Source organism: Pinus tabuliformis, chromosome 4_2, assembly GCF_031772625.1.
Source record: "Pinus tabuliformis cultivar Carrire ecotype Pingquan chromosome 4_2, CPIR1, whole genome shotgun sequence".
Classification (NCBI taxonomy): domain Eukaryota; kingdom Viridiplantae; phylum Streptophyta; class Pinopsida; order Pinales; family Pinaceae; genus Pinus; species Pinus tabuliformis.
In genome coordinates this window covers 183,011,583-183,083,671 of record NC_142304.1, presented here as the reverse complement: position 1 = coordinate 183,083,671, position 72,089 = coordinate 183,011,583, and the positions used below count along the sequence as shown (strand labels likewise).

Sequence of the window (72,089 nt, the reverse complement as noted above, 5' to 3'; positions counted from 1 at the left end):
ACTAGCCTCATAGCCTTGTTTGGAAAAACGCTCCAGAGTCTGGTAAAAGTTGTGGGTTAGGCTACTAGTCCTGTAGCCAGGTTAGAAAAATGGTCTAGAGCCCTGGATGGCTGGGATAGAGACCGATATGATGATGGTTTTTGTGATGTCCGATTATGAGGTGGAATAATTGTTTGATGGGTTGAGGTGGATGGCATCTTGAAGCCTTGGATGAGTTTTGATTGATGTGTTCTATGAGATCCCACATTCATGCTTGGAATATGGCACGAGGGTGAATGACTGAAGAGGGATTTGGCTCAGCCATTCTATGGTCGGGTGGAACGTGGTAGTCCCATCTCTAGTTGGTTCATTGCATTCATTAATGAGAAATCCATTCCCTTGATTTTCATGTGTAAAGGTACTGATGTATTTATGGATTTGATGGCTGATATGTTTATTGTATTTCTATCCCTATTATGCTAGTTAAATGCATTTTTTATGACAATAGTTATGTGGATCTCAACATGTTTTTACTTGTATGTGAATGGATAATGTGTCTATGACCTAATAGATGATAATGCAACAAATGGAATAAGGGAACAATGGTTCGTAATGATTCTCAGATAAGTATGAGATCCCTACACTTAACTCTATTATTTACACCTGTAGATTACATTTCGATGATATGTTTGACAAAATGCCCGTCATGGCTAGTAGGGATTTAGTCAAGGTCTTGAACATGTATTTTCTTTAGTACTTGCATTTCCATGTTACTTTACTGATTTGAAGAGATGGATCAGTTTTAGGCAGTGACCTGGGCTTTGTGCTTGAAAAAGTGGTTCAAATCTCAGAGTCATTGGCACATCACTAACAATTTGGTCCACAATCGCGGGCAGCCAGGCCTGTGAGAACGACTTTAGGTTGTTGGTCGCTCCCTTTCCCATAGTATGAGAGCGACTATGGCCAAAGAGACCTAAAACAATAGTGGGACCCAAGGACATGCTATTTGATTTTCTAACTTGTCTTCTGAGGGTTTTGCTGATGATGTTGGATGTTCGTATAGTGTTTTTCCATAGATTCAACTTTGTTAATGTGACTTGGGAGGTTGAATCATATCATAGTGGCCTCTCCTTGCATATTTACCCCGGTTGGTTGGTTGCTTGGGTAGATGTAGGAGGAGGGTGTTACATTAATACAAATATATTACTCTTTCCTGTTTAAAAAAAATGCATTATAATACAATAGAAATGCCATAAAACACTAAATGGACCCTACAGGAAAATTATATGACTTGAAAGAAAAAAATGAGTTTAGTAAAGTGCAGAAAATTTCCCCAAAAGCTACATCAATAGTGCAAAAATAATGGTTAAAAAATATGTTGAAAAGTGAAGAAAACATCCCCCAAAGTTATGTTGGAATAATGCAAATATAAGGGTCAAAATTTGTGGCAAATAAGTGAAAAAATAGGGGCCAAATATTATGATGTCCCTAATACTGATACTGGAATTTTCCAATATGTTTCTCATGTAGAGATGAAAGATTTTGATCTAGTGACTTGTCTAAAAAAACACATTCAAAAGAGAAAAAAAAATCATATCCTAAATATAAACTATGAGTAAGAGGGTGAGGTGGAAAAAAAAACACATCCAAAACTAGTGAAGAAGATATGGATATTTTCCCCATTGAAGTTGTTAATCTGTTGTTGTAGATTTGCTACAGAGGTAGAAATTACTTACTAGTTTTCACATAAAGCCCCGATAAAAAGGTATTTAGAGTTTGAAAAATAAACCCTAAATCTACTTTGCAAGCCTCAAACATTACCTTATCCATGGATTAAATAATAAAAGAAAGAAATAACTACAGTAATACCCTTAATGGATGAGGTCATTTTTAATTAAATTACAATTTTCCTGAAATGATAGCCTTAAAAATTGGCACTATTGCAACCAAAACTTAAAATCAACTCCCAAATCAAAAAGTATTGCTACCCATGGCACCCCCTTTTTTGTGCTGAAAATTACATTATTTTTTAAACATGAGGCATAATAACTTATATACTTGCAATAAAACCAATATACCAAAAAACACAAAACAAAATAAAATTAAAAGAAATTTTGAAAAGAGCAAGATACACATTGAAAAACAAAAGTACAAAAATAAAATAAAAAATAAAAAACATTTATAAACAGGGAAAATTTTAAGGATGGAATTTTATCTTAAAGGCTAGAAAACTTGGTGAATCTTACTAGTCCCTAATATGCAAATTGTAAAAAAATTGTTGATAATTTTGTAGAAATCTAAAAATTTCCAAAGTTTTTATATTAGTCGATATAATATTTTGGCTATTTTTAAGGTAAAATAATAGTTTACTATAAAATTTGGGAAAATCATTTTAGGAAAAAATGGAAATTGGTGAACCCTTTTTTTGGAAAAATCATGGAAAGTTAGCACACCTGTGAATATTAGCCCTAAAATTTTCCCTGCTTATAAAACAAAACAAAAAAATTGAAAAAAGAAAAAGGAAAAAAAATAATTTAAAATAATATATACCTGTAACCCTAATTTAAAATAACATAGAAGAAGAAGAATATATTTTTCATTTTAACACAATGAAAGTTTATATATATATATATATATATATATATATATATACCTGTAACCCTAATTTAAAATAACATAGAAGAAGAAGAATATATTTTTCATTTTAACACAATGAAAGTTTATATATATATATATATATATATATATATATATATATATATATATATATATCTATATATATATATATCTATATATATCATAAAACAAGAAGCAACATTAAAAAATAATAATAAAACAAAAATTTGGAGGATGACGGGTGATTTTTGTAATATCTTACAACCCTTTGTATCCTTTGAAAATGAAGAGATATCGAGTTGGGGTGGATTCTAGAAACACCCCTTTCCCCCCACCCTATGATCCTTGCCTCCCTTCCCCTCCCCTGGCTTTCCATGGGCGCTAAGGAGAGGGGAGGGAGGGAGTGTGGAACTTGTTGCTCCTATATATTGGTGAGCATGGGCACCAAGTAAATGGGAGGAAGGAAGCTAGGAGGAGGAAGGGGCAGGATTATGAGAGGAGATAACCAAAACCCCCATCCCCATGGGAATTAAGGGGAGAAAAGGGAGGAAGCATGAAACCTACTGCTCATTTGGAACACTAGTGGTGGCACTAAGGGGAGTGGAGGTATGGACCTAGGGATAGTTGCCATGAGTTTCGAGAGGAGGGAGGGAGCTAGGGGAAGTTTTCATGAGTGTCGAGGGTAGAGAAGGATCCACTGGGGAGAGGAAGTCTCCCCCAATGTCCCAACATCTCCTTTTATTCTCAAAGGAGATGTGGTGAGGGGTAATTTCAAGAGTCATTCCTCCCCCTTTTTTTTCCAAGTTTTTTTTTTTAGGGTTACAAATAGATATTTTTTGGGGTGGTTTGGGGTGGATGGGGTGGTTTATATATGTATGGAGGAGTGGGGTGGGTAGGTTATATATGTGTATGAGTGTGTGTGTGGGGGTGGGGTATTTCCTTGAATAAATATATTTATATTATATATGAAGAATATATATTTTTTTGTTCTTAAGTGACTCTCCGACAACAAAGTTCAAAGCCAATACAAGAAAATACTCATTATGAGATCAACATGTCACATGATGGAATTGAATCCAAGTGGGGAGGATAAAAACAATTATCCAAACTCCCAATGACCTAAGTTACATCCAATTTACATCTATCTATCTATCTATCTATGTATCTATTCTTTTTTTATTATTGTTGTTGTTTTTCAAAATAGTATTTTAATTCCCCGATTGGTGTGCGAGCCAATAGTAGTGGGGTGTATGGGCCCAAGACATCATGTAGTTAAATAGGATTTCCTCGCCATCCTCTGCATGAAGCCAACACTTGGAGTGGTGGCGGAAAGCATGTTGGAGTTACTACATGGGAGAATAAGAGTGATAAGGTCATCTAGAGAGGGCAGAAACTTGTTTCGAAGGTTAATGAGAGTAGTGTGGGTGATAACGGTATTGTGGAGGTTGAGAGCAAGGGAAACTCACAGCTAGAGGTAGTCGATGTCCGCAAACCTCGGTAGCGAATCCTGGAATGTAATCAGTCTTCACCCTGCAAATTAAGTTAAAATGGCGATAAGTATGCAACCTTGTGATGAGGATTTTCTTGTGTTTGGGCTAGGGGTGACGAGTTTTGGAGTGGTTAGAGGTATGGCCTCGTCGGGCTCCAGGTCAGGCTGGTGTCAATTGTCTTTCTTGTCCTCGTGTCTATAGAATTTGGGATATATTTGTCTCTGATGGGTGCATGCATGGTAGATAGATTCGAGTGTTGGGATGGTGTAAGTCCCCCTCCCAAGGGGTTCAAAAAATGTATAGGGGGTTGTCTTTGTAGAGCATGGGAGGATTTTTCATCCAGTGTCGATAAAGAGAGAGCCAGGGCTCTGTTGAAAATTGGCAACAAGAAATTGCTAAAAATAGAAGTGCTAAAAATGACACTGCTAAAAATAGGAGTTTTGGCATCAGTGCTGGATTGGGCAACAGGGAATGAAAAATGGAAGTGCTAAAAATAGAAGTTCTATTTTTAGCAGTTCAAGTTGGATTCCTATTTTTAGAGAGTCCCTGGTCTAAAATAGAAAGTAAATTTTGAATTTGGTCTTACCAGCAGTTTGAATATTAATTAATTAATTCAGTTTGATTTAATTAGTTAAGGAAAATCAAACTTGAAGTCTTTGTGAGAACATGCAATAATTTCTCCACTGATTGGGGAATGTGTCCTTGATTTGCTCCACTGATTAAGGAATTAAGGATGTGTTCTATATTGAGACGATCAATTAACTTAGTCAAGTCCAGTTAGATTAATTTAACAAGTTGTTAAATTAATGAGATATAGTTTGTTGATGCTTGCATGCATGTGAAAACTATTATTTTTAGATAACTAAGTATTCTCTCATGGGTAACTGATGCATGGCAGTTCAGAAAGAGACCCAGTTGAGATCAGATGAGGGACAATGTACTATCAGATGATAGGATATTCCTTGTGAATATTCCTTGCATGCAGGAGTGTCACACGGAATGATTCGTTCTTGCGGACAAGATCGACCTCCCTAGAATCTAACGATATCTAGTGACAAGCAAGCCAATCAAAAACTATCTTTCTCTAAATATGAATTTATAAACAAAGGCAAACAAGTGTTTAGGCCTACCTTGGGTCCAATGCAAGTTTGTGGAAGCCTCGCTCCTTTGATCCAAATGAGCTCCCTTGTAGCGAATCTGCAAACACAAACAAGCAAACAAATTAAATAGCAGCTGAAAAGCCAATATCATAAAGCATTCTTAACATGATGATCAAGGAATTCATGAAACAAATGACATAATACAATTTGTTGAGAAAAATGAATCTGATTGTATTAATTCAAATCAAAGAAGAACTTTACAACCTCTGCCTTGATGCTGTACAAGCTCCTCCCAGGGTCCAACAAGAAGTCTCCTCTACTTTGACAAGTTTCACTCTCTTCCCAATGAAGCCAAAAAGGTATGTGATCTCTCCTCTCAAGCTTAACTAGGAAGTCTCAATTCCACCAGCATTTACCCTCAAAAATGTTCAGCTTCCAACCTCTCTAGCAACCAGCCCAATGCCTTAATTTATAGTGCAATGGAGGGAAGTTACTAGGTCCTCCTTCAAAGGGATAAAGCCCTCCTTCAAAGGGATAGCTCCTCTCATAAAGGGATTAGCTCCTTCTCTTTTGGGATGCATGAACCACCTAAGAGCGACCAATCCACGTCAAAATTCCTTCTATAATCATCTAGAATTAACCCAAAGTGAGTTTTTTTAGAATAAACTTGCGCCTTTTTTACTTTCACAGGGGTCCACACCCACTCCTTTAGGGACAGAGCGGGCAGGTCCACAGTTTTTGTGAACAGGGGGTGCGGGACCGCAGGCAACAGTGTGAGAAAGTGTGGAACAAGAGCTTTGTTGATTTTCAATGTCTTTCTCTCATTTTCAAAGCTTGACTTGAAGAGCTGAGGTCTGAGACTTGCTTAGGAGGACAATACAAGTGATGATAGACCCATACTGGCTGCAAATAATCATGGTGACGATATTTTTGTGTAACAAGGAGGAACTTGAGTCCTCAAGGATTTCGTAGTTGGACCTGAGGTGACAGCAGGTATGATTTGGCCAATTCACACATGTTATGTAATTGGACCCCAATCAAAACTGCGCAAGGAAATAGGGGCTTGCATGACTTGTGGAGCCTATATATACAGGCCTAGATAGTCCATGAGCTACATCATCAGAGTATAGAGAGATCAGGATAGCTTTTGAGCTGATTCTTTTTGTATGTTGTTGAGGATTTCCACTTGATTGATAATACAGAGATGGGGTTTTAGGCTGGTGCTTTTCCCGGATAAATTATTCTGTGTTATGTGTGATTGATTCCTTATTATCAGTTATATGTGTTCATGCTTGATGTTTCTCATTGTTGATTAGCTTCCACAAAGTTTATGGTAGATGTAGATCTAGTATTATGCTTTAGTACATTGCATATATCAATTTGATCTGCAGGTGAAATTTCTACATGATATTAGTGAGCTAGCTGATTTGTAGAGAAAATTCTACATGGTATCAGAGCACAGGTGATCAAGGAGGAACAATATATACTAAGGAATTCGAAGTTTATTATTTGGGATATAGATCTCAAGTTCTTATCACATCTATTTCACCGATGGTGTTCTATGGTTTGAGGCTTGAGTATGCCCTTGATGGCAGCTCAAACTATATAGCTTGGAAGGATCGCATGGAGGCAGTATTGGAAGATAATGGCCTTAAGGACTTCATTGATCAAAAAGTCCCTAAGCCTACTGATGCTACTCAACTGTTGGAATGGAAGAAGAGTGTGGCTAGAGCTAGGAGAAGTCTCTTGGAGGGAGTGCGAGATCACATTTTCTCGAGCCTCCATGGGAAGGAGACTTCGTTTTCAATGTGGAAAACATTGAAAGATTTATATTAGAATAGCAGTGATCAGAGGAAGTTGGAACTGAAGGACAAACTTCGAAAGATCAAGTGTGAAAAGGGATGAGCTTGCAAGTGTAAGGGTTGTGACAGTTGATGATGATATGGTGAGTCTAGCACTCCTTGGCCTTCCTAAGAGCTGGCATAGCTACCAGGACTTGGTTAATGGAAGGGAAAAACTGCCAAATTGGGAACGACTATGGTTGGATTTGATGCATGAGGAGATCAGATGGAGCACTAGAGACAGTTCTTCATCCATGGAGGTTGAGGAGAACTGTGGCTTAGCGAGTAAGGTAAAGAAGGGGAAGGAGAAGGTTTCTCTTTCCGAATCCCATTCTTCCAATGGTGGGAAGAAGGTTGATGAATCGAAAGGGTGATGCTTTCATTGTCATGAGGTGGGCCATTATGCTGCAAATTGTCCATAGAGGAAATCCAAGAAGGGATCCAGGGAAGGATCTGAAGGTCAGGCACTTGCTTCACAGTTTGAGTTGGATTTCACACTCTTCGCATGCATGGTTTCATCCATGGTGGGAAGTGGTTGGTTTCTTAACAATGGAGCTTCTTTCCATATGACCGGCGACAAGAGTTTGTTCAGTACCTTGGAGGATAAAGATCTCCAAATACTCATAGTGATGGGTAATGATGAGAAGTATAGTGTCTCAGGTGTAGGCATGGTTATTTTTCAGAGGGAGCATGGAGCTTGCCTTACCTTGATCGATGTCAAGTATGTACCAGGACTAAAGAGAAACTTGGTGTTGATCGTGATGCTGGAAGACAGAGGCTATGATGTATTCTTCAGTAAGGGAAAGGTTTTTCTTAGACACGTCATCACTAGACAGGTGAAGCAGATCGATTCACGGGTCAAGAACCTGTATGCTCTTGAGGTTCAAGATGCATGCAAAGCCTTGAGCAGCAAGGCAACTGATGGAGACTTGGTGGTTGAGAGGGAGGGTATGTTACCTCTCAACATGTAGCACCAGAAGAAGTCTCAGATGATTGTGGAGGAGCCACAATTGGTGCAGCAGCTTCAGGAGGTTGTGGAGCAACCACAATAGGGGAAGCTGAGTGGAGATCAAGTAGAGACATCTACTCATGCAGATACCTCCAGTAGGGGGAAACTTCGAGCCAGGTGGGAAGAGGGATCACATTTAGCCATACCTCCAGGTAGGAGGTGGGGCGATATAGAGTGATCGTCCCAAGGAGAAGGGGCAGGATCCTTGAGGTACCCAACCTCTTGGATGAGACCTTGCTACAAGAGCCTCAATGAGGAGTAGCAGGAACTTACTGATTGGGTAGAGACAGATGCAAATGGAGCGGCAGAAAGAGCTATAGTGCAGGGAATCCTAGAACAGCGCAGAGCATGCAGGTTGTGGCAATGCAAGAGGCACAAGTGTGTTGCACAGTGCAGGGTAGCATAGAGAAGGGTGCAACGATGAGAGATGTATGAAGATGTTGCAATAGCCCAGAGGTTAGAGAGAGAGCACTTGTCAGCAGCAGGTAGAGCTTCAACATCAGAGTATGTTTCTAGCCCAACAGAGAGGTCAGTTGGGAGTTTTTTTTTGTTTCGAGAGTTGTTGGACCAACCACACTTGGTAGATGTGTTTCATGCAGAACATTCCAGAGGTACAGGATCGGGTTCGAGAGGAAGCCATTCTTGTTGAGAGGGAGTGTTGAAAATTGGCAACCAAAAATTGCTAAAAATAGAAGTGCTAAAAATAACATTGCTAAAAATAGCAATTTGGGCATCAGTGTTGGATTGGGCAACAGGCAATGAAAAATGGAAGTGCTAAAAATAGAAGTTCTATTTTTAGTAGTTCAAGTTGGATTCCTATTTTTAGAGAGTCCCTGGTCTAAAATAGGAAGTAAAATTTGAATTTGGTCTTACTAGCAGTGTGAATATTAATTAATTAATTCAGTTTGAGTTAATTAGTTAAGGAAAATCAAACTTGAAGTCTTTGTGAGAACATGCAATAATTTCTCCACTGATTGGGGAATGTGTCTTTGATTTGCTCCACTGATTGAGGAATTAAGGATGAGTTCTATATTGAGAAGATCAATTGACTTAGTTTAACTTAGTCAAGTCCAGTTAGATTAATTTAACAAGTTGTTAAATTAATGAGATATAGTTTGTTGATGCTTGCATGCATGTGACAACTATTATTTTCAGATAACAGAGTATTCTCTCATGGATAACTAATGCATGACAGTTCAGACAGAGACCCAGTTGAGATCAGATGAGGGACAGTGTACTATCAAATGCTAGGATATTCCTTGTGAATATTCCTTGCATGCAGGAGGACTTGAGTCCTCAAGGATTACGTAGTTGGACCTGAGGTGACAGCAGGTATGATTTGGCCAATTCACACATGTTATGTAATTGGACCCCAATCAAAATTGTGCAAGGAAATAGGGGCTTGGATGACTTGTGGAGCCTATATATACAAGCCTAGATAGTCCATGAGCTACATCATCAGAGCACAGAGAGAGCAGGATAGCTTTTGAGCTGATTCTTTTTGTATGTTGTTGAGGATTTCCACTTGATTGATAATACAAAGATGCGGTTTTAGGCTGGTGCTTTTTCTGGATAAATTCTTCTGTGTTATGTGTGATTGATTCCTTCTTATCAGTTATATGTGTTCATGCTTGATGTTGCTCATGGTTGATTAGCTTCGACAAAGTTTATGGTAGATGTAGATCTAGTATTATGCTTTAGTACATTGCATATATCAGTTTGTCCTGCAGGTGAAATTTCTACATGATCTCTATGAGCTAGCTGATTTGTAGGGAAAATTATACAGGCTCAAGAAACCCTAGATATACCATCTGGTGGCTGGGGGGAAGGAAGCGAAGCCAAGTCGACCAAGCCTCGAGATAGTCTGGTCCTCTGGTCTCAAACTTCTTGGGTTGGGAATCGTGGTGAGGGTGGTACTCATTTTAGAGATTGGGGGAGGGTATGGAGTTACACCAAGAAATTAAAGAAAAATTTGGTCAATATGGGTCTGAATTCCACAGTTCAAGCATCCTGTAAGGGGTCACTATATAGAGGGTTTGGTGGTCGAGGGGCTCAATCCTGATGTAGGCTTGCAACCCACTCCAATCCTTGTAATTATGTTTAGTTGATGAATTTGAATTATGCTGGAAACTGTAACTATATTATGGACGACATGGTGATAGTTAGTATGGATCTATACTGCTCATTTAAGCTCTGCAATGGGTAGAGGAAGGCTTGCAATCATGAGGATATTAGAATCCTGGGTTGGTATTCAATCCATAGCATACAGTGGAAGGGGATCCTTACTCGGTTCGTGTCCTTTGCCTTTGTAGCAGGTCTGCAGTGGGGCCGAGATTGTTGGTTGCGTCGAGAACCCAACTTGCAGACCTGAGTGGTAGAAAAGGTGAAAGAATAGGGAAGCGGAGAGAAATTGAAAAACAGAGGCAACAAAATGGCTCGAGAGAAGGGGATAAGGAACAATGGATGAGGGAACCAGGGTAGAGGCATGGAGAGAAAGGTTGCCTCGCCTTCGGACAGCCTGCGCAGCTCCTCCAACGAGGCAATAGAGATGGGATGTGGGTGTAAGCCAGCCTTGCATATCATTGATGAAGCAATCCAAGCTTACCACACCAATAGCTCGAACCCGGTCAAGCAATTAATAACAGAATGTGAAGAAGAAATCCAACAGGCAATGGAAGATTTCGAGTTGGACCTAGATGAGTGGAAAGTAGTGGCCCCAAATCCAGGTCATACTAGAGGAAGAGTAACCCAGTATAAGCAGACTTTGCGCCTATTCTGGATGATGAAGAGTATCATGGTGAAGGTTGTAGAATTGTTTCCTCTGGACCTACATGCATCCCCTCAGAAGCATTCAAAGAAGTCAGATTTTACCAAATAATTGCAAAAAATCTAGTTTTAGTTGCAGCAACAAAGTGGAAAGTTGAGCCGGATCGAGCAGCACATCCCATGCATTCCTCACTCAAAGCTGCCTGGTTCTATAGTGAATGATCCTGCTCTAGTATATTTTGCTGATGATGAACAATGACAGTGCACCCATGTTATTTTTTTGAATGCTTTTGTTATATAGTTATAGACTTATTATCAGTTACGTTTACAGTTATCTAGAGAATAGGAAGTACAAAGACTCTCAGGTGTATATTGCATGGTTGGAAAGACTTATGTTTTTTTGTTTATGGATGGCTTATTTTGCAGCTAGGTAGCCAACAGACCTGGTTTCCCACTGGGTAGGTTGAGGCCACCTAACTCATGGATATATGGATGTAACCTGCCTTATTTACAAAAATTAATAGAAAGGTACCACCAAGCTTACAAAAAAAATTATTATTTTAATGAATCATTTTTTAATTTTTGTTTTTTGATGTGTATTTACCTCTTTTCCAAATTTTGTTCTTTGTTTTTTATATTTTTAATATTTTTTGCTTAATTTTGATATTAAAACATATAAAATTTGTTTGAAGAATGTTGTTTTTTCTATTATTTTCTATTTAATTATGGCTTTAGAAATTATTTACTTGACATATCATTTAAAAAATAAAATTCTAAAATGTGTATGTTTTTATTATATCTAACTTTTAAATGTATTATTTTTTTCTAAACATTTAAAACTAGTGCTACTTAGCTACAATCATCAACAATGTATTGAATTAATGCTAAAAAGTTTTTTAAATCTAATATTTATCATTGTTTTATAAATACATGGCACTCTCACCTAGATGGGGTGTTGATAGGTGAGGACACGAAAACTCACACACAATACTCCTCCACCACTCTACGTAGCATGAAAAATTATTAGGTCCCTATAATATTAGTGTAGCACCCTTATTGTTATTGTTGTGCCTATGTAGCCCCCATATTGTTATTTGTGTGCCCCATATAAGCATATTATTGTTATTATTGTGCCCTTACATTATTATTGTTATGTAGGCTCTGATCATATTGTGACCCCTTAGATTCCTATATATACAAAGGAGGTATTGTAATTTGTATCATCCAATAATTTTTCATTTATGTAATGGAAAGGAGGTTTCCCCCTCAAAGAGGATACTTTTTAAGTAGTTGATCTATCTTTTTGTGATTTTGTTGCATAACATTTCATTTTAGAGCTTTGGATTCTAGGGTTTCTCTGCTTCAAACAAGCCATCATGGAATTTTGTTTTGGAACCAGCTCACAAAAAGATAGAAAAGAGAGATCCACGCCTTAGAATTTAGCCTCTTCGAGGGGGCAACCTCCTTTACATTACATAAAGGAGAAATTCTTGGTTGATTCAAATGACAAAACCTCCTTTCTATATATAGGAGTCTAAGGAGCCACAATATAACCCAGCCGACCTAACAATAATAATATAAAGCCACAAAAATAACAATAGAGGGATTCTATGGGGCACAGTAATAACAATATGGGGACAATAGGGGCACAACAATATTAATAAGGGATACAACTACAATAGTAATCAGGTAATCACTAGTATTATAGGGACCCAACATGCCCCTCTCCTTCAAAAAAGTGTTGTCCTCAACGCTTCAGTAGTTCTAGATGCTTCTGTATAAAATTCTCATCCTCCCATGTGGAATCTTCAGCGGATAAGTTCTTCCACTTGATAAGATACTCCGAAATTGATCAATTTCGTAACTGTCGAGTTCTTGTTTCTGTGACTGCTTCTGGTTCCAATATAATTTTTCCTTCCTCGTCAAGTTCTGGTAATATTGTTTGAACTGGGATCTTGCCGCCTATAACCTTCTTTAAACATGAAACATGGAAAACTAGGTGCAATCGAGAAGCTGCAGGAAGCTCCAATTTGTATGCCATAGTACCAATCTTTTGCAACAACTTGTACGGACCATAATACTTTGGTGATAATTTATTATCCTTCTTAGCTTGCTTGAGGGACATTTGCTTATATGGTTGTAGCCGTAGGAATACCCAATCACCTACATCAAAACTTCTTTCGCTGCGATGTTGATCTGCCTGTTGTTTCATTCTATTTTGTGCCAACACGAGGTTATCCTTTAAGAGTTGGAGGACATGTTGTTGATGTTCGATGCGATGTTCCACTGCTTGAACCTTAGAATTTTCTCTTAAATATGATGTGATGGATGGTGGCTGATATCCATAAAGTGCCATAAATGGGGTCATTTTTGTTGTTGTATGGAAGGAAGTGTTATACCACCATTCAGCTAAAGGCAACCATTTGTCCCATTGTGTCTGTTTATCAGATACAAAGCAACGAAGATATCCTTCCAAACATTTGTTTACTATCTCAGTTTATCCATCAAATTGAGGATGATAAGATGAGCTATGAGCTAACTGAGTACCAAGACAAGAAAATAATTCTGTCCAAAAGTTTCCAGTGAAAATGGGATCTCTGTCACTTACAATAATCTTTGGGTTTCCATGTAGCTTTTGAATTGTTTCCATAAATGCAGTAGAAATTGTACTGGCTTTAAATGGATGTGATGATGCACAAAAATGTGCATAATTGGTAAGTCTGTCAACTACCACCATGATGACATTCTTTCCCTCAGACTTGGGTAAGCCTGTGATAAAATCCATTGAAACCTCCTCCCAATGTTGGCTTGGAATGGATAAAGGTTGTAATAGACCTGGTGTCTTAATTGTTTCAACTTTATTTTGTTGGCAAACCAAACATTCTGCCACAAACTTTTGAATATCTTATTTAAGGCCCTCCCAAAAAAATTCCTTCTTAAGCATGTGGTAAGTTTTTAAAAATCCTGAGTGCCCTCCTAAGGGAGAAGTGTGCAATTGCATAAGAATATTTTGTTTTAGCTAGGAATTCTTACAGAGGTATAAGCAATCTTTGTACCATAACACAACAAATTAGGGACCCAATAAATTTTCACTATAACCTTTTTTATATGAATTTTAAAAAGCTGAAATTTCAACCACATGGAGCCAAAATCTTAGTGAATGTCATGTACAAATTTCAGATCTTGGTCTGCTATATTTTCGGAGATATGATCCGAGGAAGTTAGGGGTTTTGCAGGCTCCAGAATTCCCTCTGAAACAAGTGATCTAGGTAAAATCGTCATAGATTTCTCTCTGAGAATCATATTTGACTTACATAAGAACTCAAGGAAATCAGACATAATTTGGTTTTTTGGGTATCATTTTCAAGGGCTAAGGTCAAAACAGTGACACGTGGCACTCCGTACAAGTTTTCTCTACTGATCTAGTCTATAATTAGGTAATTGTGGGAGATTGGGCATAACGCTTTTTGAAGAATCCAATCTTGGTCTGACTTGTTGGGTTGTAAATAAGACTCATACGAGTACTATAGGATGGAATTTTAGATCTTGGATATTCGCAATTACAAAGATACAACAGCTGCAATATCTAGCTCCTAGAAAGAAATAAAAATGTGTTTATTTTTTAAATTTTGCATAACTTTTATTTGAAAAATCAGTTTGAAGTGATCCAAAGGGCAGAGTGAAGCATAGTTATAATTGTTTGATTTTAAAATGTCTTGAAACAAAAAAATGGACACACCTAGTAAGCAACAGTAATATCTTCTATGGAACATGAAGAAGAGGAAGAAATGAAACATGATATATCAAAATTACGAGACCAAGTGCAACAAATTTCGCCCACACAAAGAGTAACCAAAAATGAAATGGAAGCTAAGATGGATGGTTTAAATGAAGACATAAAACGTTTGAAATATGGCATAGATGCAAAAATGAAAGGAAATATGGAAGATTTCAAGAATGGTTTAAAAGCAAGCATGGAAGGTTTAAAAAAAGGTTTGACAAAGTTTCTACAAGTAATGGTTCCTAATGAATAAAAGGTATTAGATGAAACTCATGATGAGAAAAAAATAATGCTAATCATGATTTCATAGAATATAACTTCAGATTGAAGACCAACCATATTCCAAAGATCGATATGAGGAAGTTTGATGGTAAGGATCTGGTAACATGGATACTACAGATGGAGCAATATTTTGATCTCCATAATGTGAAACACACACAAAAGGTACGTGTTTCATCTTTATATTTAGAATCTAATCAGTTTGTATGGTATCGATGGATTTTTTCTTGTAAACCACTTGTCACTTGGTCAATTTTTACAGAGGAAATGATAGCACATTATGAGGATACAAAGAGAAACACCTTCTTTAGTCAATTGATAAATCTCAAACAAAAGGGTTCAATGGCGGAGCACATTGAGGACTTCCAAAAATTGATTATCAAAGTAAATGATATTCTAGAGGAGCATAGGATTTATGTCTTCATAGTGACTTTAAAAGATAACATCCAACACAAGGTTCGCCTTTGGGAACCTAATTAATTAGAGAAGGCATTCAGGGTGGCAATAAAAGTGGAAAGAAAAATTATGACAAAAAGGAAGTCTACCACTCACAACTATAAAGACGGAAGTGTTGTTTCTCCTAGCCTTCTACAACCTACAAGGTTTATACCACAACAATTGGAGGAAAAAGAGAAAAAGGGTTTTGTTACAATTGTGATAGAAAATACATTAAAGGTCATAAGTGTGCTGAAAAGAAATTATTTTACATAGGTTGTGAAGAGGAGGAAGAAAAGGATCAAGAAACGTCAAAAGAAGAGGATATACACTAGGAACAAACCCCATAGAAAGAAGAAATGAATCCAACCATATCTTGTAATGCATTGGAAGTAATTACCACTCCTCAAACTCTCAAGATAGGACATATCAAGAAGAAAAAGGTAATAGTATTTATTGATTTGGGTAGTACCCATAATTTTATTCATTGTAAGATAGCCAAGGATTTGAATTGCTTCCTATATCCAGCAATAGACTGTCAAGTAACGGTTGTAAATGGAGGAACTATAAATTTCTCTGGAAAATATCATAATATCAAGCTATTGTTATAGACAGTTTTGGGCACTGCAACCCCAATCATATATGTCCATAAACGAAGGGCTTCTGAGTCCCTAAAAGTCTTATTTCATGCCCTAAAGGAACAAGGTCAGCTGACTACATCATCTCCCAGAATTTCTCCACAAAAAACTGCTCAGAACTTGTCAAAACTGGACCATACAAGTTGCTCAGTGCTAAGGATGTGATGCATCTCACCTGCCCAGTGTAAAAGGTGCGATGCATACTGGAAAGCCCTTCTGTAGGGTGCGATGGTCGAGAATGGACAAATGGCAGAGACAGTTTGTGAGGTGGATGATCATGGAATCTTCCAAAAACTTCTCCTATGACACTTGCCTCTCTAAATTCGCCCAGGGATGAGTAAGAGATCATCAATCTCCAAGTGGAATCAAGAACTATCAAAGAGAAGACACTAATCAAAATCCCAGAAGCTGACTCACCTCCCTGCAATCATCTATATATGGATCCCTCATCCCAGAGATCCAGAGGTTGGAATTTTGTATCTTGTAAGGTAGTGTTGTTGGTTTCTTGGTGGAATATCATAGTGTTGGGTGATCTAAGCTTTTCATGAGGTCAAGAAGGGTTTTCATGCTGGGAGGATGACGCTGGGTTAGATCAATGGGTTGTAATCCTCTCTTCTAATCTTTACATCAATAAAGTTATTCAAGTTTTCCTCCACATTCTTGTATGTCTGATAATATATGCATTTGTGTGGTCAATATATATCTGGTCCTATCATAATTGTAGATCTCTGCATTTTGAAGGTATTATGTTGCTTTGACTTTACAGGTACACTTTGAAGTGGAGTGGTCAAGGAAGAAGCGGAAAAGACCTGTCGGTGAGGAGAAGGAACAAGCAAAGAACCGAGCGAAAGATCAAGGTTGGTATTCTTTGATCCTCTCCTATCTACTTCTCATAAAGGAGAACGAAAGTAACTTTAATCTGTTTGTTTCTAAGATATCTACCCATCTTAGTGGGACTAGCAGCTCTGCATAGACACTAGATTACCCGATAACAAAATGGCGACTCCATTGGGGAGCGAATAGCTTGTTTGCTTGTCTGTAATTGTTTACTTTATAAACTTACAAATGGAGCCTGAAGTTAAGCCAGCTAGCCTTCAAACTGCATTTGCTATGCAAGTGCAAAGTAGATCAATGCTGCTTCAGTCTATCTATGGGTTTTGTTTATAAATTGAACAATCGATTTGCAAACATCCTAATTTCCCTAGTGGTGGCTCTAGTAACCTCATTATATCAGCCCCTGCGATTTTTATTTACTGACTATCATTAGCTCAGCCTAAATCCCTGAACTAAGCTGCGAACTGTGACCAAGAACCAAGTTGAAGTCTCGTCCCTGGAACATCACACTTTATCCTCTTGGGAATCTGGATGCATCACACCTCCCATGTGCAGTAGGTGCGCTGCATCGTACTTTCCCTGTGTTGCAGTTGCGCTGATCAGATAAGACCACTTCTCCTTCCATATTTTGGTTTCTTTGTTCACTCTCTTCAGCTTTATTTAGGAGTTTTGTTGTCCGTGATCAGTATACCACTATGGAAACTCCCTTCCTTTGCATGATTCCGCCTCCATAGTACAAAGAATTGTGAATTTTTTTATGTATTGTGCACCATTTACAGTTCTCTTTTACAAAAAGTAGCATAATCAAACTGTCGTCTTTTGATTTGGAAGTGTCTCAAGTGTCGTTTTCAGTCAAAGAAAAGAATCCTATCATTCTTGATGGTCGATTATACAGTTACTCTTGTATTTTATTTGAATTAGTAGTTTTTCAAGTGTCGAAAGAAGTTTTCAATTCAAAGTCGCAAAGTGTCGTCATTATCTTTCTTTCATTTTTGAAGAGAAATTTGTTAGTACTTTCGCTTTGAAAAGATAATTCAAATTTGTACTCAACATTCTTTATGTCATTCACACATTAAGAAAGTAGAAAACAAATACATGCATGTGCATTTGCATTTAGACTGCTTGTTGGTTTGATTTAGGACAGTGCATCTAGTGTGTGCTCTCTGCTCTATGTTGAACGACTATCATCTCTCTTTCTTTAGTAGCTAGGATTTTCATTGCAAAAAGAAGATTAAACGATTGTTTATCATCTTAGATTGCATTTTAGGAATTATATATCTACATCATGCAGTGAACCTGAAAGGAAAATTCTTAAGAAAGATCAACTGTAAAATAAATTCAATGAACATAAAAACGCTTTGGAACATAACACACAACATCTAGAAGTCTAGGCTAGAGACGTATTCCGGCGTCGTAAAGCCTAGTAACTATCGCTTTCATTGTTGGTTGGGTGATTCCTCCTCTTTGAGACGACAAGTGCCAGTACAGACTTGTACTCCCACATACCGTCGAGTATATATTGGGAGACCACAATAGGCTATATCCTTTATCCATAGGAAGCCATGTCTGCCGCCCTATCGATTGCAATGCACTCAACACAGCATTCGGGAAGATTGGCTGTCGTACTATAAAAAGTATTCTGCATTTTTGCGATTGGTTTGGTAATCCCTCTGTCTAGATTTCCATAGTAGTCTCTTTCGTTCCTTTTCAGACTCCTGAAATGAAAAGGTCCATCTGAGCACTTGTCACTTCAGGCTCATTAAAAATCGAAGGCGACTAGAGTCATCTTTTGTTTTTTCTCGACTCTTAAAAATTGAAAAAGCAGGTTGTGTCAAAGCGTCTAAAATTTATTTTAATCAGAATAACGTCATTGTTCCCTCATTGGTCTTAGGTTGAGAAAATGGAGTCCACCAACCAAGGATTTCCCCTTGGAGGAAATCCTGGTCCTTTCTCCTCTTGGGGAGATGTTGGTGCACCTCATATGGCCACATTGTCACTTCCAGGATTGACGATTGGCTTGCCAATATGGCTCTTCTCGACCTCCGTCGTTCAGAATACCATGATTCCTGAATAATCAAGTCAGCAACTAGATGATACTAGAGTTACCCCCCAACCTTCTACTTCATCCATTTCTCCCTCTCCTCCTTCCTCTTCGCTTGATGAAGCTGGTAAAGCAAAAAATCAAGTAACTAAGAAGGAGAAGAAGGAAAAGAAGAGAAAGGAGCCAAAGGCAAAAAGGGGTAACCATGCATCATCTAGCGAAAATCCACACATGGCACCATCCAGACCTAAATCTCCATGTGTCATTTGCAAAGGGGACCATTATCATCGATATTGTCCTTGTATCCCCCAGATCTTAAGGGACTGGTCTCCTCGTTTGCACAATCTGGTGGCATCAGCCTCTGACGATCATGTTGAAAGCACACCATCAACTAGTGAAAACAAAGTCTCTGGACAGAAAGGAAGATGTAAATTTCCTTGCAAATTGTGTGAAGGCAATCATGTCGTCCACCGTTGTCCCTTCCTGGACGAAGTTAAAAGAGTCTTGGATAACCGTCCCGCTTCACCGCTGTGGCTTCCTCCTGGATACAAGAAACTCTTACCGAGTACATCGCTAGTTGAAAATCCGACTGACACAAATTTGTGGTCGATCAAAGCATCTATCATTGAAGATAAACCTGCTAAATCCATACCAAACGAAAGTCAAAAGGTTGAGGCGGCAGTCGACCCGGTCTTGTCTTCGGAAGGTCCATCTTCAGATGATACAATCACCGAAGAGAATGAGAACGACACCATTCAAATTCTTTTCGTAAAGATAGACTCCGATGAACATGGGGGAAATCTACCCGTTCCTTTACTGCAGGAAGGAAGTTCATTAGATTCATACCCGACCGTTTATTTGGTCCCACCTCCGAGCAACCTAGTCGTTTCCTTCGATTGTAATCTAATAGGCAAACCCCGTTTACCGGCTAGTGTACCATTACGAATCATTGTTCAAACCTACAGAATGGTCATGGTTGGTACCATCATAGATGAGGGAGCTTCTGTGAGTATCCTTTCCTCGACTGCTTGGAAATCGCTTGGTTCACCATCGCTTCTTCTTGAGATGTGAAATCTAACAGGCTTTGATAGAGGAACCAGTCGACCGTTAGGGATCCTTCCAAGTTTTCCTATCACCTTGAGAGGGAAAACCGTGCATCTGAACGTAATGGTAGTCCAAGGACATTTAGATTATAATCTGCTCCTTGGATGCAACTATATTTATAGCATGGGAGCCATTGTCTCCTCACCCTTTCGAGTAATGTGTTTTCCGCATGAAGGCCGAGTGGTCCAGCTCGTAGACCAACTTTCGTTCCCTGGCTCACACATAGCTAATAGTCAAATACCATCCCTAAATGGTCTTTTCATGAAAGGAATGTCTCATCAATCTCCAGTCCGTCCACCTGAAGAACGCAAGTAATTCGGTGGCCATGACTGAAACCCAGGGGGCATGCACCCTGGTCTGCTTCGGTAGAAAAACTTTAGGTATAGGGTAGGTTTCCACAGAGGATATATGACTAGTCTGACACACCCGTCCATATAGGAAAATGGGATTAGACCGGAATAAGGTACCTTTGTTAGAAGGTAGGCTTTTCCCGATAGAACAATTGTTTTGTCTGCAAATTGAGGGGTAACCTGGGAATCTCTACTTCGCTATACCTGGGGGCATGCAAACCTTTTGTGCGCAAGTGAAAAGTGACCAGCGTAACGCTAACTCCATAGTTTCGCTAACTTCAACTGCTTAAGTTGGGTGAGTGGTCGAATCGACCATTCGCCTTCGCAGGGGCCAAATGGCACCGGCGAAATAAAGGAAAAATTTTCCTACCCGACCTTAGTAGTTAACTAACCCCTAGGACAATAGTTGGTTGTTCCTAGCTTGCATGCAAGAGGCAGCGGAGCAAAGTTTTGAATGGTGCAAGCTCCCTAAAAATTGAACCTATCGATGAGACATCCTTACTATAGGACTGGCACGAGCAGTTTTTATTTGAAGTTCAAGCTCGTTAAAAATTAAACCTAAGCAATGAGCAAACGTTTCCCCTAGAGTTTAAGCTCATTAAAAAATGAACCAACCTCCGGTGAATAACCATTGCGAACGCATTATCATCATCTTTTTTAGTCTTGGTCGTGTTCTTACCTTCACCTCCACTCTGTTTTAGTCAATCATTCGCCTCCATTTGATTGTTTACCCCTTTTTAGGAATAGCTGCGAAGAGCGATTCTATTAGCCATCCTTGTGACACTGTCATGATTGGAAAATTCCAAACCTTACCTGGAATCAGCTGCTACCTGGAAATATCACTCGTTCCTCAAGAGGTGAGTCTCCTTTAAGCTCTTTTCGTCTGACTCGTAAAATATGAAAAGATTGTCGAGTAGTTTGCCTCTCCAGCTCGTTAAATCTACCGGGAGTGCTATCCCTCCTCTATATTTTAATCTTTTTGGACCTGAGGAATTTTTACATAAAAAAATCGAGCGCTTGTCTTGTTCAGTTCGTTAAAACTATCGAAAATTCATCCCTTTCATATTATTTTATACTTTTTCAGACTTAAGGGATTACATGACGAAAAAGGATCACTGGAGTTTCCTTTCTGTCCCTTTTCAGACTCTCTAAAATTGAAAAAGGAATGAGTTTTCTTTGTCATTAAACTCGTTAAAACCAATAGTGAAAAACTTGTCCATGCAGACAAGAACGAGTTTCATTGTCGCTAGGCTCATTAAAACATAGCGACGAGTTTGCCCGAAGGGAAAATTATAGAACAAGCATATGTTATCCTCCTAAAGCTTGATAAAAATAAAGAGGTACTGGTCAGCAATGACTGGGGAAAAATTAGGAAGAAAACTTGAAGAAACTTTATTGGTAGCGAGTCGCTCTTGAACATGACACTTTCACTCCATCACCATGATTGAGTCGGGTTGGGTTATTCCGTTCACCGGTCATATTACCATTGGTCCACCATACCATCCATCTTTGGGGTTAACGCTACCAGTCCATTTCAGTGTCGCTGATATTTTCAAGAGAAGTCGATCAGAGAATTCACCAACCCATCTTGTGTTTCATCTGCTGCAATACCTTTACGCTTCATTCTTTCATGACCGCCACCCTGAACCCTGTATCATCAGATCATTTTCACCTCCAAAAGTCATTTGCTCTGTTCCGTGTCATAGATGTGGGATTCATTAAGGCCCTCCTACGACGGGTCACTTCTTGTCGAAATTAGCTCATTATCCAAGAAGTTGACCTAGGAACAACCCTTTCAGCACTTTGAAGCTTGCATGCCTCAATGGCAAGTTTCTCACTTTCAGCGACAGGTTTACATCAATGGCCTTCGACCGAGAGATTTTGCGTGGTGTTCGATGCCAAGTCCCATTTTCACACCACGCGAATTGTATTGTCATACCTTGAGGGTCATCATCATTATCGGTGATTCCTCTCGCGCCTATTAACAGCTTACATCATTGGCTGGTAATCAGGCGATGTCTTTCCATGTTCGACTCCAGAACATTTTTCACATGGATCGACTTGTACTTCGGGCGAAGATTGGACGAGTTTGAAGACCCCGGATCTAGTTTCATTCATCTAGGTTGTGATATATTCAGGAAAATAAAGACATCAAATGTACATCATTGCTGCACAAATGATCATCTGAATCAAAGGATGATGGCTCTATCAGAATCATCAGTCTGCCACACAGACAGTTGTCTGTCCTATGTACATGAAAATGAATTTATAAAGTTGAGCATGGGAATGCCCACCTCAGCTAGATCATGAAAATGTTATGAAGATAATGTATTGTATTGTATCTTATTACAGGTCACCTTACAGTTCGAAAAACCTCGGATCCTCATGATAAAGCATTTCACTCGACATCAAAAGATTAACGACCTCATGCTTTAGGGGGAAACTGTTATAGACATTTTTGGGCACTGCAACCCCAATCATATATGTCCATAAATGAAGGGCTTTTGAGTCCCTAAAAGTGTTGTTTCATGCCCTAAAGGAACAAGGTCAGCTGATTACAACATCTCCCAGAAGTTCTCCACAGAAAACTGCTTAGAACTAGTCAAAAATGGACCATACAGGTTGCTCAGTGCTAAGGATGCAATGCATCTCACCTGCCCAGTGTAAAAGGTGCGATGCATACTGGAAAGCTCTTATGTAGGGTGGGATGGGTGAGAATGGAAAAATGGCAGAGACAGTTTCCGAGGTGGATGATCATGGAATCTTCCAGAAACTTCTCCTGTGACACTTGCCTCTCTGAATTCGCCGAGGGATGAGTAAGAAATCATCAATCTCCAAGTGGAATCAAGAACTATCAGAGAGAAGACACTAATCAAAATCCCAGAAGCTGACTCACCTCCCTACAATCATCTATATATGGATCCCTCATCCCAGAGATCCAGAGGCTGGAATTTTGTATCTTGTAAGGAAGTGTTGTTGGTTTCCTGGTGGAATATCATAGTGTTGGGTGATCTAAGCTTTTCATGAGGTGAAGAAGGGCTTTCATGCTGGGAGGATGACACTGGGTTAGATCAATGGGTTGTAATCCTCTCTTCTAATCTTTACATCAATAAAGCTATTCAAGTTTTCCTCCACATTCTTGTATGTCTGATAGTATATGCATTTGTGTGGTCAATATATATCTGGTCCTATATTGTTTATGATTGTATATCTCTGCACATTGAAGGTATTATGCTGCTTTGACTTTACACGTACTCTTTGAAGTAGAGTGGTTAAGGGAGAAGCGGCAAAGACCTATCGGTGAGGAGAAGGAACAAGTAAAGAACCGAGCGAAAGGTCGAGGTTGGTATTCTTTGATCCTCTCATATCTACTTCTCATAAAGGAAAACAAAAGTAACTTTAATCTGTTTGTTTCTAAGATAGCTACCCGTCTTAGTGGGACTAGCAGCTCTGCATAGACACTAGATTTCCCGATAACAGCTATCCATGGGGGAATATGTATTGAATAGTCCAATTATTTCCATTCCAATGGGTGGTGTTGATGTTGTACTAGGAGTCCAATGGTTACAAATTTGGGAACGATAGCTTTTAATTTTCAAGGACTTTTCTTGAAATTTTTTTGTGAAGGAAAGGAAATTGAATTAAGGGGTATCATAGGGAAACCAGGAAATATAATCAACTCTAATGGCATGATAAATCTTCTAAAGAAAGAAAATTGAGGCGTAATTGCACATTTATGCTCACTTGATGTTCAAACATCGAAAACATCTATTTCTCTAGATCTCCAAAAATCCTTGGGCAATCATTCTAAGGTATTTGAGGCTCCCAAAGGTCTCCCACCTATTCGTGATCATGAACATGTTATTCATTTGATTCCAATAAGTGTTCTTCCAAAAATCAGGGCTTACAGATATCCCTATTCCATAAAGAGTGAAATTGAACATATGGTCACAGAAATGCTAGAGGCTAGTATAATTCAACCTTGTCAAAGTTCTTTCTCTGCTCCAATGGTATTGGTGCACAAGAAGGATGCATCATGGCACATGTGTCCAGATTATAGGGAGCTCAACAAGCTCACTATTAAAGATAAATTTCCCATTCTTGTTATTGATGAATTGTTGGATGAATTACATGGAGCAATTTACTTCACCAAGCTGCATCTTCGTTCAAGATATCATCAAATTAGAATGAAGAATGAAGACATTCCGAAAACAACATTCGGAACTCATGAGGGTCATTATGAATTTTTGGTCATGCCTTTTGGCCTTACTAATGCACCTTCAACATTTCAAGGTTTGATGAATTCCATTTTCAAACCCTTCCTTAGAAAATTTTTGTTAGTATTTTTTGATGATATACTAATCTATAACAAGTCTTGGAATGACCATGTTCAACATGTTGATAGGGTGCTCAAACTGCTGGAGGAGAAACAATTATATCCAAAAACCTTCAAATGTTTCTTTGGAGTACAGGAGGTGGAATATTTGGGTCATATTGTATCTCATGAGGGTGTTAAGGTAGACCCTAACAAAATTAAAGCCATTAAGGAATGTAAAATCCTCACAACCATAAAGCATATTCGAGGATTTCTTAGTTTGAAAGGGTATTATCGCAAGTTTATTAAGAATTATGGGACACTAGCGACACCTTGAACATCATTATTGAAGAAAGATATGTTTTCTTGAACTCTAGAAGCAACCAAGGCCTTTGACAATCTTAAAGAGGCAATGTGCCAAGCACCAGTCTTAGCTACACCATACTTCACAAAAACCTTTATTATGGAATGTGATGCCTTAGTAAATGGAGTTTTAATGCAAGAAGGAAGACCCATTACTTTTGAAAGTCGTCAAATCAAAGGAAAGTATTTACTCAAACCTATTTATGAGAAGGAAATGTTAGTAATACTACATGCAGTAAAGCAATGGCGACCTTACCTAATGGAAAACACTTCAAGGTAAAAAAAAATCATGATAGTCTTATATACTTTTTGGAACAAATATTATCTTCAAAGAGCGGGAAAAATGGGTCACAAGGATGTTGGGTTATGACTTTGAAATCATCTAGAAAAAAGGGAAGAAAAATATTGTTGCATATGCACTCTCAATAAAGGATGAGGATGTAGAAGCATTTCTTTGTTCCATTGCTATTATCCAACCTGAGTGGACAATAGAAGAAAGGGATGAATGGAAGAATGATGAAGAGGTGTGGACACTCATTAATAAGTTGCAGCAAGATACCAATACATTTGATACATTTAGTTGGAAAAATGATTCATTGTGGTACAAAGATCGCTTATATCTTGTAAGAATTCCTAACTCAAACAAAAGATTATTTTTGGAATTAACAACCTCTCCCTTAGGAGGGCACTCAGGGTTTTTAAAAACTTTTTTTTTTTATCATTAAAACTATGCTACTTCTATTATTTACAAGCTGAAACAGTTACATCCAGGATTACATGTCCCCAGGGGCCAGGGCTGGTCCTCTGGTTTGATAGTGCTTACAGAAAACTTCACTTTCAGGGGTCTTCCAAAAACTACTAAACGCCCACGCAGGGGCAACACCCTTTTGACCACTAACCCAAGCAAGGGCGCCATGACTGAAACTAGCAACCCACGCAGGGGCTGTAAGCTTTTGCATCACAGAAAAAACAAAATTATAAATCCCGCGCAGGGGCCAAGGAGAGAGAGAGGATTACTTCAGCAGTATTCTTCGCGCGGGCGCATTCGAACATAGAGTAACAAAATTAGGAGGCCAAACCATGACATTTACAGCGTAATTGAGCACAGGTAACAAGAGTAGCAGTTCACAACAAGAACCTGAGAGTTGTCGGAGGGCCGAAGCATGGTGGAGCCGGCGCCTATTCAACCAAATCCTCGTCCTCCGGGTCCTCTTCATAAATCCAGTACTCGCCTTCCGGTGGAGGTCCCCAATCGACTTTGGCTTTCCCTAAAGCTGGCGCTGGCTGAGACGAAGGTTGCACAACATTCGTTCCAGGTGGTGTCTCTGCTCTTTCCTCAGCAACTCTGGAACATTCAGCATGATGAATTTGGGCGCTGGGTAATCCTCCCACCTCCTCTTTCGGTTCCTCCATGAAGAGGACCGAAACATGAGCATTGATGTTGGAATGACATTGCGCACATCTGACAGTGAAGATCGTCGTTCCGAACACAGGTAGCGGAGCAGAGCTTGAGTCTGGTGATCTTGTATCCATGAATTGGGACGGCCGAATGGGGTGTGCACCTGCTGACTGGTGGCATGAACAACAACAGCAACATAGAGGCGGATTAGCATCCAGGGGATGAGAAGTGTCTTCCCTTCCAGTGCCTCGACGGCTAATGAGCCTCTGTCTTGGCGCCATTCCCTTCTTGAATACCAATGAACGTGACAGTGCTGTGGAGAGGGATATGAGGGGTGTGAATCCGCTCTTATCCTCCCTTGCAGCCCTGTATCTACCTGCAAATGCCCCTGAGAGCTCGTGAACCAGCGCTTGAATGCCTGACAAACTGAGGCCTGAATCCCCAAATCGATCCTGAAACATTGCAAAACATTCCCTTCTCCATCCATACTTAATCTGCTATGGATTGCCTCGGGGTTGGAGTGCCTTAACTTCCATCTGAAACCGTTTAAGTCGCGCAGTATCGGCAATGAATTGTCGTCCCCTCTCCCTTCAGCTCTCACGCTTGCCATCCAGGGCGGCGTGGAGCATTTAAGGCCTCTTCTGTACCTAAGACCGCCCATGTTGAACATCTGGCGGGTCATTCATATGCGGTGTGGCACCGCATCCGGGTAGGGTTTTTAAAAACTTACCACAGGGTCAAAAATGATTTTTTTTTGGAATGGCCTTAAATCTAATATTCAAAAGTTTGTGGAAGAATGTTGGTTTTCCAACAAATTAAAGTTGAGACAATTAAGACCCGGTCTAATACAACCTTTAGCCATTCCAAGTCAGTGTTGGGAGGAGGTCTCAATGGGTTTTATCATAGGTTTACCCAAGTCTGAAGGAAAGAGTATCATCATGGTGGTAGTTGATAGACTTACCAAGTATGAACACTTTTTTGCATTATCTCATCCTTTTAAAGCCAACACAATTGCTACTACATTTATGGAAACAATTCAAAAGCTTCATGGAAACCCAAAGATTATTGTAAGTGATAGAGATCCCATTTAAACTGGAAATTTTTGGATGGAATTATTTTCTTATCTTCATACTAAATTAGCTCATAAATCATCTTATCATCCTTAATCTGATGAGAAAAATGAGATAGTGAACAAATGTTTGGAGGGATGTCTTCATTTCTTTGTATTTGATAAACAAACACAAGGGTTCAAGTGGTTACCTCTAGCTGAATGGTGGTATAACACTTCCTTCCATACTGGAGAAAAATGACCCCATTTATGGCACTTTATGGATATCATCCACCATCCATCACATCATATTTAAAAGAAAATTATAAGGTTCAAGTAGTAGAAGATCACATTGAGCATCAACAACAAGTTATCCAACTCTTAAAGGATAACCTCACTATGGTCATAATCGAATGAAACAACAAGAAGATCAGCATCGAAGTGAAAGAAGTTTTGAGGTAGGTGACTGGTTATTTTTACGACTATAAACATACAAGAAAATGTCCCTGAAACAATCTAAGAAGGATAATAATTTATCACCCAAGTACTACGGTCCTTACAAGGCATTGCAAAAGATTGGTACTATGGCATACAAGTTGGAGTTGCCTACATCTTCCCGAGTACAACTAGTTTTCAATGTTTCATGCTTAAAGAAGGTTATTGATGACAGGCTTCCAATTCAAGTAGTGTTTCCAGAACTCGACGAAGAAGGAAAACTCATATTTTATCCTGAAGCAGTCATAGAAATAAGAACCCTACAACTACGAAATTGTTCAATTTCATGGTATCTCATTAAGTGGAAGAACTTACCTGCTGAATGTTCCACATGGGAGGATGATAATTTTGTACAAAAACATCCAGAACTACTCAAGCGTTGATGACAATACTTTTTTGAAGGATAGGGCCATGTTAGGTTCCTATAATACTAGTGTAGCCCCCTTATTGTTATTTTTGTGCCCATGTAGCCCCCATATTATTATTATTGTGCCCCATAGAAGTCCATTATTGTTATTTTTGTAGGGTTCACCTAGGTAAAGAGTTCAACCTGGTTTTTGATATAGCTATGGGTGGATTGGGTCATAGTTATATTTTCCTCCTGTATTTGATATTATTATTGCCTAGGGATTATTTTTATTTGGTCTTAGTCTTTCACTAGTTTATATTCAGTAAGGGTTGCATGGATTATGTTGTTTGTTGAGCCAGGGGTGGGAAAAATAGGAAGTGCAATGTTGGTGCCTATTGGGGCTCTACATTGGGGCATGATAACCATTATTTTGAACTAGCCTATTAAGCAGGGGAGGTAGATAAACATTTCCATTGTAAATGCTCTAAAGTGGAAAGATAGGAGACGAAAAAGCTAGAGAGAAAAGTGCAAGACAAAAGGAAGAGCCTAACTAAGGTTTAGGTTCTTAAGGATATTAAGGGCTATCTACTCCTCTAATCCACTCTCACACAGGGGAAACCAAGTTCTTTAAGTTTTTTGTAACCTAATGGTCCATTAAGACCCTATTTGTAAAATCCTTGGAGATGAGCAAGGTAGAACAAAAAGGCATCCTACACATAATTCAAAATTTTTGAAGGAAATTTGAGGCAATGTGTAAGGTGGTTTTTGGAATTGAAATCTCAGTTACATATATTTTTGAGGGGGTACCCAATCAAAAGTAGGAGGATGGATCAAATATAAATAAGTCGAACTTGATTATTCTTGAGGGTGAGGAGTAGCCTTTCGAATCAACACAAGAACAAGAAAAATGACATGGACTCTATGGATGTGTTGGTTGAAGAGAAACTCCAATGCCCCTCTACTTATTCTCATGTTTGGGCTTGTTAATTTTCTTTTTATGTTTATATGTTATTGTTGGTTGCCCAAGAAATCCCCTTTTGTTTTTTCTTTTAAATGAAATGCCCCCCCTATTTCTGGTACAATTTTTTTGAGTATTTGATCATTTTATTGATTTTAGACATTGTTTATTTTAAATTTCCTTGTGGAATGTTATCCTATAGAAAGCTTCTATTTCTTGATGATTTTTGATTTGAGCCTTGTATCAAATCTGCAACAGGTTTCCTTTATTATCTCAATGGTTATGGTCATATTATTTTTTATTATTACATTATGGTTCACTACAATCCCTAATATTGTTTCTATCATAGATTAGTGATTGAATTTTTTCCCATAAAGGGATAAAAACATTTATTTTATCACTTTTATGTTATAACGTTATCATTATTTTAAACATTGTTACGGGTTTATCCTTGGTAAATGTATTGAAAGTTATACATAATGTTTCAGGGGTGAAATTTGTTGTTGTATGGTCCTGGCCCCTTTTGGTAACCATGAATCAAACTTACACTATGGAAACCTATGCATGTTGGTGACTCTTTGATAACATTTATTGTATTTTAATGTTCATTACCACACTTATTCCTATGTTGATGAGTCCAATTATGAGCGGTGATATTGTTATATATGTGAAAGGGATGGCAGTTAATTCATTCATTCATACACTGGTTATGCGGCAATGTCAACAGTGATTTCACAATGGTTAATGTCTATGTGGACAATTACAGGTCCTACATGTGTACTAGGGTTATGATGAGATATCTCAAGGTCGGATTCATTTCATTATGATTCATAATTTTTATTATTATCGCCATGTATTGTGTGTATTTTTTCCTATTGTCATTTCAAAGTGCCTTGGAAAAACCTCTTGAAGTTTGTTTACTGCCATTTCTTTTCATTTGAAACTGTGCCTATTTTGCAGAGGGTCTTGGTATGTCATTCTATTGAATTACATTCTATGAAATCATAACCAATTTCTTTGCTACTTTATTGTTGATACCTAGGTTCAAATATCTACCATCTATCTACAAATAACTCAATGTATTTTCCATGGCTCCGGTTGTGAGAATTGATCCTATTGGAGGTGAAACCATTGAGGCACATGAGGAATACCTTTCCCTATTAAAGAAAGTGGTTTGTTGGGAGTTTGTACAATATTCCAAGGTGTTGAATGTTGAAGTAGTCAAGAAATTTGCGCAAAATTATAATGAGAAAGTCACACGAGTTGGGGATTTTTAGTTTGCAGACAAAGATGCTTTCATTGCAGAAATCATGAAACTGCCTGTGGAGGGTGAACATTGGTAAAATCATCTACCAGTTAAGGACGTGTCATGGGATAAATTTTTTTAGTCCAAAATAATTACATACAACATAAAAGGTACTCCTATGAACTTACTCAAACCTAATTGGCGTGATTTGGTTTTGATTGTTAGAAGGTACGTAACATGTGAGGGTTGATATGGTTTATTATGGTGTTATTTGGTTATAAATTGAATTTTCCCTTTTACTTGCACAAAAGCCTCAGAGAGATGGTCAAATTTTATCAGTGGGGTTTAAAGAACCTTGAACGCAGCCTTTTCATTATGGTTTGATTCACTTGTTGGTTGAATTTAGGTTAAAACAATTGGTGAATACTTGGGATAGTTTAATGTGTCAAAATAATTTTATTAAACCCTTAGAAAAGCGTCGGGAGAAAATATCATCGCAAGTTAAAAAAAATTGAACAGGGTTTCCAAGAATGTGTTTCAGAAATCCTTGAGATCACCACTCACATAGGATAGAAATTATGGTTTAAATGAAGAATCGGTCAATTCGGTTCCTACCTAAATCACCCATAAGGCCAAAAGGATTGGAATTGGGTATGTTGATAAAACCTTGACCTGGCACTAACAGATAACCTTGATAATGAGTTGAATGACTATATGCATGTTGTTCATTCCGAACCTGCAAAAGGCATAGGAGAATTTCAGAAAAACATCATTTCGTCAACTCAGACCAGAAATAAGAGACTTAGTAGGATGATTTCAAAGGATAAAAGAAATAGTCATAAAATAAATTCATCTATAGTGTTCGCATAGAATTTCCTGAAGGGTCTTTGCTAGAATAGGATAAGCCATAGGCTGAACCTATTAGTGTTTTGGAGACAACTTTGTTTTCAGTAAATATGAAAGCAATGTTAATATTGAAAATAAGAAACATAAATAATCTAATAAGTTATTTTAGATGTGGTATTGGCAAGAAAAATATGCATTTGTAGTCCCTCGCCTGAAAGACCAAATCAATAGTTACAAGAACAAAATGAACAGTGGATATTATGCAACTAGCTCACAAAATAGAAGAAAAGATAAATAAACGACTTAAAAATTATCCTCTTTGAGGGGGGAACCTCATTTAGATTACATAAATGAACAATTATTGGATGATACAAATGATAAGACCTCCTTGGTATATGTAGGATTCTAAGGGGTCACAATATAATCAGAGCCTACATAACAATAATAATGTAAGAGCACAAAAATAACAATAGTGGGTTTCTATGGGGCACAAAAATAACAATAGGGGGCTACACTAACAATAACAATAAGGGGGATACAATAGTATTATAAGGACCTAACATGCCCCTCTCCTTCAAAAAAAGTGTTATCCTCAATGCTTGAGTAGTTCCAGATGATTCTATATAAAATTCTCGTCCTCCCATGTGGAATCTTCAGCGGGTTAGTTCTTCCATTTAATGAGATACTTTGAAATTAATCGATTCCATAGATTTTGGGATCTTGTTTCCATGACTTATTTTGGCTCTAATATTATTTTTCCTTCTTTGTCAAGTTTTGGAAGCATTGTTTGAACTGGGAGCTTGTCATTGATAACCTTCTTTAAGCATGAAACATGGAAAATTAGGTGTACTCGAGAAGATGAATGCAACTCCAATTTGTATGCCATAGTACCAATCTTTTGCAACACTTTGTAAGGACCATAGTACTTGGGTGATAATTTATTATCCTTCTTAGCTTGCTTGAGGTACATTTGTTTGTATGGTTGTAGCCATAAAAATACCCACTCGCCTACATCAAAACCTTTTTCATTGAAATGTTGATATGCTTGTTGTTTCATTCGATTTTACACCAGAGTAAGGTTATCCTTTAAGAGTTGGATAACTTCTTGTTGATGCTCGATGTGATCTTCCACTGCTTGGACCTTAGAATTTTCTCTTAAAGATGATGTGATGGATGGTGAATGATATCCATAAAGTGCCATGAATGGGGTGATTTTAATGCAGTATGGGAGGAAGTGTTATACCACCATTCAGCTCGAGGTAACCACTTGACCCATAGTGTTTGTTTATCAGATATAAAGCAATTAGTATATCCTTCCAAACATTTATTCACTATCTCAGTTTTCCCATCAGATTGAGGATGATGAGATGAGTTATGAGCTAATTGAGTACTAAGCCAATAAGATAATTTCGTCCAAAAATTTCCAGTGAAAATGGGATCTTTGTCACTTACAAAAATCTTTGGGTTTCCATGTAGCCTTTAAATTATTTCTATTAATGCAATATAAATTGTATTGGATTTAAACGGATGAGATAATGCACAAAAGTGTGCATACTTAGTAAGTCTATCAACTACCACGACGATGACACTCTTTCCTTCAGATTTGGGTAAAACTATCATAAAATCCATTGAGACCTCCTCCCAACACTGACTCAAAATGGCTAAAAGTTGTAAAATACCTGAGGTCTTAATTGTCTCAATTTTATTTTGTTAGCAAACCAAACATTCTGCCACAAAATCCTGAATATCTATTTAAGGTCATCCTAAAAAAAATCCTTTTCGACCCTGTGGTGAGATTTAAAAAATCTCGAGTGCCCTCCTATGGGAGAGCTGTGCAATTCCAAAATAATATTTTTCTTGAGCTGGGAAGTCTTACAAAGGTATAAGCAATATTTGTACCATAATGAATCATTTTTCCATCTAAATGTATCAGATGTACTGGCATGTTTCTGCAACTTTTGAATGAGTGTCAACACTTCAATCAGGTTGGATAATATAAATGGAACAAATTAATGCTTCCACATCCTCATCCTTTCTTGAGAGTGGATATGCAACAACATTTTGTTTCCCTTTTTTGTAGATGATTTCAAATTCATAACCCAACATCTTTGTGACCCATTTTTTTTCTCTTATGAAGATAGTCTTTGTTCCAAAAAGTATTTAACACTATCATGATTTATTTTTACCTTAAAGTGTCTTCCCATTAGGTAAGGTCACCATTGCTTTAATTCATGTAGTATTGCCAACATTTCTTTCTCATAAATATGTTTGTGTAAATACTTTCCTTTGATTGGATGACTTTCAAAAGAAATGGTTCTTCCTTCTTGCATCAAAACAACACCAATTCCATTTTTTGAGGCATCACATTCCACAATGAAGGTTTTTATGAAGTCTAGTCTAGCTAAGACTAGTGCTTGGCACATTGCCCCTTTAAGATGTTCAAAGGCCTTAGTTGCTTTTGGAGTGCAAGAAAATGCATCTTTATTCAGTAATATTGTTAGAGGTGCTACTATTCTCCCATAATTGTTTACAAACTTGTGATAATACCTCGTCGACCAGAAAATCCTCGAAGATGACTTATAATTATGAATATTTTCCATTCCTTAATGCCTTTATTTTGTTAGGGTCTACCTTAACACCCTCATGAGATACAATATGACCCAAATATTCCACATCTTGTACTCCAACGAAACATTTGGAGGTTTTTTCATATAATTGTTTCTCCTCCAGTAGTTTGAGTACCCTATCAACATGTTGAACATGATCCTTCCAAGACATGTTGTAGATTAGTATATCATCAAAAGGTACTAACGCAAATTTTCAAAGGGAGGGTTTGAAAATTAAATTCATCAAACCTTGAAATGTGGAAGGTGTGTTAGTAAGGCCAAAAGGCACGACCAAAAATTCATAATGACCATCATGAGTTCTGAATGTTGTTTTAAGAATGTCTTCAATATTCATTCTAATTTGATGATATCCTGAACAAAGATCCATCTTGGTGAAGTAAATTTTTCCATGTAATTCATCCAATAATTCATGAATAACATGAATGGGAAATTTATATTTAATAGTGAGCTTCTTGAGCTCCCTATAATCCAGACACATACGCCATGATCCATCCTTCTTGTACATAAATACTATTGGAGAAGAGAAAGTACTTTGACTAGGTTGAATTATACCGACCTCTATCATTTCTACAACCATATGTTCAATTTCACTCTTTTGGTCATAGGGATATCTGTAAGGTCTGATTTTTGGAGGAAGACTTCCTGGAATCAAATGAATATCATGATCATGATCATGAATAGGTTGGAGGCCTTTGAGAGTCTCAAATACCTTGGAATGATTGTCCAAGACTTTTTTGAGATATGGAGAAATAGATGATGTTAGGTCCCTATACTACTAGTGTAACCCCTTATTGTTATTAGTACAACCCTCATATTATATTGTTGTGTCCATGTAGTCCCCATATTGTTATTATTGTGCCCCATAGAATCCCACTATTGTTATTATTGTGCCTTTACATTATTATTGTTATGTCGGCTCTGATTATATTATGACCCCTTAGACTCCTATATATAGAAAGGAGGTCTTGTCATTTGTATCATCGAAGAATTGTTCATTTGTGCAATGTAAAGGAGGTTGCCGCCTTGAAGAGACTGAATTATAAGGCATTCATCTATCTTTTCTATCTTTTTGTGAGCTGGTTTCATAACATTTAGTATCAGAGCTTTGGATTCTAGGGTTTTGCTGCTCCAAATATGTCATCATGGAATTTTCGCTATAACTTTTTTTCTGTGATGTTTTAGAAGCTAACAAAAACATCCATTTGAGAGGAAATCTCGATGAACCTTGGATCCAAGTTTCAAATCTTGTATCGCTATATTTTTGGAGATATGATCTGAAGAATTTAGGGTTTTGGCAAGCTCCAAAATTTCATCTAAAACAGGTCATCATGGAATTTTCGCTATAATTCTTTCACTACAAAGTTTCAGAACGTAAAATAAAAACACATTTGAGAAGAAAGTGGTCTGAACCTCAGGTCCAAATTTCAGATCTTGTCTCGCTATATTTTTGGATATATGATCTGAGGAAGTTAGGGTTTTTGCAGACTCCCGAATTACATTGTAAACAGGTGACCTTGGGAAAATTGTCATAACTTTCTCTCTAAGCATCAAATTGAAATTTCGTAAGAAGTTGCATAAAGAGGATTGACCATAGTTTTCAATGTATATTTTTCAAATTTGAAGGTCAAAACAGTGACACGTGGAACTTCATACAAGTTCTCTCTTTTGAAAAGGTATATAATCAGGTCATCTTGGGAGATTGTGCATAACTCTTTCTTGGAGAATCCAATTTCGATCAAACTAGTGGCATTAGAAAGAGGATGCAGAGGCTACTACAGGTCGTTATTTCAGAATTTAAAGATCTGAAAGTACAGAGTTACAGTCGTTTCAAGGTCGAGCTCCTAAAATCAAGAAAAATCGAGATGAGGAAGTTTGATGGCAAGGATCAGGTAAATTGGATACTACAGATGGAGAAATATTTTGGTATACATGGAGTACCACTATTACAAAAGGTATGTATTGCATCTTCACATTTAGAATCGGATCAATTTTTATGGTATAAAGGGCTTTGTTCTCGTAAACCACTTGTTACGTGGTCAATTTTCACGGAGGAAATGATAGCACATTATGAGGATACAAAGAGAAACACCTTCTTTAGCCAATTGATAAATGTCAAACAAAAGGGCTCAATGGTAGAGCACATTGAGGACTTTCAAAAATTGAATATAAGGGTAAATGATATTCTATAGAAGCAAAAGATAAATAGTTTTTTCTATGCCATGAAAGTTGATATCGATGGTATGAAAGCATATTGGAAGAAAGGCATGGAAGATTTGAAGAAAGACATGGAAGGTTTGAAGGAAGGTGGGACAAATATGCTACAAGAAAAGCCTCCTAATGACGAAATCGATCAAGAAACATCAAAAGAAGAGGATATACACTGGGAACCAACCCTAGAAAAAGAACAAATGAATCCAACCATATCTTGTATTGCAATGGCAGGAATTACCACTCCTCAAACTCTCAAGATAGAAGGACATTTCAAGAAGAAAAAGGTTCAAGAAGTGAAAGATCACATCAAGAAAGAAGAAATGAATTTGACCATATCTTGTAATTCATTGGCCAGAATTACCACTCCTCAAACTATCAGGATAGAAGGAAATCAAGAAGAAAAATGTTCAAGAAGTGAAGTATTACATCGAGCATCAAGAAATGAATCTGACCATATCTTGTAATGCATTGGAAGAAATTACCACTTCTCAAACTCTCAAGATAGAAGGACATATCAAGAAGAAAAATATTCAAGCAGTGAAAGATCACATCGAGCATCAAAAACAAGTTCTCCAACTTTTAAAGGATAATGCCACTTTGGTGCAGAATCGAATGAAACAACAGGCAGATCAACATCACAGTGAAAGAAGTTTTGATGTAGGCGATTAGGTATTTTTACGGCCACATCTCAAGCAAGCTATTTATGAGAAGGAAATGTTTGAAATACTACATGCACTTAAGAAATGGCGACCTTACCTAATGCGAAGACACTTCAAGGTAAAAATGGATCATGATAGTCTTAAATACTTTTTAGAACAAAGATTATCTTTAGAAGAACAACAAAAATGGGTCACAAATATGTTGGGTTATGAATTTGAAATCATCTACAAAAAAGGGAAGAAAAATGTTGTTGTGGATGCACTCTCAAGAAAGGATGAGGATGTGGAAGCATTGTTTTGTGCTATTTCTATTATTCAACCAGATTGGATAAACAAAGAAAGGATGAATGGAAGAAGGACAAAGAAGTGTGGCCACTCATTCAAAGGTTGCAAAAGATCCTAGTTCAAACAATATTGCGATAACTTGACGAGGAGGGAAAAATCATATTGGAGCCTAGAGAAGTCACAAAAACAAGAACTCGAAAGCTACAAAATCGATCAATTTTAGTGTATCTCATCAAGTGGAAGAAATTACCCACTGAAAATTCCACATGGGAGGACAAATTTTTTATACAAAAGCATCAAGAAATACTCAAGCGTTGAGGACAACAATTTTTGAAGGAGAGGGGCATGTTAGGTCCCTATACTACTAGTGTAACCCCTTATTGTTATTAGTACAATCCCCTTATTATATCGTTGTGCCCATGTAGTCCCCATATTGTTATTATTGTGCCCCATAGAAGCCCACTATTGTTATTATTGTGCCCTTACATTATTATTGTTATGTTGGCTTTGATTATATTATGACCCCTTAGACTCCTATATATAGAAAGGAGGTCTTGCCATTTGTATCATCAAAGAATTTTTCATTTGTGTAATGTAAAGGAGGTTTCCCCCTCGAAGAGGCCGAATTCTAAGGCGTTCATCTATATTTTCTATCTTTTTGTGAGCTAGTTTCATAACAAATGATTTTGATGTTTGAACCTTTAGTGAACATAATTGTACAACTATGCCTCGTTGTTATTTCTTCAGAAGTTTTGTCATGCCTTGGAGTTGATTATCTTTCCTGGTTTCCCTACGATGTCTCAATTCAACTTCCTTTCCTTCCCAAAAAAATTTCAAGAAAATTTCTTGAAAATTAGAAGCTCTCATCCCCAAAGATTGTAACCATTGGACTCCTAGTACAACATCAACACCACCCATTGGAATGGAAAGAATTGGACTATTCAATACATGTTCCCCCATGGTTAGCTTGATATAATGGCACTTTCCAGAGAAATTTATATTTTCTCCATTTGCAACCATCACTTGATACTCTGGTGATGGATATAGGAAGCAATTTAATTCCTTGGCTATCTTACAATGAATAAAAGTATGGGTACTACCTGAATCAATCAATACTATTACCTTTTTCTTCTTGATATATTCTTCTATATTTAGAGTTTGAGGGGTGGTAATTCTTGCTGATTCATTACAAGATATGGTCATATTCATTTCTTATTTCTCTAGGGTTGGTTCTTGGTGTATATCCTCCTCTTTTGATGTTTCTTATTCCTTTTCTTACTCCTCTTCACAACCTATGTAGAATAATTTCTTCTTAGCACACTTATAACCTTTAGTGTATTTTCTATTAGAATTGTAACAAATCCCTTTTACTATTTTTTACTCCAATTGTTGTAGTGTCAACCTTGTAGGTTTTGGAATGATAGGAGCAACAACACTTCCATATTTATAGTTGTGAGTGGTAGACTTCCTTGTGACCATAATTTTGTTTTCAACTTTTCTTGCCACCTTGAATACCTTCTCTAATGAATCAAGTTCCCAAAGGTAAACATCATGTTGGATGTTATCATTGAAATTCCTTATGAAGACATCAATCCTATGCTCCTCTAGAATGTTAGTTACCTTGATATTTAATTTCTAGAAGTTCTCAACGTTCTCATCCATTGAACCCTTTTGTTTGATGTTTATCAATTGGCTAAAAAAGGTGTTGCTCTTTGTATCCTCATAATGTGTTATCATTTCCTCCTTAAAAGTTAACCAAGTGACAATTGTTTTATGAGAACAAAGCCATCGATACCATAAAAACTTATTGGGTTCTAAATATAAATATGCAATGTGTACCTTTTGTGTGTGTTGCACATCATGGAGATCAAAATATTGCTCCATATGTAGTATCCATGTTACCGGATCCTTACCATAAAACTTCCCCATATCAATATTTGGAATGTGTTGGTTCTTAAACCCAACATTGGAATCTCTAAAATCATATTTCATATTCCTTTTTCCCTCATCATGATATTCATGAATTACCTTGTCACCATTGGGAAGCCTTTCTTCTAGCAATTTTGCCAAACCTTCCTTCAACCCTTCTATCTTGACATTCATCATTGCTTCCATGTCCGCTTTTAAACCATCATTCAAAACTCCCATGTCCCTTTTTATACCATATATCTTAACATTAATCATGGCTTCCAATTCAATTTTTGTTACTTTTTGTGAGAGCGAAATTTGTTGCACTTAGTCTCGTAATTTTCATATATCATGTTGCATTTCTTCCTCTTCTCCATGCGTCATAGAAGATATTTTTGGTTTCTTACTAGGTGTGCCCTTTTTTTGTTTCGAGGAATTTTGGAATCAAATAATGATATATATGTTTCACTATGCCCTTTGAATCACTTCAAACTATTTTTTCAAACAAAAATTATGCAAAAGTTAAAAACAATACACACCTTTATCTTGCTTTTTAGGAGCTTAATATTGAAACTGTTGTATCTCTATAATTTCAAATCTCCAAGGTCTGATACCAAATGTTATGCAACCAACTCACAAAACAGAAGAAAATATAGATCAAAAACCTAAAAATTATCCTCTTCAAGGGTGAAAGCTCCTTTACATTACATAAATGAACAATTTTTGGATGATACAAATGATAAGACCTCCTTGATATATATAGGAGTCTAAGGGCTAACAATATAGCCAGAGCCTACATAACAATAATAATGTAAGGGTACAATAATAACAATAGTGGTATTTTATGGGGCACAACAATAACATTAGGGGACTGCACTAACAATAATAATAAGGGGGATACGCTTGTATTATAGGGACCTAACAGTTGAGGTCACAGAGTAAATCCCTTAAAGAGAAACAGGTTAAAAAAAAATTGAACTTAGGGAAATATTATAGGTGACTGACAAGCAGATCATTGTGAAATTATTTGGTCTCAATGTGATAATTACTTCAAATTTGCAAGGGTTTACTTCTTCCAATTGAATGTTCAAAATCAATATTTTTTCTATTTTAAGTCTATAAAAAGGTATGAATGATTCTCAATTTGTTTGAGTTAATTTTGATAATAATAGCTATAGAATCCATGATTATATAGCCATTATTTAGTTTAGATAATAATTTGTTAATTATATGCATCCCTTATCCTACAATTATTTTCTACAGTTGTATAATCAAACGTCAGTTTCTTGTTTGGTCTTTTGGATTATCATTGCCTATTAACATGGCATATTGAGTCATAATGATGTTTATCTTTTAAAAAGGTCTCATTATGACCAATGGGTCATATCTACAGAATGGATTTTAGTGACAAGGTTCTAGGAACATAAACCCTTATTTCGTTTTGTAACTATTTAGTATGCAGACCCTTTGGTATAAATACAGGAGAAACTTTGAAAAAAGAGGAACCTAAGTACTGTATAAGGGTGGGGTAGATAGACAAAGTTTGATTTTTTTGGTGAAATCTATACTATGATCTATATACTGTAAGTTTATGTTGAATGAGTTTAATATAATTTATAGTTTCGTTTAAATATGTTCATTGTCACTTTTGGAATTTCATAGGTTTCCTTGACTGTGTTTCAGGAGATCTTTTAATTTAAACAACATCACTCATATGACCATGTATCTTTGGGATGGTGTTAATATATCTAATTATATGTATATCATAAATTAGTTATGTTCTTTGTTAGTTAAAATTAAGTTATATTTCTTACGATTGACATCTATAGAAATATAACTTAATTTACATATGTTGTGCTCTTTTAATTTATGAATTGTATTTTCATAAATTGGATTGGTTACATGTATAGATTTTATTGTAATGAAAATTGAAATTATGCAGAAAATTAGAGGACAAAAAAAAATCTCACACACACACATAAGACACAATATATGCTCTATGGAAACCCTTTCGGGAGAAAACTCGGTTGGAAGGTGAGGTCACTTTGCTCTCTTTCTCTGTCTGGAAATATGGTTGCAGCTAAAAAGAAGTAATGTCTGTGGTCCATGGGCTGCTACAATGCATAGATCCTCTCTATGTTCTCTACCTCCTATCTCTCATGTCTATCATTTCTCATCTATGGAACAAAATGGTCTCGAAAGAAAGGAATGCCTCTTCCTCCTAGTGGCTTAGTTATAACACAACCCGATAGCCTACTAGTGGGTAATTTTGGCTACATCAACTCTTAAATAGAGTTACAATATAGACTCTTATAGAGTCTCTTACATCATAATCACGTGGCTAGCCATTTTTCATGAATAATGGGGGCTAACGCTGCATCCTCCCGAACTATAGGTGTGAAAATAGAAAGGTCAACTTCTGAGTGGCATAACTTTTGCATACATAATCTAATTGGCACGCTTCTTGCGTTGTTGGAAAGATATTTATGTGTAGAATATCATGAAATTATGTTGTACTAAGACGGTAAAGTTTTACCCCAAAAAACATCATTTGATGCCTAAAAACACTCCCGGGAAGTTTCAGACCTTGTTTTTCCAAACTGGGTCCCACAGGTAAAATTGGTCCTGTGAGCTAATTCATCCACTTTTTCCACTCCAAATGCATCGAGATGGATGGAAAATAACATAATGGTCCAACTCGAATCACACCTCCCAATTTTGGGAGGATTTTGATCCCCACAATATTCTATTGAATGAGGTGAGGAAATTTTCCTCCACCTTCTCTCTAGTGTACCATTTAGCTTTGCCTAGAAATTGTCCCTTCAATCCAATCTAGCAAAGGTCATGTTGCCCATGTCTTGTACCCTTGTCTTGTAGTTATGGATCTCTTCTATAAAATTTTATCTTCTATCAACTCTGCTTGAGCATCTGGTGCCAAATCCTCCATAAAAAGTAGGACCTATTCCTAATCTTGATCTAGCATGGAAGGCCCATAGAGTTTCAAATTATCTACATTCACAACTAAGTAAATGCACATATATGGTGGTAAAATGAGTCGATATGAATTATCACCCACCTTTTCCAGTATCTCAAATGGACCATACGTCAAAGCCTTTATTTTCTTATCAGGCCCCTACAACCTCTCCTTGTTCAGCTATAACCTTACTCTATCTCCCACCTTAAATGATTTATTTGTTCTGTGTTGATCATGCCTAACCTTATACTTCTCTTGTGAATTCTACAGTGTTTCTTGTACATGTAGATGGATCTACCTGACCTTCACTATAATTTTTTTATCTCTCAAAGTATCTCCTATAAGGTCTTCGCTCACTCCTCCTTATTTACCATATGTAATATCCAAAGGCGAAGTTGGAAAATATCCAACAAAAGAAAATCTCAAATGGGGACTTTCCTGTAGAAGTGTGGACTTCTCTGTTGTAAGAATGTTTTATATATCCCAAATTTTCATCCCAGTTCTTAGGATTCTGGTGTATCCTCTCAAAAGTTGCACCAAAGTCTTGTTGATTACTTATGTCTTCCCATCTATCTATGGATGGAATGTTATAGATCTCTTCAACTTTGTGCCCATCTTCTCTAATAATGTAGTCTAGAATACACTAAGAAATCCTATATCCTTGTCTGAAATGATGTTCCTTGGTATCCCAAAGTGCACCCAAACCTGTCCAAATAACAAGTTTGTTGCTTATTTCTGAATGGTGGCATTTTTATAGGGCACCAAAACACACATCTTGCTGAACCTTCAACTACCATGAACAGGTAGTCATGTCCCTTCCTAGTTGTCGGTAAACTTCCCACAAATTCCATGTAAATTATTTCCTAAGGATGAGTAGGTACATGTAAGGGATGATATAGACCTTATTTCATGTTGCTAGGCTTGCTGGTACAATAAAGCATGCATCATGTTATGAACCTAGCTCCTTGTTCTTGCATCTTGGGCCAATACACATACCTCTGCAATTTAGACATGGTCTTCCCTACACCAAAGTTCCCTGCAACCTTGGAGTTGTGAGCCTTTCTGATTAGTTGCAATTGCTCACCTTTAGGAACACACAACTTATCCATCCTATAGAGTAACCTATCCTAGAGATCGTAGTCAACCATGTTATCACCATCGTGCACGTGACTTTGACTCTACAAATGTTGATACACCTCCTTGAAGTCTGCATCTTCTAAATATTCCTCTCTTTATGCATCATGGGTGAATGGCTCCATGTGCATAAGAGTCCCCAAAGTTGTAATATTTGATGTGGGTGGCCTTGAAATCATATAGAACAACTTTTTTGTGCTTCCCTTCTTATACGTGATCACCAAATGAAATTTTTGTAAAAATACCATCCACTTGTAATTCCTAATTTTTTGTAGCTTACTCTGGGCCTGCAAGTACTGTAATGCCTAGTGATCTGTGTGGATTATTGTCTCCTTTACCATCAGATAGTGCTTCCACTTATTCACAACTTGAACCATGACATAGAGCTCCTTGTCATAGGTAGGGTAGTTAAGGACTACCCCATGAAATAATTCATAATGGTAGCATACAAGCCTTCCTCCATGCATCAAGACAGCTCACATAGCATATCCACTCGCATCTGTCTCCACTTCAAAGGGTTGTCATAAGTTTGGTAATTCCAGGACTGGTGCTTGGATTATCTTCTTATTTAGCTCTTCGAAATACCTTTGATGACCTTTTCCCCAATGGAAAATCTTGCCACTTGTTGTCATGGCATGGAGTGATACTGCTATCACTGAAAATTAGGCTATGAACTTCCTCAAGTACTATGTTTCCCCAATGAAACTACTGGCGTCAGAAATAATGGTAAGAACTAGCCATTTAATGATGGCCTTGATCTTGGAAGGATCTATCTTCATTTCTCCTCCACCAATCACATACCCTAGATACATCAAAGACTATTGTGCAAACTCACACTTCTTGATATTTTCCAATATTTGGTGCTTCTTCAATGTTTCTAGCACCTATGTCAAATGTGACATATGCTCCTCCCAGGTAGAAATATGTACCAATATATCATCCAAATAGACAATAACAAATGAATCTATAAAAGGGCACAAGGCATCATTCATTAATCTCATAAATGTAGTTGCTGCATTACATAGGCCAAATGGCATAACTAACCACTCATACAAACCTTGTCTGGTTTTGAAGGCAGTCTTCCATGTATCTTATTCTTTGACTGAAACCTGGTGATATCTAGACTTCAAGTCCAGCTTGGTGAAGTAATTTTCTTGTTGCAACTGATCTAACTGATCGTTTATCTTGGGCAGTGGGTATCTTTTCTTGAGTGTGATTTTGTTCAACGCCCTATAATATATACACGTCCGCCAAGTCCCATCCATCTTCGACACATTAATGATGAGTGACCCAAATGGTGTTGTAGTTGGTCGAATGACACCCTGTTCCAATAGTTGCTACAATTGTTTCTTCACCTCAATTACTTCTATAACAAACTGCATGTACAACCCAATATTTGGCAATGGGGACTCTGGCAATAGCTAGATCTCATGCTCCACTTCTCTCCTAGGTGGTAACCATTTAGGCTCTCGGAACACATCCTTGTCTTCCTGTAACAACTCCTCCAATTTTTGTTTTCCCTTAGTACACCCCTCCATGGATGCCTTGCCTCTTATTGACCCCTCTTCAGAATGAATTTCTCTTAAAAAAAAAAACATACTTCTTGCTATAAATGATAAATTTCTTGGATTGGTTGGCACTTACCAGTGAAAGTTTTGACTTGCCTTTGTGCACGTTGATGATGAGTGATTTTCCATTCTTGATGAGCCGGTACAGATTGGCTCTCCTCGTGCATATTTCATCATGCATGTACATGTATGGACTCCCAAACATGACTCCACATACATAAAGGGGAACTACATCTAGAATTACTTCATCAATAAAATCAACACTAATAGACAATCTAATTTTACACTGTTTTGTTACCTTCAGCTCTGCATCCTTATTTACCCATCCTAATGGATATGGGTTTGGGTGATCATGAAATTCTAGCCCCAAATTCTTAAGAAACTCTACTGCAATGAAATTTCACCTACGATCCTAAGTCAAACAAAGCATCAATCTTTCTCTTCTTGACCTGTATCTTTATATAGAAGAGTTTGGTCATTTATTTCTCTTCCTTTTGTTGAAGGCTACTCAGATTCACCTCCTTCTATACTAACGTACGAATGATCTTCTCATCCACATAGAAGTCTCTTTCAACTTGGTTGCTCGAATCAGTGGCCATGAGATTCTTCTTTTTAATATGTTTCTTCTTGTTTTTTCGGGTTTATCTCTCTGTAACACCCTCATCCCACATCTACCCAGGTAACTAGTCAAACAGGGTAAATATGTGATGAAGAGTTACTAAGATGGGTTTCAACCTCAAAATTCACCTTAAGGAAGTGGAATCAACGTAAACACACCACACATACCTTCCACCTCAGCAACAAAACTCTCCAAGATCCAGCCGAACCACTCAAGTAACCATCCCTTGAGACCAACTAAATTTTTAGTGCATCAAACCCCTAGACGCTCCCTTGATATGGACAAGGGTGCATCTGGGAGGCTCTAGAAGCTCCCACAACAAGGGCAAGGGAGCTTCTGGGGCTTTCTTCCCCAGTGTTGTGCCTGTGAATCCAGGATTTGTGCCACTTTGCTAGGCCCAAAGACCAAGTCACTGCCCAAAACTGAATGACACCTTCAAAAATGAAATTACTCAATAGCACATACATCTGCAAAAAAATCAAACATGTCACAAACATGAAAGCCAAAGGTCATAACAACATAAATGAGCATATGGATCCCATACTTATCTGAGATTCGATACGAGGCATTGTTTCCTTATCACATTAGTTGCAATTTCATCTAATAGGCCATAGATACATTTTTCATTCCTTTACAAGTAAAAACATGATGAGATCCATACATCACCACTGTCATAATACATATTCATAACCATCATAATAACAACAAAAATAACAAGGAAACAACAACCATTTAATCCATATATAAGCTAGTATAATACTCATGAAATAACAAGGAGAAATAACCTCATATTAATGAATGCAATGACCAACTAGGTTTGGGACTTCCATGAACCACCCGACCATAGATTGGTTGAACCAAATATTTCTTTCAGCCAATCACTCTCGTGCCATATTCCAAGCATGAATGTGGGAATTAAAACCAAACTCAACTAGGGCTTCCCGAGGCTACACCACCTCACCCTCATCCATAGAACCAGGCTTTACCGCAATCCATCCTGGATCACTAGGCCATAAAACAAGCATGGATGCCACCATATTTCTCCACCTACACCGTGAGGAATTTCCTTGTCTCCTAGTCTTTAGGATTTACCGCAATCCACACCGAATCACTAGGCCCTAACCAAGACTCCACCCTCTGGGCTTTACCGTATATCCTTCTACTCATCGACAAGGATTCCTAGGCCTAATAGAGGGAAACAACCTCTAGGATTTACTATATATCCGACCATTAACTAGTGGAGGATTCCTATGCCCATAGAGGAACATAATACCTAGCTTTACCATAACCCACAGTCTGGTTCAGGGTCACTAGACCAGTGGCTTTACTGCAATCCACAGTCTGGTTCAGGGATCACTAGGCCATGTGTTCTTTCTTTCATAGATCCACCTCACTCAACTTTGAATCCATCCGGAAATCCATCTCAACCAAAACATGAGAACCCCATCACACCATGGCAATCTGTAAATGGCAAGGATAGGCTGAAAACATTGTCACACCTAGAAAAGCCCATGCCATGACAACAAAGAACCACATGCAATACCATTCATGCCAAATCTAGCAAGGCAATCACACATGAAAATCGATACCTACAAATAATCTTGTTGTAGCTACTTGATCCTTCTCTTCCTTGCTTGTTCCTTCCTTCCTCTTGCCTTCTTTGCCTTTCTTGATTCAATGCCAAAATGCTCCAAGAAAAATCTAAGTGTCCAAGAATCAGAGAGAGAGAGAGAGAGAGAGAGAGAATAATGAGAGAGCTCCAAAATTGAATTGAATACCAACTGATCCTCAAAATCCTTTTTATTAATGAGGCCTCTAATTTCTTCATTTTTTCATTACTTTCCTTTATTTTCCTCCTCCCATGCAACATGTGACCTTTCACCTTCCTTTTCTCCTAATTTCCATTATTTTCATAAATAAATGTGCCAAAAATGCCATTTTTTCTTTCCAAAGCCTTTGTCTTTGCCTTTGCCAATTTCCTTAGCCATAATAAACTGGATGAACACCCACTAGGATGTTTTTCCCAACATTTAACTTGGAATACATGTCCCATGACCTTGGTCTCATTTTTCCCTTTATTAATTTTTACATGGAATTTTGATGAGGGTTGTTACAGAACCCTCCCCCTTGGGGAACATCATCCTCAGTGTTCAATGACACTTATAACCAGCAAGAATCCTACAACTGAACATACTACCCATGGAGCTTTATAACACAACTCGTTACAGTATTTACAATGACCATTGTTGAAACATGACAAACATACCATTTATTGCAGCTTTATAATATAAGTCATTAAGGTATTTATAGTAACCACATATACACATATGCACATTTACTAAATCAACAAATAAAATGATATGATGTATGCATCAACAACAAGGGAATATAGAGGCTTACACCTCCACCCTCAAAAGTAATGTCAAGATTCACTTCCTTCCCAGGAAGTCAAGAATTCACTACCAAAGTCAAAGTTGCATCCAATTTCTAGGGCTACAATCCTATGCCACTTGTCCTCTCATTGAACAGTTATTGGCTCATTGTTCCAGGGCGCACTCCCTAAGTGCATCTAATTCCATCTAGAAATTCTAATGACTAAAACAAATCCATCCCTCACCTTATTTTCTCTGCTACACAGTCCCTCAGGAAATTCGGTCACCCCTTCCGTGCAGTCACTCACCTTCCAAGTTCCTCGACATCCCCTATCTCGAGCGATCCATCCCATCGCAAGGCTTCCTTGCATCGAAAGGTAAAATAAACAAGGCATATACCTACCTCAAAACCATCATACTGGTCATAGCATGCTCATGGAAATCAATGGACACTATTGGTCGGTACTAGTATCCCACAATGGACCTGCTCCTGAAGTGCTTTACCAACATATTATTTCTTGTTTGAATTCCTTTTGTTGTTGCTGCTAATCCTTGCAGTCAGTTTCAACCACCAAACTTAGGCATTTCCCATGCTTTCCTATACCAAGCACATAAATTCCATTAGATTTAAAATAAATTGGAATAAATTCACATCATACCTTATTGGTAGCTCGTCAATAAGGTACACTTGCAATCTTGTTTACTCCCTGTCACAACAAGTCAAAGTAGCATCTTTGATCAAATCATTATGTATAAACATATCACATCATGTTAGCTCAAAACAAAACCATCATAAATCATATTTAACCATCATAAACTAGAATCATAGATCACATGTAATCATCATAGACCATAATCATAAATCACATGCATAATAAAGCTAAAATAAAATATTGATACTTATCCTTTAATCAATCCTTAGCTTCTACCTTTGTCCTTATTCCGCATGCACATCAAATCGGTTGCCACACCTGATAAACACCCAATGCCTTCTCCTCAACCATGTGCACATACACATTGTTTGCATCACATGCATACAACCACACACGACATACAACACCATGCAATACATGCACCTACACCTAACATACCACACATACACCTACACCCGGTGTACAACACAACACAATACATACTCCTACATCCAGTGTACAACATAAAACAATACATACACCTACACCTGGTGTACAACACAACACAAATACGTACACAAAGCACAACACAATGAATACATATCTCATGATAGCATGATTACACAATGCAGATACATAGTACCACATGCCCGCAACACAACATGTATGACACGTGCACAATGCCACATGTACACTAGTACCATATGTACAACATGTACATAGTACCACGTATACACAACACCACCTACAGAACATGTGCACAACATGACATGTACACGACACCACCTACACAACGTGTACACAATGCCACATGTACACCACACCACCTATACAACGTTTACACAATACCACATGTACACATTACCACATGCACGACATGTACATGACACCACATGTACTCAACATCACATCCATGACATGTACACAACACCCCCTAAACATAGAATTACATGTAAAACATGTATACAACACCACATGCACACATCACCACATTTACAATCATGCACACAACACCATATGTACATAGTACCACTTGTACAACATGCACACAACACCATATGTACATAACACTGCATATACAACATGTACGTAGCATCATATGTACACATAATTGCATATCCAACATGCACACAACACCACATATCCATCATGCGCATAATAAGATATTAACACATCATCGCATATCCAACATGTACATAGCACCATCTATACACAACACTGCATATACAATATGCATACAAGACCATAGGTACAATCACTGAATATAAAATATGCACAACATATATGCAACAATAGCATTGTACATCCAAGACTACATTGCCTCTACCAAACAACCTTGCTTCTAGTGTATCTTTGCCATCCATGCTTATCCTAGCATGCCACGGATCTCGTTGTTTTCATTCTACTGATGTATCTCTCAGCATTTGCATGTCCATAACATAAACATAGACATAGTATAATCACATAATATCAATTCATATCCACATGATACTGACCTCAGAGATTTGTCAGGCTACTCTTCCCACTTGATTCCTCATGAATCAGGAATCTCTTCATTCCATTCACTTGCATAGGCAATCATTCAACCACAAGAAGGATTCTCGATGACCCTGTTAGAAAATGGTATGCATATATATATATATATATATATACACACACATCAACATAAAACAATCATGATCCTATCATACAAAGACATACATACATACATATATACATGCATAAATATAAACATTAGCATAAACATGATCACAACATAATTACCAGATATTATAAGCTCAATTTTAAGAGAACTCCCTTTATCCATTCACAACACGCACAAAATTGAGAAAAATGATTCCCAACATAGCCAAGGGATCTGACACCTCAATTCCATTTACTTTACCTTTCCTATTACCTTTCTCATGGATATTCTTCCATAGTTCATCTATCCCAATGGACCCAACCAACTCAACCGACTATCATACTCTTGCCTTCAGCTGCCCTTATACATGCACCCACTTCATCTAAGTCTTACATTGCCTATTGGATTTCATTCAGCTCCCCTTGAGCTCCACTAACTTTCATGTTTTCCCAACCAATTCCCAAGACCCTCAAACATAAAAGGAAAGAACAAGAAACAAACACGAAGCAAACCATGAAAACCAATAACAACATGAGACCACAAACAATGTGGTATGGCCATATATTAGACATAAAAAAACCACAAATCAAGTGCAAACAAATCGCAAAAGACTAAAAGTACAAGACTAACAATAGACACCATGACTCAGTCCCATGGTTCCCAAGGAAATCTCAACATAATATCAATTCATATCCACATGATACTGACCTCAGAGATTTGTCAGGCTACTCTTCCTACTTGATTCCTCATGAATCGGGAATCTCTTCATGCCATTCACTTGCATAGGCAATCATTCCCCCACAAGAAGGATTCCCGATGACCCTATTAGAAAATGGTATGCATATATATATATATATATACACACACATCAACATAAAACAATCATGATCCTATCATACAAAGACATACATACATACATGCGTAAATATAAACATTAACATAAACATGATCACAACATAATTACCAGATATTATAAGCTCAAGGTTAAGAGAACTCCCTTTATCTATTCACAACACGCACAAAATTGAGAAAAATGATTCCCAACATAGCCAAGGGATCTGACACCTCAATTCCATTTACTTTACCTTTCCTATTACCTTTCTCATGGATATTCTTCCATAGTTCATTTATCCCAAAGGACCCAACCAACTCAACCGACTGTCATACTCTTGCCTTCAGTTGCCCTTATACATGCACCCACTTCATCTAAGTCTTACATTGCCTATTGGATTTCATTCAGCTCCCCTTGAGCTCCACTAACTTTCATGTTTTCCCAACCAATTCCCAAGACCCTCAAACATAAAAGGAAAGAGCAAGAAACAAACACAAAGCAAACCATGAAAACCAATAACAACATGACAACACAAACAATGTGGTATGGCCATATATTAGACATAAAAAAACCACAAATCAAGTGCAAAAAAATCGCAAAAGACTGAAAGCACAAGACTAACAATAGACACCATGACTCAATCCCATGGTTCCCAAGGAAATCTCAACCTGAGCCTTCTTCAAGATTTCATGGCAACCTCTCTTGCCATGCAACTCCCTACATCACACTACCATAAACACATAATTGTCAGTGTATAAATAAATATAACAATATATTAGTTATCTTACCTTGTTATGCCAAGCATGTTGCCTTGTAGCTGAACACATATATGCCATGTCTTAAGGGACTCCAATTCCCTTGACAGATCTAGCTATAACTAGACACCAAGTGTTATACCTATCAAATATATGCCCATGAATATAGCACATATCCACATAAATTCAAATAAATTAGGTTTAAGAAGACTTCTTGTATGCAAACCACTCACTCGTTTGGAATTGTGGTTTCCAAATATATCCAAAGGAATTCTCACCCAGTTCCTTTGTTTTACCTTTACCTTGCTATAATTGAGTCTTACTATGTATTGTCACATCACCCAATTGATAGTTATATAAACAAATTGACTATTCCCTTGTCATGCTAATACCAAGCATGTTTCCTGCAATTGTTCACACATGTTCCAAAGATCAAGGCAACATATATATTACTTGGAAATCAACCTTCACCAAGTCTAACAACCATGTCATAATGGATTTTTGATAAAATGAAAGTTTGTTCTTTAACTGCACATGGTTAGTTTGATTTTAATGTGATGGAGAAGTAGAGTATGGAGAGGTATAATTTATTTGATATTCAAACTGAATATTTAACCATTTACTGAACTTTGGAAAGACAGAGGATGGATCGCACGCGCAAAGGACTGGGTTAGGGTTTCCTCTCGCGCATCTTTCTGCGGTTCGTAGAGGCTAGGGTTCGATAGCACTTCCTCGTCTAGGTCACAACCGCTGCGGTCACGGCTCAGGGAACCTACAGCTGCAGCATCCCCATCGATTTCTTCACCTGTCATTTTCGGTCGCCGACAAAGTGACAGTTATGGATGACTTGGAGCATGAAGCGGTGGATTACTCGGCGGATCCCTCGCCGGACAAAGCTATTTTTGGGAATCCCAGTTTTGCCCCTCGCTCACAGTTCACGCCTTCCTCATCTTCAACTGTTCCTGCGCGCACACCTTACCCGTCCTCCGCCTCGCCCGCAGTTTATCACTCCATTCCATCATCCGCTGGAGCATATCCCATTGAATCTCCGCCTTTCGAAGTCCCTCCGCTCTCGCCGGGTTCTCTGCAGTTCTTGGCCTCACATACACCTCCCTCGCCCTCGTTCGATCCACAGGCTCCGCCCCTCCTTTCAGTGCCTTTCCCCCCGCCGGCAGCTACACCTGCATCACATCCCTCCGTTTCGGGAGTCCGCCCATCTGGTTGCTTTGAAACTCCTGCGGTCGTTATTCACCCCACAAATCCCCCTTCCCGGGAAGGCATTACAAATCCCCTGGTGGATCATCCGTCGGCCCCCCGTTCCGGCAAAAAGAAGGCAAAGTGTGTTAGATCTACGACAAGGGACATCTCCATCAAATTCGACGAATCGAAGCCGCTCGGAGATTATATGGACATTGCAAACACTGTGTTAGTAGGGCACGTCAGGGGTAGAACATACTCGAGGCAGAGGCTCAATCTATGGGTAAAGGAGATCTGGGGCGGAGTGCTTTTTGACCTACCAGAGGTCCATGTCCTCCCCAGAGGATGGTTCTCCCTTAAATTTTCCAAGGAAAGTCAGACAAACCTGGTATTGGGCCGATACTGGCATATTGAAATGGCCCCGGTCCTCCTCAAGCGCTGGAACCCCCTTTTCGACCCTGAGCGGGAGCAGCTCGGTGCAGGACCAATCTGGGTTCGCCTCCCAGGCCTTCCGTTACCATTCTGGGCTGAAGAAGTTTTCATTAAGGTTGGCAATGCCCTGGGGACTTATTTGGACTACGATCGCACATATGTGGAATCTGGGAGTCGAACACTTGCGCGGATTTTGGTTCATCTGGACACCCGTGAAGGACTTGAGGAGCAGATCACGCTTCAGTGGGGAAGGTGTATCAGAGTGCAGCTACTGGATTATGAAGGAGTCCCCTTCCGTTGCAGACGATGCCATAAAGTCGGACACCTTGCAAAGGACTGCCCACTCAACAAGAAAGCTGAAGACACTCCGAAGAGTACCCCGACTCCTACCAGGACGGCATCACCCAACACTTCTCGCCCTCCCTCTGCAGGCCCGCCCCCTTCGGCTTCAGCTCCCGCGGACGATACAGGACTCCGGCGTCCATCGCCTCCTATTACCAGGGCTCGCTCGGCGGCAGAAGCGGGTATGATCTCAGGTTCTTTTACCTCACATTTACTTTCTTCGTTTGATGTTAACCATGTCATTGGTCCCTCTTCACATTCCTCCATGATTCAATGCACATTAACAACATCTCCTCTAATCTGCAACACCGATCCCATCATATCCACTACTTCCCCTGAGGCTTGCACCTCCCCGCGCCCGTCTTCCCCTCCTCACCCATATTTTCTTCGGTCTAGGAACCCTGCCAAAGAGACTCCAGCCGGACATTCTGGTCTGGGCATTGTTATTCCAGAAGGGGGTGTATTGAATACCAGAGGGAGAAAATCCCATCTCTCAAAGGCCATTAAACTAGCTGGGGCAGAGGTGGTCTCTGGCCGACAATCGACCATTGACGGGGTCCTTAGAGCAGGACACACCCCGAGAGGTGTTCCCCCATGAAGTGCCTATCCTTTAACTGCAGAGGACTGGCTAGTTCCTCCAAGAAACTAGCCATGAAGCGGCTCATTGAAACTGAGCCTATAGACATTATCATGCTTCAAGAGACACTCTGCTCAGCTGAACAGATTACTCGAGCCTTGCAAGCCTTGACCCCTGGATGGAGCTTTTATGCAAATGATGCAGTAGGACGATCTGGGGGTCTAGCCATTGGAATCAACCCTCGCTCCATCAAACTGATTTCGACCTGGGGGGGGGCAGGGTTCATTGGTTTGGACGTTTTCTCAGCTGATCTCGGCATGGATCTCAGAATTGTCAATGTATATGCTCCCTGCTCCCAGAGAGAAGCGTTCTGGCAGCACATCCTACACCTCCCATTACTGAATGAAGACCATGTTATTATCGGAGGAGACCTCAATTTCTCTCTGGGATTCAGGGAGTCTTGGGGCTCGGATGCACAAATTGATCCCATTACCGATTACATGACCAATCTGCTGGAGCAATCAAATTTCATGGATATTCCAATGCAGCGTCTCCTTCCTACTTGGAGGAATCGACGAGTTGGGGATGCTGCTCTTGCTCGCAGACTTGACAGATTTCTCCTAAAGGGGACTCTCCTACAGCGTCTGCATCTCTTCAGACAATGGGTTGGCTCGGGGGGGCTATCGGATCATAATCCTATTTATCTGGAGATTCAGGGTCCTTCCAAGAAACCCAAGGCACCCTTCAAATTTAATCACATCTGGCTGAAGGATCCTTCATATATCAAGCTGATAAAGGATTACTGGATGGCACACCCTATCAATGACAATGAATCTCTTGCCAAAGGTTTCTGCAGGAACCTTTCAGAAATAAAGCATATTTCTATTCAGTGGGCAAAGGAGAAATTGGAGCGGGAAACAGCACAGCTCACCCAAATTGAAGCTGATCTAAGTTCTCTCTCCGACGACCGAGGATTGGGGTTCATCTCAGCTGCTGACAAATGCAGGCTAATTGACTTAGAAAATCAAAAAGCCAAGATCCTCAAAGAAAGAGAGGAATCCATCAGATTAAGGAGTAGAGCTTTATGGATACAAGCTGGGGATGACAACACAAAGTTTTTCCATAACTTTGCAAAGAGCAGGAAAGTATCTAATACAATCTGGAAGCTCCCCTCCCCGGATGGCGATATCGCAGACAATTTTAACAAGCTCGCTCACCTGGGCACCACCCATTTCAGGAATCTATACAAGAGCCCCCGGAAGCCAATCTACTGGATATCATTAATGTGGCAAACCACTTCCCGAGATTCGTGGAGGAAGATGATGTGGAGGCATTAACTGACCCAGTATCAGCTGAGGAACTCGAAGGAGTGCTGAAATGGTTCAAAAAAGACAAAAGCCCTGGCCCAGATGGTTGGACCATCGAATTCTACTTAGCCTTCTTCGAAGTATTGGGGCAGGATCTGCTGAGGGTGGTCGAGGAGAGCCGGACTACTGGATCCATATATCATGCTATCAATTCTACTTTCATTGCTCTCATCCCCAAATCAGACTCCCCGGCATCCTTTGAGGATTACCGGCCCATCTCGTTGTGTAACTGCCTCTATAAAATCATATCTAAGACCATTGCTAACCGTCTTAGACCCATCCTCTCCAGATCCATTGCCCCGCAGCAATTTGCATTTCTTGAATCCAGGCAGATCCACGAGGCCATCGGACTTGCACAAGAAGCCCTTCACTCCATTTGGTCAAAGAACCTTAAAGCCATCCTCCTCAAGATCGACCTTTCCAAAGCTTTCGACCGAGTCAGCTGGCTCTATCTTAAAATGATCCTCATACATCTGGGGTTCCCACATGCCTTCATCACTTGGATCATGGCCTGCATCACCTCTCCTTCCTTCAGTATCCTCATCAACGGCTCGGCCTCTACATTTTTCCACTCTGAAAGGGGTCTGAGACAGGGGTGCCCCCTATCACCCCTTCTCTTCCTCTTGGTCATGGAAGGTCTCAGCCGCCTCATGGAATCTGCAAAGAGGGATGGAGACATTGGGGGACTTGGCATAACCGACCTTTGCTATCTTACTCATTTACTTTTTGTGGACGATGTCCTTATACTACTAGATGGCAGTGTACGAGACACCCGGACCTTCACAAAGATCCTGCAACGTTTTTCTGCAGCTACTGGTATGCAGCCAAATCAGATGAAATCTACCATCACCTGCTCTCGCACCTCTGTTCAGGAGACCCGGACAGCCCTTCAGGCTTTTCCTTACTCGGTTCACCCTCTGGATAGAGGCCTCAAATACCTGGGTTTCAATCTGAAGCCAACCTGCCAAAGGATAGCTGATTGGGTCTGGTTGGTGGCCAAATTGGAAAAAAGACTCATGGGATGGAGCTACAGATATCTCTCTAGGGCTGGCAGATTGGTGCTCATTAAATCTGTGCTAGAGGCTACCCCGGTCTTCTGGATGGCACTAGCCTGGATTCCAAGGAATATCCTGGGAAGGTTACAGCAGCTGTGCAATCGATACCTCTGGAACGGGAGTCAGGAGAAAAGAATCTTTGCTTGGATCAGCTGGAAGAAAATCTCTCTGCCCAAAAAATGGGGAGGATGGGGTCTCAAAGACCTCCCTGATTTCGCCAAGGCACTGGCCGCCAAGATGGGATGGACATTGCTTACTAGCCAAAACCTGTGGACACAGGTAACCTATCACAAATACATATGGCCCCAAAATATTCTGGATTGGGCCCGGCTACCATCCTGGTCATCTAAGGGATGTTCATCAGTCTGGAAGGCTTTGATAGATTCCCTTCCTCTCATTCGGGACAATCTAGCTTGGCGAATAAACGATGGGTTGACGGGCAGGATTGGCTTGGACCCATGGATCAACAGTGGGGGCAGACACATATTAAATCGAGAGCTTATCACTCATCTACAAACCCGGGACATTCGGCATTTCGCTCAGATTGCCGATCAGCATCACACGGACATCTTCTCCCAAGCTTGGAAAACTGCCCAGCAACTGGAACTCCCTCTTCAATGGCATCAGGAATGGGAACAATATACCGTGGCATTAACTGAATCCCACATCCGCATCAAACAAGGGCTGGATGAACTTATTTGGTGCATCGCGGATCATGGTATGTATGCTCCAAAATATGGGTACAAAGCTCTCATATCCTACAGAACACCTGATCAGATACACTCGTGGTGGCAAACAATCTGGAAGCTCAAGGCTCCACCCCGCTCCAAACTCTTCTTCTGGTGCGCCCTCAATGGTATTGTCCCCACTGGAGATCATCTTACCCACAGAGCCATCTACGGCCCAACTTGGTGTTCGTTCTGCAAGAATGCGTCAGAAAACACAGATCACATTTTCCTACACTGCCCTGCTATACTCAACCTATGGAGAAATATCTGTAATCAATTGGGCATAGCTGGCCATTGGACTGGACTTGATCTACAGAGCGCATGGGATACCTGGTCACACAGTCATCCGGGCACAAAACTACAAAACCTCCCCCCTGTGGCCACATGGCATATCTGGCTCGCTCGGAATCGGGCTATATTCGAGGATCGACCGATATCATGGAGCCGGATTGAAATCACTATCATTGCTGCTTATCAGGAGCTACCTGATCCGCCACCACCCAGACCCAGAACCATACAGCCTATGCCCGATATCGACAGAACCACCCCGTGGGCCTTTTTCGACGGGGCAGCAAATCAAGCCGGGTGTGGAGGGGGATTTGTCCTGCACATAAACGAGCATCATCGATATCTTGCAAAAATGGGTTTCGGAATTGGATCAAATAACTTTGCTGAGCTTTCTGCTATCCACAATCTTCTACACTTTGCATTATCGCATCAACACACAAAGATCAATATATTTGGGGATTCAATGGTGGTTGTTAACTGGATTAACAATGTCACTACTTGTCATACACACACACTCAGCAATTTATTACATGATACACTCACTCTCAAAGCAGCTTTTGATCATTTCTCTTGTTTACACATTTACAGAGAACACAATAGCGAGGCTGACAAATTATCCAAAGAGGCCTCGACACTTCCCAGAGGCGATTGGCAAATAGTGGAGCAGAATGGAACAGAAGAGCACCAATTTTACCACAGGCCATACATAGATCAGAGACAACAAAGGGACAATAGTCCCGATAGCTGACAGATAATGGAGACTATTTTGACGAAATGTTTGGAACATTGCCATTTTGTTTATAAAACAGAATCCTTTTGTGATAGCGAATAGGCTGAAAAGCCAGAACATATGAATGTACACAGCACATTTTGTAACTACTCACTGAACAACACCTTGAGAGGTGAATTTTGTATGATCGATACAGTAATGCCATGGCATCTGCTTATGTAATTTTCTAATACTAATGAAAGTTACTGATTTTTCCAGTGGAAAAAAAAACAACCATGTCATAATCGAAATTAACTCACATTCATTAATCATAATACGTAATGTTACACTCAAGTACATTTCAGTTTCTCAACACATATGTGTTAGTACGACCACATTAAAACAAGATTATTTCTTCATGCAATCTTATTGACACAGGCTCATACCATGAAATTAATCAAACATTCAAACAAACTATAAACGTAGCATGTTATATAAATCAACTAGACAACTTAACAGACACCAAACACTCAAACACCAAATAGACGACATAATCAAAAAGTCAAGCACCAAATATACGACATAAGAAAACTCATACCTTAATGTATCTTAGGGGAGGCTATATAATCTGCACAATCAAGCTATATTATCATGATATAACTTCACAACATATCAACTCAACCACAAATAAGGTCATGATATCCATAACAATAACTAGCTAACATTTTCACATCATAAACTCATAAACAATTTTCATTCATCCATAACAATCACATATGCACTGTCAGTCTAGATTAGTATGACATAATATCACAACATATTAAATCATACTTGAATGTCATAACCCTAACCATTTGCGTAGACCAATCCAAATTAGAACAAAACATAATCACATCAAGACCTTAGTTGCAATGACCATAATCATCAATCATACAACCACACTGCATATAAGAACATTTTACTATCCTTCATGACTAACCTAACGCGTGTACATATGATCACATTGATTAACTAACATCTATCATACATCTAACCATAATAATAATATAATGGAAATCATAGCAACCCTACTTCTTATAACAACCATTAACCACATATCTGCATACCAAACATACAACCTATATGACGATCTGCTCTTTACCCCAAAGTCTAGTGTTGCAATCTCTCTTTAGTGATCTCCATCTCCTGCTCTATCTCAACCAACACATTAGCATAATAATATACCAATAGCATCATGATGACCTAATTGCATACAATGACCTCACAATGCATGTTTGACCTACTATACATGCATAACTATAACCATGACAATGCATGCATAACAACATATAGACATTGACATGCATAGCAAATGCATATACAAATCACATGCATTCATGACTAAAGAATCCCAACAAAAACATCATCAACTTCCACATGGTGACATAATGACAACGATGACCACCACCATGCATACACAACAAGATCATAGTCCACAAAAAGAAAGAACACATATGCAACTGACATGCATGCATGAAAAACACATTCCGCCCATCCATTCCAGGGGTTGAAGCATGCTCTGGTACCACTCTATGGTATTAGATAACGCCCAAAGAGAACATAAACCAAAAACCAACCAACGAGAATGAATCCCATTATAATACCACTCTGTGGTATCATATATGATCCAAAGAGAGCACAACCCGCTCTGATACCACTCTATAACACCCTCATCCCACATCTACCCAAGTAATTAGCCAACCTGGGTAAATATGCGACAAAGAGTTAATATGATGGGATCAACATCCTAAGTCACCTTAAGGAAGTAGAATCGACAGAAACATGCCACATAGACCTTCCACCTTAGCAACATAACTCCCATGAGCCATCCCAAGCACTCAAGTAGCCAACCCCTGAGACCAACTAAATTTTTAGTGCATCAAACCCCTAGATGCTCCCTTGATATGAAAAAGGGTGCTCCTCAAGTATTTTGGGGGTTTTCAAAATTTAGGAAGATGGCTATAATGTTGGCTATCTCTCCAAATATTATAGCCATCTTCCTGAATTTTGTGGTGTAATCCTACACAATTTGGCCCAACTGTTTCCTGAAGTAATGCCACTTGATCCAATGGTCCTCCACATACCCAATGGGATAAAACTGTGACTTAATGAGGGTTTTTAAATCCTCCCACTTAGTCATTGGAGGTTCTCGTTACAACTTTAGGGTTTCGGTGTGGCTCTCCCACCAAGCCAGTGCATGACCCTCTAATTTCAGCCGCACAAATGAGATATTTTGCCCTTCCTCAATTTGATGGACATTGAAATAAACTTCCAGTTACTGCAACTAGTGGTTCAGATTTAGAGCACCGATATGGCTATGGTAGGACTTGATATCAAATTTTGCTTCCATTTTAAATAGGGATTGATTCATGGCACTCGAACTGGGTTGATCTTTTTTGGGTTCTTTCTTTGGTTGGTTCTTCGTGTCTTCCCGATCTCCCAATCCCCATTCTAATTTTTCCTCTACATTAAAACACCCATCTTCTCGAAATATCCCTAGCATATTGCTTAGGGACACCATGAGGAGGTTTACATTGCGAGTTATATGTGTGACTTGTTGTTAGAGCCTTGAAAACCTCACCTTTGTAGGATCACGAGGTTCGTTTACAAATTCGCCGACCATGATTAGGTTTTTATGATTTTTGGCCCCACCGATCTAGATCCCTGTAATCTCCAAAAAATACCCAAATAACCCTTATCTGATACCAAATGATCCATACATTTCCATGGATATTCCACTGGACAGTTTGTCACAACAAATATGATAATATTATATTAAAAATATGAGATTATACTCTATTGTAGTTTTATTTATTTTCTAGATCTGTATATTTTACTATAGGTGTATGCATGCAAATTGAAATTATACAAAAAATTAGAGAACGACAAAATAAGCTCACACATACATAAGACACAATATATGCTCTCTGGGAAACCCTTTCGAGAGAAAACTCAACTGGAAGGTGAGGTTGCTTCACTCTCTTTCTCTCTCTGGAAATATAGTTGCAAGTACAAAGAAGTAATGCTTGTGGCCTATGGGCTGCTACAGTGCACATATCCTCTTTGTGTGCTCTACCTCCTATCTCTCCTGGCTATCTTTGCTCAGCTACGGAAAAAAATTCTCTTGAAAGAATGGAATGCCTCTTCCTTCTAATGGACAGTTATAACACAACCCAATAGCCTACTAGTGGTTAATTTTCACTACATCAACTCTTAACTAGAGTTACAATATAGACTCTTCTAGAATATTTTACATCATAATCACTTGGCTAGCGGCTTTTTCCATGAAAAATGGGGGTTGACATGGCATCCTCCCGAACTATAGGTGTGAAAATAGGAAGGTCAAATTTTGAGTGGCATAACTTTTTCATACGAACTCCAATTGGCATGCTTCTTACGCCATCGGAAAGATATTTGTGTGTAGAATAGCATGAAATGATGTTGCATTCACATGGAAATTTTTTACCCTAAAAAACGTTGTTTGATGCCTGAAAACACTCCCAGAAGGTTTCAAACCTTGTTTTGCCAAACTGGGTCCTGCCGGTAAAAACGGTCCTATGAGTTGTAGAAATTTTGAATAATTTAACACATATTCAATGGAGATTATCCTGATCATGTACTATTTCGGAATACATACACAATACATAAGCTCCTCTACGTTGATCATCAATATAGCAGCATCAATAACAATAAAACATCAAGAGCATTCACACATTAACACAGTATGTAACCCGGGAAAGCATCTCGCTAAAAACCCCACACTATCTGTATATTAATGATTGAGACCATGTAACATTACAAAGTACAATTCTTATCACAAGCAATCCAGTACCAGCTCCACCTGTTACACACAATACAGCTAAGATTTGATCTCCAAATCTATTCCACTGCTTGCCTGCCTCCACTACTCAATACCTGCTCAAGAATTTATGAGAATGGCTTACCAAACTCATATTTGACCTGCAAATAATCACTCACACTCTGTTGGACGTGAGCAGAAGCTACAAACTGGGCAAATACATGATGCACAACTATAGTCACAACTGATAGCAATCTGATTCTCTAACACTTGTCCCTGCTGAACTGAACATGCACTGACATGCAACTGAGTTAACTGGTGTATTCTATAGTTGTATTATGAGTTAATAATTAGTTTAACAACTCATCATTAGTCTATTTGCAGTTAGACTAACTACAACTAGTTTAACCAAGTCAAACTGAACACAACTCCATCAAATCCACAATCAACTCCACCAAACTCAATTGATTGAGTTCTAACTAAAGTCACGCATGCAACAACTCAACTGACTCATAAGAAAAGCGTACTTCCTTCTGACAGCTGCATGGGCCACATCTGTAGCTCAAACTGAAGTGCTCCAAGAGAATAAGCTCAAGTTTATAGTCCAAATATTATTATGAGACAATAATATTTGACTTTTCTATTTTTGACAGCCAGTCTAAAAATAGACATTGATCACCCACACTTTGGTCACCCACACTTTGGTCACCCACACTTTGGTCACCCACATTGTGATCACTCACACTGTGATCATCCACACTGTGATCATCCACACTGTGATCAAAAATAGAACTTGCGCCATAATTTTCCTGCGGGCCCACTTAGTGAAGGCGACTCTTTTCACTAAGCTCCATCATCTTGTTGCAATCTCAGCACTCCCTCTCGACAAGATATGGATTATCAGCAACCCCTATCCTGCCTTAGTGGTACTCGAATTTGCTCCTGGTGAGAGCCTTCGTCAGAATATCAGCATCCTGATCCTCCGTTGGAATGTATGAAAGCAACATGATCCTCCGCTGCACACAATCTCTGATATGATGGTACCTGATGTCAATATGCTTAGATCTATCATGAAATACAGGATTAGCCGAGAGTTTAATGCAACTCTGGTTATCACAGTAGGATCCAAATGAGAACCGAACAAACCAACCAGGATCTTCCTCATCCATATAGCCTTGCATGCAGCCAAACTTGCTGCCATATACTCGGCCTTCGCTGAACTGAGTACCACGGATCTTTGCTTCCTGCTGTACCAAGAAACTGTTGTCGATCCAATACTGAAGACCCCTCTTGATGTGCTCTTTCTGTCTGTTGGGCTCCCTGCCCAATCTGCATCCGTGAAGCCACATAGCTTCACCTCATCCTCCTGTCTGTACCACAAACCATATCCCGATGTGCCTCTCAAGTAGCGCAATACATGCTTGCCCGCCTTCCAGAAGAGCTTGGTAGGCTTAACCATAGCTTGTGAAAGCTGGTTAACTGCATAGCATATATCAGGTCGTGTATTGACCAAATACATCAGCGACCCCACCAACTGTCGATAAACAGTGGCATCCACTTCTTCTCCCGAAGTGGCATCCTCCTTCCTCCAACCTCCAGGAAGAGGAGTATCAACAGGCTTGCAGCCATGCATGTTGAACTTCTCCAGTATCTCCCGAGCATACTTGCCCTGAGAAACAAACAGTCCACCACTGCGCTGCCATATTTCCAATCCTAGGAAATAGTGAAGGAGGCCCAAGTCCTTCATCTCAAACTCTGTAGCAAGATCCTTCTTGCATGACAGTATCAACAGCTCATCACCCATTAGAATCAAATCATCAACATACAGTACAATAATAAGCAACTTACCCTCCACTACAATCTGGTATAGGTTAGGATCCGCCTCGCTCTTGGAGAATCCAAGTCCTGTGAAATAGCTGTCTATCCGTGTATACCAAGTACGTGGTGCTTGCTTCAACCCATACAGTGCTCTCTTGAGCCTGCACACATGCGACTCGCTGCTGAAGACCTCAAAGCCTTCGGGCTGCTCAGTGTACACCTCCTCCTCAATGACTCCATTGAGGAACGCAGTCTTCACATCCATCTGATGAATGTGCCATCCCATCTGCGCTGAGAGAGCAAGAATCGTCCGTATGGAAGAATACCTTGCGACAGATGCAAAGGTCTCCTCATAATCGATCCCCTCTATCTGTGAAAATCCTCGGGCAACAAATCTTGCCTTGTACTTCTCCACACTCATGTCAACTGCCTGCTTGACCTTGTAGATCCATCTTGAACCCACCACTGATTTCCCTTCCGGTCTAGGAACAATCTCCCATGCACTGTTTCTGACAATAGAATCATACTCTTCCACCATGGCGTCTACCCATGCGGGATCCTCCACAGCTTCCTTGAAAGAGGATGGCTCAGTCACAACACACTTGCTCATCAAAGCCATGTATCCAGTGTACCGATCAGGTGACTGTCTCTGCCTGCGTTGGGCTGTAGGTGGTCCTACAACTTTCTCTGCATCTTGAGCCAGTCGCTCAGCTTCTGTCAAGCGCTTTCACCCTCTGATGGTTGGCGCTGCATGAGTGGTCTCTTCCACTCCATGAACCTCGTCCTGTGGCTGATCCACGTCCTGAAGCTCATTCTTAGGAATTAATAGCTCCTCATCTGCAAGCAAGTGTAGCTCCCTCTCAAGCGAACACTTCATGGCTTTCTCCTCCTGAAATTTTATATCCCGTCGCACAACAGTTTTACCACTGTCTGGAAAATACACACGATAGTTGTGGGGCGTATCAGTGTACCCCACAAATATCCCAACCTCTGCGGTCGGCTCCAACTTCTTCCTGGCATCCTTCGTCACATGCATGTAAACGTTAGCACCAAAAATCCTCAAATGAGAAAGATCAGGCTTCTTACCAGAATAAGTCTCCTTAGGTGTACTCATGCCAAGTATCCTATGAGGACAACGGTTCTGCACATAAACTGTTGTATTGCATGCTTCCGCCCACAAGTGAAGGGGTAGGCCCTGATCGTGCAACATTGCCCGTGCAGCACCCACAATCGTTTTGTTCTTCCGCTCAGCTACCCCATTCTGCTGTGGGTTATGGGGAGCTATGAGCTCTCTACGAATCCCTTCTGCCTTGTAGAAATCCTTGAACTCATCTGAGATGTATTCACCACCATTATCGCTCCTAAGAGCCTTCACCTTCTTCCCCGACTCCTTCTCCACCAGTGCTTTGAATTCACAGAACTTTGAATATGCCTCGCTCTTCTTCTGCATGAAGAAGATCCAGCACTTACGACAGAAATCATCAACAAAAATCACATAATACCTGTGTTTTGATGTCGAAGCAACTGAGAAAGGTCCACACACGTCTATGTAAATTCTCTCAAGGATCGTCGTGGCGCGACTATCCTTCTTGTGAAAGGTGGCTTTCACAAACTTCCCCAAAGTACACCCCTTGCACTGATCTGACTGCGCAAGTGTGCCTTTAGGAAGCCCTGTAGTGATCTGCTGCAGTATCTTCAAGGCTCCCTGGTGAAGGTGACCCAATCTCCTGTGCCACAACTCGCCATCATCCCGGCTCACCAATCCTTCTGCCTTGCCCGCCATTGCTATGCATCCATCTACATGCAACTGATAAAGGTTCCTCACTCGAACCCCTATCTTCCGGGTCTCACCAGTTGTCTTGCTGCACAGGAAAGCCTTTCCCTCGCTGAAAACAACATCATACCCCTTGTCTTCTAACATCGCCACTGAGATGAGATTCTTCGTCAATCCTGAAACATGCATGACTTCCTTCAATACGAAGGGTTTACCAGACTCCCTCTCAAAAGAAATGGTACCGATACCGGTCGCACTGTATCTACCATCATCGCCCATCTCGATGTGCACTCCAAGATCTTTGTCCTCCAGATCAGAGAACAAATCTCTATCTCCCGTCATGTGAAAAGATGCACCATTGTCCAAGAACCACACTGATCCCATCACACTTGAAACCAAGCATGTGATCAATGAAAAATCAAGCTCAAACTGTGAGGCTAGAGCCTCTCCTGCTGAAGATCCAGCAGCCTGCTTGTTCTTCTTCTTCTGTGGACAATTAGTGGCATAGTGTCCGTGCTGGTGACAGTGAAAACACTTCACCTTGGACATATCCTGCTTCTTGCCTTTCGCACCAGACTGAGAAGCTTTCTTGTTCTTCCCTTCTTTGCTTTGGCAGCCAAAGCGCAATTCTCTTCATCAGATACCTTTGATGAAGATCCATTCTCATACTTATTGTTACTGAGTTTATCCTTGAGCACCAGGTCTCTCTTGCTTTGGAATAACATTCGCAATCCGTTGAAAGACATTTCAACAACACTGCTGCAAATTCGAATTCCACCAGCTACCAACTCAACCGCTTCCGATCTAAGATTCGTGAGAACATAATATTTCTCGTACAGAGATTGACTGTATGGGCATTCACCGGATATCTCACCTTCCAAAGGAAGGATGAATCCAGAGGCTACCTGGCCCGATTACAGACTCTGCCTGAAGAAATAGAATGTAAACACTTCCTGAATAGTAGATCTGATGATCAACAGCTCCGATACCATGTAGACTCTTTTTCTACAATTATCTAGCTCTGATACCATGTAGAAATTTTGAATAATTTAACACATATTCAATGGAGATTATCCTGATCATGTACTATTGCGGAATACATACACAATACATAAGCTCCTCTACGTTGATCATCAATATAACAGCATCAATAACAATAAAACATCAAGAGCATTCACACATTAACACAATATGTAACCCGGGGAAAGCATCTCACTAAAAACCCCACACTATTCTATATTAATGATTGAGACCATGTAACATTACAAAGTACAATGCTTATCACAAGCAATCCAGTACCAACTCCACCTGTTACACACAATACAGCTAAGATCTGATCTCCAAATCTATTCCACTGCTTGCCTGCCTCCACTACTCAATACTTGCTCAAGAATTTATGAGAATGGCTTACCAAACTCATATTTGACCTGCAAATAATCACTCACACTCTGTTGGACGTGAGCAGAAGCTACAAACTGGGCAAATACATGAGAAAACTCATTGGCATACTCAATCCCTTGATTGTGCAAGATCTGATGCACAACTATAGTCACAATTGATAGCAATCTGATTCTCTAACACTTGTCCCTGCTGAACTGAACATGCACTGACATACAACTGAGTTAACTGATGTATTCTATAGTTGTATTATGAGTTAATAATTAGTTTAACAACTCATCATTAGTCTATTTGCAGTTAGACTAACTACAACTAGTTTAACCAAGTCAAACTGAACACAACTCCATCAACTCCACAATCAACTCCACCAAACTCAACTGATTGAGTTCTAACTGAAGTCATGCATGCAACAACTCAACTGACTCATAAGAAAAGCGTACTTCCTTCTGACAGTTGCATGGGCCACATCTGTAGCTCAAACTGAAGTGCTCCAAGAGAATAAGATCAAGTTTATAGTCCAAATATTATTATGAGACAATAATATTTGACTTTTCTATTTTTGACAGCCAGTCTAAAAATAGACTTTGATCACCCACACTTTGGTCACCCACACTTTGGTCACCCACACTTTGGTCACCCACATTGTGATCACTCACACTGTGATCATCCACACTGTGATCATCCACACTGTGATCATCCACATTGTGATAAAAAATAGAACTTGCGCCATAATTTGCCTGCGGGCCCACTTAGTGAAGGCGACTCTTTTCACTAAGCTCCATCATCTTGTTGCAATCTCAACATGAGTTGATTCCCCAACTTTTTCCATTCCAAATACATCGAGATGGATGGAAAATAATATAATGATCCAATATAGATCAATTTATCATAAAGGAATGATTCCACTTAGTGTTAAACGAATGATTGATCTGAATTAAACAAGAAACAAAATTAGTCTTATATTTTAATATATTTTACTTGGCCAAGGCATATTTTTAATTTGTCATTTCATTTTTTCATTTTTTAATGTAAAATCTTTAAAGCAAGTTGAAATTTGTTTCATTTGTTTAAAGTAATAACAAGTATAATTGTGTTCTTGCTTTTTATATTTACATCTACATTATATTAAAAGTCAATTGTATTTTATAATCATTTTCATTGTGTAAAATATAATTCATTCTTTTAACGTTTTATAATTTTCATTACACCAGTTAGGATCATCCTTCTCGTGATTCTCATTTATTATATTTTTTTGTATAACCAATTAACTCCCCCTAACCATTTGTATATATATGTCTGAGAGGAAAACTAGTTGAACCCTAAAAATTTCTTTGTCGAAAGAGTAGGAAATATCAAGCTAACGGAGTTATAAAACTTGACAAGGCTAGTTATCCCAAACAACTTGGGTTAATAAAGAACCCTAGACTAGGTTGGTCCCTCTAATTGACGAGTGGTCAATTCTTCTCATCAACCATTACCATGTGAGTCATGGGAAACTAATTATGTCAACACTTCTTTTTTATCAACCTCCTGATAGATAGTATAAGGATTGTTGGTTATGGAACCTTCATATATCCCTAATTCAAAGGTTTTGTTTTTAACCACATTTGCACTAAAATTCCTAATAACGGGTGTAGGGGGATTACCTCCTACAATTGTCACTAGAGGATCTAAGGGGATGTTAAAAATTCGTTAAACCCCCCATAGTGGGTGTTTGGCATTAGAAACACCAAAGAATTTTTGGTAAAAATTACCTTGTAAAATATTGTAATTTCATACTCAATCTAGACCCTTCATGATTATGTCACAAATATAATGATATATTTATGTTACGGTTTTTTCCTCTAGAAGGAAACTGTATTTTTATGAGAGAATTGTATTGTGGCTATGTATAATTGAGAGATAATTATGATCAAGAAACCATTGTAATTGAGAGAGCATTATAATTGAGAGAAAGAGGAGGAGGATGTAGTGAACATGTTGTGGGATGGAATAAAAATAAGTATTGGATTTCTCTATGGATATATCCCAAGTTTGGTAAACCACATTTATTGATGTCTCGTTTGCATAATGCGTTGTGGGTTGTATCCCTTCATTTGTTGGATGGAATAAAAATAAGTACTGTATTTTTCTCTATGGATATATCCCAGGTTGGGTAAACCACATTTATTGGTGTCTCCTTTGTAATGTTTCATTTTATGATTTATTTCATAACTCATTTTGATTTTATTGCTCTATGATTTTATTCCTAACAACTGGTATCAAATCTAAAGGTTTATTTCGATGATAAAACTCATAGGAAATTAGGGGTCCTTTCTTGAGTGGGAGAAATGGTGGAATATGGTTTTAGGGTCGAGAAGTTTAATGGAAAAAAATACTATCTATGGAATATGTGAATGGAGGACTATGTGTATTAGAAAAATATTTGTTTACCATTGGGTGGAATAACAAAGGAGCCAACAGCTATGAAAGACAAAGAATGGGAGATTCTTGAGAGAAAGGCACTAGGAATAATATGATTATGTCTAGCAGTGTCAATGGATTTAAATATTTCAAAAGAAAAGAAAATGAATGGTTTGATGAAGGAATTTGCTAAACCATATGAAGAACCTTATATTCCAGCAAGGTATTTCTTGTGAAACATTTATTTAATATGAAGATGTCAAAAGTTGGGCCATTTACTAATCATTTAAATAAATTTAGCATGGTCACCAATTAATTAAGCTCTTTATGAGTAAACTTTGATGATGAGGCTAGGGTTCTTTTGATTTTCTACTTATTTCCAAAATGTTGGAATAACTTGGTCATGGAACTGAGAAATTGTATATTTGGTTTAAACACTTTAAAGTTTTATGATATTGTTAGTGCTATCCTTAGTGAGCAAATGTGATATAAAATCACAAGTGAGACATTAGGTAATTCTTTGTGTATGTAGAATAAGGGAAGAAAAAGGGAGAGAGGAAATAGATTAAGAAATCATAAAAATTATAAAAGGGGTAGATCTAAAGTCTAGAAGGAGGCTAGAATGTTGACCTTGTGGGAAGAAAGGATACAAGAAGAAAAAGTGTTGGTCTCTAAAAGAAAAAAGGAGATGACCAATAGAAGAATATTAAGGAAGCAAATGTAAAAGGTGATGTGTTACAAGACGTTTTAATCCTTTCAGTAGATAATGTTGTTGATTCCTGGGTGATAAACTCATGGGCTTCATTTGATGCCACACCCCATAGTAAATATTTTCAATTTTATGTTCAAGGTGATTTTGGAAAGGTTTATGTGGTAGATGATGAACCATGTAAAATTGTTTGAAAGGGTAAGGAATGTATAAAATTACAGAATGGAAACCAATAGTTGTTTAAATAGGTAAGGCACATTCTTGATTTAAGAAGAAATCTTACTTCAATATGGCAGCTAAGAAGTGAAGGTTGTGCAGTTATACTTACAAGAAATTCATTGAAGGTCATTAGAGAATCTCTGATAATAGCTGGTAATATTGACCTTTCTGTTACTTTAGCTTCTACATGAGAAGATACAAAATTATGCCATCATAAGATTAGACACATGAGTGAGAAGAGTATGCAAATTATCCACTCAAGGAAATTATTTCTAGATTTGAAGAACGTTTATTTTGATTTTGTGAGCACTGTGTTTATGGAAAATAGAGAATATTTAGATTTCTCAAAGTTGGGAAGGAAAATAAGGCTGATAATATAGAGCATGTGCATTATAATATGTATGGGAGCCAAATTAGGTATTATCTCTTGATGGATCTTATTATCATGTTACTTTTATTGATGATGCAAATGGGAAAAATTGGGTTTATTGCATTACTAAAATAATGTTTCCTTTGATGCTTTTAAAAAATGGAAAGTTGTGGTTCTAAGGGGTAGATCAATTGGTGATTGAAGTACTATGAGTCCTGATAAAACTAATATATCCAAGGCTCAAATCCCCCCAGTTGTGAATCTGTTTACGAATAGGAGGACAAGTCACAGACCCATAGAGGTTTACCAGTAGCTATGTGTCAAGTGGGATGTTGGGTTCCTTTGGGATACAAAAAAAAGTATATCTCCATTGTTTTATCATTAGAAAATGAGGTGGTTGGAGCGAGAGGGGTGATTCTTGGCCCCGACGGAGAAATCGAGTTACAATTTGCATGGGGATCAGGAATAGCAACCAACAACCAAGCAGAATTTCACGCTCTTTGGCAAGGCATAAATTTCATCATTGAAAATAAAATCCAAAGAATTATGATATTTGGTGATCAATGATAGTGATTTAGTGAGTTTAGAAGGCTAAACATCGTCCCGATTTGAGTCAATCTCCCATGAATAGGAGGATCCTTCTCCAACTCCAGCACTTTGAGCAAGTAGACCTATTTCATGTTCTAATGAATTTAAACTCCATGGCTAATTCATTAGAAAATCAAGGTACAAGGTTGAATCAAGGGGTCTTAGAATTGAATCATGAACATAAATCAATTGTTCCTCTGCCATGAAGTTCCCACATAACAAAGGTGGTTTATTAATCCCATTAATGAGTAATTAATGAGGAGGAAAGGTGAATATCGTATGAAGTATAAAAATCGTTGGATAATTATGGTAATTCATTCAAGGGTACTCAATTTTTTGCGGTTGTCATTCTTTGAAAGGCCTTGATCGTTCCCCATGATGCCCCCTTGTCGACTCATTCATTATAATTAGTTCACGATGCCCTCTTCTCGTTACCTTCTGTATTCTCAGTCTTGCATTGGGATTCATCTAGTTAGAAGGTTGAGAATGTGACATTTAATTTTTATCATGCAAAGGCCATTTCATTATATTCTCAGTAGCAAGTAGTTCTCTCTACAAGAATTTCCAAGTCGATTTATTATGGAGATCTCAACTCTGCATTCAATGGTGACATAGTAGATATTTAACAACCATGATGGTTATAATAGTATAGGCCGTTAGGTTCCCCTGGGATTTTTTTCACTGGAAATATATTTATATCTTCCTCCTGGCTCTAAATCTTGTTTGGTATAGCTCCAACATTACAGTTCTCAACATAGCTTGTCCTTGAAATTTGGTGTTGATGTTGGGTAACTT

General features: G+C 38.8%; 1 protein-coding gene across 1 annotated transcript; it reads left to right on the top strand.

Annotated features, from left to right (window-relative positions):
* The first annotated feature begins 54,104 nt into the window (after window positions 1-54,104).
* Window positions 54,105-55,367, top strand: LOC149168763 (uncharacterized). Its single transcript, XM_089424970.1, has one exon. The coding sequence runs from the start codon at window positions 54,105-54,107 to the stop codon at window positions 55,365-55,367; it is 1,263 nt and encodes a 420-aa protein (XP_089281096.1).
* Window positions 55,368-72,089: the final 16,722 nt, after the last annotated feature.

Coding starts and splice junctions, on each gene's coding strand:
- LOC149168763 (XM_089424970.1), top strand. CDS start 54,105: ATGAAGCGGCTCATTGAAACTGAGCCTATAGACATTATCATGCTTCAA.